The sequence below is a fragment of the Rhipicephalus sanguineus genome, chromosome 6, assembly GCF_013339695.2.
Source record: "Rhipicephalus sanguineus isolate Rsan-2018 chromosome 6, BIME_Rsan_1.4, whole genome shotgun sequence".
NCBI classification, from domain to species: Eukaryota; Metazoa; Arthropoda; class Arachnida; order Ixodida; family Ixodidae; genus Rhipicephalus; species Rhipicephalus sanguineus.
The window spans coordinates 38380501-38452589 of record NC_051181.1 but is presented as its reverse complement, the minus strand read 5'-3'; the positions used below and the strand labels follow the sequence as shown (position 1 = coordinate 38452589).

At 44.5% G+C, this 72089-nt stretch overlaps 2 protein-coding genes across 2 annotated transcripts in view; both read left to right on the top strand.

Annotated features, from left to right (window-relative positions):
• The window catches only part of LOC119397211 (derlin-1-like), a gene marked incomplete at its 5' end in the record, with an annotated part of 32108 nt that extends 10742 nt beyond the window's left edge, over positions 1-21366 (top strand). Inside the window, 7 exon segments of the mRNA XM_037664648.2 lie at positions 2565-2576; positions 2579-2628; positions 3852-3878; positions 4954-5049; positions 6514-6566; positions 9434-9544; positions 20960-21366. Coding sequence (XP_037520576.1) covers positions 2565-2576; positions 2579-2628; positions 3852-3878; positions 4954-5049; positions 6514-6566; positions 9434-9544; positions 20960-21107 — 497 coding nt within the window.
• A 15844-nt stretch (positions 21367-37210) lies between these two features.
• Positions 37211-63564, top strand: LOC119395716 (uncharacterized). Its single transcript, XM_037662727.2, has 5 exons — positions 37211-37493; positions 38966-39085; positions 44272-44380; positions 51666-51789; positions 63348-63564. The coding sequence occupies exons 1-5, from the start codon at positions 37371-37373 to the stop codon at positions 63517-63519; spliced, it is 648 nt and encodes a 215-aa protein (XP_037518655.1). The 5' UTR covers positions 37211-37370; the 3' UTR covers positions 63520-63564.
• The last annotated feature ends 8525 nt before the right edge of the window (positions 63565-72089 follow it).

Below are 72089 nucleotides of genomic sequence, written 5' to 3'. Positions count from 1 at the left end.
ACTTTAGGGCTGCCGTGCCTACAGTATTCTAGGGTTACATATAAAAAGAACTGTAGTGTCGGTGGAATATAACTCAAGAGCTTCAGTTAGACGTCATGTGTGAGCCACTCTGGCAACAGTGGCTGCCATTTAGGTGTGGACTGTATGATGTAAAAAATGAGGGGACTATTCATTGCCATCCACTTTGAAATGGCGTGAGACCACAGCACACATTTTTTTCCCATGGTTTGGCACTGAACAGTGCAGCAAGCGTGTTGGCGTTAAATGTTGCCCTTATTCTATCACTCGCATGAAAAAATGCAGTAGAAAAGTGCCAACGCACACATGCAACGGCAAGTGGCAGCCATAGGTTCCCCCATCTGCTCAGAGGTGGGTTTCAGAGTGGGGGAGACTGCCAGACTACTGGGCTTTGATGCAGTCGGCTTGTCTATATTTTGTGAGTTCTTCTTGTTCTGTTTATTTTTTTTTTCATGCGACACAAACCTATAGTGAATATGATGTACCAACTAGCTTGTGAACAAATTCTTCTGAGCTTGTGAGTGAAGTACAATGTGGAAAATTTGGTGGTTTGTTTGTATAGGCTTCATTCTAGCAGCATACTACATGTCTAGAACAAAATTCAGCCGCTGCTAGTTTGGGTTGCAGAGGTATCTGCCGCAATGAAAAAATAATGCGATGAAATGCAGACAACCAAAGAAAACGATGAAACACAGGTGGTGTATTTCGCCAGCACCCATGTTTCGTAGTCTTCTTCGTCTGTGTCTTGTCACTCTGTATTTTTGTTTGTTATTTTCATTTACCAACTCGCCGGGTCTCAGTTTCAATGCTGCTGAGGTATGCAGCTCTAGGAGTGGAGGGGGCCTGGGCCCCCTCCCCCCTTCCCCTGTCACCTTTGATAGCAGCCTTGATGTATTTCAAGTTCCTGCAGTCATTTCCAGTGTTAGTGATATATGAAAGCATGGGTTTTCAATGTCAGCATCTGTTACCTGAAAGAGTAACTTCCAGAGACATGAATTCATTTCTTTACATTCCTGGGCTGTTACAAGATACACGCAAAATATTTTTTTTAACTGTGAAGAGCGTTGACTTCACTGCACAGTGCCATGGAGAGTTCCCAAACCTCTGTAGTGGTCAGTGTGCAAGATTTCTTTTTGAAGTTAAAAAAATAAAGTACATCGAGAAGCAGGCTGTGAAAACAAACCTTGGAGGCATCGATGGGGGTTTTTTTACATCTGCTGGCGTCCTCCACTGATACGCCATATGTGGTCATCGTCTGAATCGGAAAATTCAGAGAAGATGAGCTGCTCTGTGTCATCGCTGCCACACTCGGAGAAGAGCTGAAATTGTTCTTTACTGTTCGAGTCCAACAAAACATGGACAGACACACTTCTTTTTTCTTTCTTTTTTTTTCCGAGCGCAGCTGTTGCCGGTATACGCGCGCACAGAAGACGATGCCATTTTTCAATCCCAGTTGCCTGCTTTGCATGCTTTTAGCACGTTTTTTTTTTTTTTCATTTTTTACTGCACCGTCTGTCAAAGCAAAAAAGAACTCAACAAAATGGATCAGGGTAGCATGACTGCGGCATGGCATAAGCGCTTCTGTGAGTGTGAGCAAACCCAGCTCGTCTTCATTGGAAGTGGTATAAACCGTGTGGATGCGCTCAGCTTGTCTACAGTAGGAAAAGGGTTGAAGAGCCTCAGGTCGTGAAATTTCCGGAGCCCTCCACTACGGCATGCCTCATGATCACATTGCGGTTTTGCCACTTAAAAGACCCCAGAAATTATTAATTATAACCTAACTTTAAGGCAGTGTACTACGTTATGGCGTTGATTTAACCGTTTTTTACATTTCCAAAGCTGTGCTTATTAGAATGCTTGCAATGTTACGCCACTCTTGATACTCCTTGACATGAAACTTCGTTTAGCCACAGCAAAGGAGGCCGCGATGAATGACACCTGTCTTAGTGATATGAACGAGGTTTTTTCGACAATTACTGCATTACAGGCTAGTTTTTACACCCTAAAAAAGAAAGAACGCGTAAAAATGATTTAGTAAGACATGTTTTTGGGCAAGTTGGTCCATTCTTGATACAGAACACTATGCACCTGTCCTGTGTGCCTGCCCTGTGTTCTCTTCTTCGCATTTCCATGTCTTTAGCACTCCTTTGTTCCGTATCAAGTAAAAAGGGTGTTTTTTTGTCCCACAGTAATAGTAGTCTTCTGGCTTGCTTGCATTTTCTTCTATTACACCACGCTCCCAGCACTTCCAGTTTACGAACAGTGTGTGCGTTATCGGTGTGTCATAGCATTCCTGATAGGAAAGTGGTGAGTGCCGAGCTTTCAAAAAAGGAAAGACAAGCAAGCCAGATGATCATTATTCTTGTGGAACAAAAAGACACGCCTTTTTATGCGCTGTTTTTTTTTCTTTCTTTTAAAGTGTACTGTAGCAGAAACACTGGCTCTATAGGTTTTGTTGCCAGCAGTCTTTTAAATGGTTCCCAGGCATAGCTTTTTTATGCATTGCTACAGCGCATGCTTCCTGTGTGTTCTTATTCTTTTTCCAGGTCTCTTTGATGGTCACCCACCAATTACCTCTTCATGCTGCTCTTCAACTGGATCTGCATAGTTGTATCCTTCACGCTGGCTCTTGGTTGAGTCTAGGCTCACTTACTACAGTACTGCTGTAGTGTCTGTATTGGATCTCGTTGCTGCAGCTTTCTGACAGAGCAACAGTTTTCATCAGAGCAACAGTGTGAAAACAGCCATGGATTGTGTAGTAGCCACAGTGTTGACTATCAGAAAGAACATGAAACAGCAGTGTGTAACACTAGTAAAAAGCATGCAAGAGTCTGTAAATGGCAGTGTTTATAATATCATTAGGCATGCACAACTCATGTAGCTAAATTGCCAGTTGATTTCATTCAAGCATCTTGGTGAGTTTACATGCTGTTCCATTCAGAATAAATACTGTAAGTATGTATGCATTATTTACAGTGTTACTCGCATATGGAGAAGCACTTGTAACTGAAGATGTGTGATACTGGCTGTTCAAGTGAAGAGATCAAATGATATTAAAAAAAAGATAGCCATGTGATATAAAGGGAAGCTGCACTGGAGACATGCTGTCAGTGGTGGTGCAGGGGGTGACTCGGCGTAATTTAGTACCTTACGAATGAAAATCTATTAACTTATAAACTAACATGTTTGCAGGCTTGTCGTATTTTGATAATTAAAAGCAGCTCTTTGTAAAAGCGTATCTCCTTTTGTATCCAAAAAATGAAATGGGATTACCCACGAAACTTTGGCATGGAAAGTTGACTGATCTTGGAGCATGCGAAACCAAAACAATGCCCAAGAGCATACCTAAAGCTGCACCCTTCGAGGCGACATCACTGCTTACGTCACCAAACGGTGAGCAATCTTTGTTCAGCGGCCCAGCCCATCAGCATTGAGTAAGATGGTTGTCTAAAGTGTGCAAAGCCACAGTGCCGGCTGCCTGTTAATTGTTTCTCTTTGCATTCATTCATCTGTGACAATACCGAGTCCCTCCTGAGGAATTTACACAAGGACTGTGAATTTCTTTATCTCATCAGAAGTGCAGCTTAGCACAAGTTCAATGCCGATAAGGGAAGCTATGCAGCTGTTGCCTCACTGTTTTTATCATCAAATTTGGTGTAGCAGACTGCCTTTCAAAGAATACCATGCTATGTAACACCATGTACTCGCTATACTAGGTGTATCTGCTTCCCAGCACAGTTTGTAGATCGCGCACACCTTCGTCTTGCAGGTCACTTAGTATAGTAACGCCCCCTTTGGCAAAACACCTGTGAGACCTTGACTTCCAAATGCAGATTGTCGCCCTCTTGTCAGACCTCATGGTAAGTGCATTTTCTGAGCTTATGTATGTATGTATGTATGTATGTATGTATGTATGTATGTATGTATGTATGCATGCATGCATGTATGTATGTATGTATGTATGTATGTATGTATGTATGTATGTATGTATGTATGTATGTACGTACGTATGTATGTATGTACGTATGTATTATGTATGTATGTCCTGGGGCTTTTTATGCGCAGTGCAATATTAAAAAAATTTATTGTGGATAGTTGCATGAGTTGGAAGGAAGATAGGTGCATGCAAATGAGCATGGCTATGCACTTATATTTAATGAGTGCAAAAGGAAGTTTTGTTCGCATAAGTGCATGCTATTTCGAAGGAGTAAAGGCCAGCCACTCATCTATGTAGCTTGCCTGTTTTACAAAAGCTTTTGTGTGAAAATTGGTGAGAATTAAGGTACTCCATCTTAAAGGAGCACTGACATGGATTTTAAATATTTTTAGATTGTTGCTCTAAATATTAAACACTGGTGTCGAGAACTCTAAAAAGAGTATCTTGGTGCCTGGGAATGCATTGACTGTGTGTTTAACACCACTACCTTAAAAACACTTTCGTTTTTGATATCAAGCAGGCAGTTTCACAGTGACACATAAACACAGCCTGATGTCACGGGGAGGCGGCAACTCTCAACGTACTAGTAGCAACTCTCTCATCTGCTGTCAGTCGCACGTGGTGCACGTAAACGAGTGAATTGTCGTCTGGCGACTCTGATGGTAATTTCTGCAATTTAGGCTGCATGCAGGATGCAGAGTTCGTAAACCCAGTGAACTGTGTTGACCCTCGTATGATGTTTATTGTGGTGGGACTGGATTGCAGATGCCAGGCGCAAAAACTTTAAAACCAAAGTAAATTATTTTATTCGTCTTGTATAGTTCCGGTGTATAGCGAGTGTTAACACTGCATACCAAAGAAATGAAAAGTGCCGCTTTTACAATCCCTCAAAATCATGAAAATTACTCCTTTGAAAGCACTTCACAATGTATCATTGGCCAGCCAGCTACCCTGAAACTTTACACTAAAATGTATTACTCTCCCTTGCCGGTTGACAGCTTCTCATGGACCCCATGGTGCTGAGCGTCCTTTACGTCTGGTGTCAGCTCAACAAGGACGTCATTGTCACTTTCTGGTTTGGCACCCAGTTCAAGGTGAGTGCATGGGACCACATTGTTTGTGGAAGGGCAGAGAGGCAATTTAATGGATTTACCAAAAGGTCCAAAGGACGGGACAGCAATTGTGCCATCTTGTTGATTTTCATCCGTGTGTTGGTTTTGCACCATTTATGTTCAGTGTGGATTACCAAGTAGCTCAGGCAGCCACTTTGCTAAATAACATTTTGCATGGAACATTTAAACGAGGGAGGAAAACAAATTGTAGGAGAACCCGCCACGGTGGTCTAGTGGTTATGGCGCTCGGCTGCTGACCGGAAGGTCGTGGGATCGAATCCCGGCTGCCGCGGCTGCATTTTCGATGGAGGCGAAAATGCTCGAGGCCTGTGTGCTTAGATTTAGATGCACATTAAAGAACCCCGGGTGGTAGAAATTTCCGGAGCCCTCCACTATGGCGTCTCTCATGATCATATCGTGGTTTTGGGATGTTAAAACCCAACAATTATTATTAAATTGTAGGTTCAACTTGTGTGCCTGCTATGGCAAGTCGAATGTAGCAAAACATGGTTCTCTTTTGGTTAAATTTTATCTATCTTAATATTGTTGGATCAATACTGTGCACATAACTGGCATAATCAGAGTGGGGTATGGTGTGTTGAAAACTTTTTTGATGGTGGGCAAACTTTCTTTATTTCAATCCGAAAATTCCTTTTCGCTGTATAATTCAAATTTTTAGTCATCTCGCCTGTGCCCGTCATCGGTGGTGACCACTTCGTCTTAATACAGTTAAAACTTGGTCTAATGAAACCCGATTTTACAAAGTTTCTAACCTAACAAAGAAATTTCCTTTCCCCAGCAGGTACTATATTACTAAAGTTCAATGTTGCCACCAACCCGAGTAAACAAAACTAACTTTCACCCAAAAGTGACCTGCTATGGTTCTTCATAGCAATAAAGTGATGTCGAGGAGTGAGGACAGTGTGCATTAAGGAAATTGCCATTTTGCGGAAGTAAAGACTGCTGGTGTTGTCATTTTCTTAAATTAGCAGAATCAGGGGAATGCTGCTTCTTCTGAAAAGAAATGATAATAATAATAAACGAATGCATGTTCGATTTATATGTTGTTTAGAAGCTCCAATGTCATTTTACATGAGTGTTTAAATTTAGCCCATAAAAAATTGGTGCACGTTCAATTTGACTAAATGTTACTGCCAAATAAATGAGTGATACATTTTAGTGTTTCTGCTGGCTCTTGTTGAATTCGACCTGCTGGATAATTTTGGTGAATTTTGTTGGCTTTGCATTGTCTAATTAAAGGAACCTGCTATCATCTATCTACTGGTATACTATGGTTGCACTATGGGAAAAAAATACGATGAATTTAGTTGTTTTCTGTCACATTCTTTTGCCTGTGTTTGTGCGCCGAGCTGTGCAAAATGTTTTGCTTTAGTTAGTGCTGCACTATCTGATTTATACATGCATTCACGACCAATTGTATTGCAGGCCATCTACCTCCCATGGGTCCTGCTTGCATTCAACATGATTATCAGTGGCGGGTAAGTTAATTAGCCATGTTTTTCATCCATCTGCTCTTGGGCCTTTTGAGTGTGTGAAAGTGGGTATGGAGAGCATGTTCTAGTGGCTTCTCAGGAGGATGTAGAGAAAAGCATCATAGGGCGGCCAAAGCGTAGTCTCCGTTTGTCCTTTGTGTCTGCATCATTGATTCACTGTGACTGGTGAAACATCGCAATGGTACCGCTGTCTCCTTTCGTCAAATAGCTCACGTGCAAGAGAGCACTTGCACTTATCATTATCAGCTTGCATGAACACAATCTCTATTAACCCGATAGGCGTACTGTTTGCCAGCTCTATAAAAAATGCAGCAAAACAGCAAATGAGTCTTAAATATGAGCTGTTCCATAAATGTGTATATAGTATCATCATGAGCACAATTTTTTTAGGTTCTGCTTAATCTTTTTTTCTTGTGTTTCTCGCTGTTGGTTGGTATAGGCCTTCATTTCTCTTAGTCACCAAGGAAAGTTTTCACTGATTGGTTGAAAGAGACAGTTGTACACTTATGTTCAGTGCCGTGAAAGGTTAAATGCGAGTGGATCGTACCGTGCATGGGTGGCCTGAAACACTGGCATTTGTAATGCTCTGCACCGGCATTAGTAACACTCCGCTCTGTCGCCTACTCACTATACTCCTGTTTCATTCACAGGTGGCAGTGCTGCCATGACTGCTCAAAAGTAATGCACTCGCAGAACTCTCGTTTCATGCATTTTGCACTGGAGTTGTTATAGGTGTAAAAAAATTAATTGCTGGGTTTTCACCTACCAAGGTCACGATGTGCTTATGAAGCACACCGTAGTGGGTGACTCGACTAATTTTGACCACCTGCGGTTCCATAGTGTGCACTTAAATCTCATTACTGCTGAGGTGCATTTCACCTCCATCGAATGCAGCCAATCTGCATGATTGCTGGTAAAGTTTTTAGACGTCAGCAATCGTACTGGTACTCATTATTATATAGGGTGTGAACAGGAGTAATTAAGGGACAAAATATGCTGTGTCCTGTGACAGCTGGTAGCCTCTTCCCAATCTTCGTACACTTCTCCGCATGACACCAGAGTACTGTCGCAAAATTGACTCGCAAAGCATTCAGCAAGCAATATACCAAGGCCATACCGTCTTTTTTTTTCGTCTTCTTCTTTCATCAACTGCTATTGTTGGTGCCCGTGGTTTGGCTAGTTTGGCCACTTTGGATGCAGGCATTTGGCTTTATTTTTGTCTGGTAGTGACATAACGGAAATCTTCAACTAGAATTGGCAAAGGCAGCAGATATTTTCGGGCACTGACAAGCGAAAAGTATGAATTAACCAAATTTACGGAAATCTTCAACTACAATTGGCAAAGGCAGCAGATATTTTCTGGCACTGACAACCCAAAAGTATCAATTAACCGAATTTACGCAGTGGAGCAGTTTGAATTAAGTTGCTTTAAAATACATTGAAAACATGGCTGGCCCACCAAAAATTTAAAATTTGTTTGAATTATTACGGATCTACTGTATTTATGAAACTTTTAGCTTCCAATCGTACCGTGGCCTGCTGCATCTCAGTCATGAGTGCAGTTTTGCAGTGCATTACAACCGCTGCTCGTAGAAGTCTGTGACATTGCTCATATGGTGCAAATGAATTCAGATCTGTAACACCTTCCAAGTGAAAGTAGTTACACATTTTGCTGCATGTACGTCTCTTTTTGATACGTGATGCACCATTTTTGTGTTACGAATGTGAGCAGCGCCTGCTATGTGTCACGCATAGAATGTATGGCCGTCGTCATCTGGCTAGCTTGATATTAGACGGTCTTAGTCTCGTTTGCATAAATATTTAAGTACAGTCAAATCTAATTACAATGTAGTCACATCTGATGCGGAAATAGATTTGTTATATATCTATAAATATGTTGTGAACCTGTATTCATTACACTGTATCAATAACAAAACTATTTTTCATTTATTTCATTACGACTGATAGTTTGTTAGAACCATATTTGTTATACCAATGTTTGACTGTACATGCATTCATACTGCAGAGCACAATTTCCGAGATGCTTACAGGATTAGCAACGAGCACTCAGAGCAGTGCACCTGGAATGCATAAATGAGACTTTAGAAAGCCTAAGGCTACAATCGTTTCAAGCCTTCAGGACACCAATGTCTACATGCCAGAGAGAGAGCTCTTCCTGAACACAAGAGGTATTAAAAAAATGGCTGAAGTAATAAAATTTGGTACCTCTTTGACTAATGAAAAGTAGACTATATCCTTATGAGAGTGTGTCACACCCTCATGAAAGTGTGTGATATCCATATGAAAGTGCCTTGTGCCCTTACAAAAGTGTGTCATGCCCTTATGGAAGGGCCTTATGCTCTCATGAAAGTTTGTTATGCCCTAATGGAAATGCCTTGCACTCTTACAAAAGTGCATTATACCCTCATGCACTCTAAAAAAAATCAAGTGTTTGGGGCGTATTTCCGCCGCACAACAATAATCGTCATCTGTCTTGCTCGCGCTTCCTTTCTTGAATACCCGGCTCTCGTTACTTTCCAATCGAGAATGCTATGTCATGCTGATAATGCACGCGCCGTTCGTGACTGGGAAGTGCCGGGACCGCATTGATAATGCGAGGAAAGTACGCGAGGTGGATCACGATTATTGTTGTGTGGCAGAAGTACTCCCGAAATACTCTTATTTTTTCTTAGTGTGTACCCTTATGCCCTTATAAAAGTGTCTTACGCCCTTATAAAATTTGTTATGCCCTAATGAAAGTGCCTTATGTCCTTATGAAAGTGTGCCCTCTTATGAACTCATTTAAATGTGCATTTCGTGCTTTTCTCCTCCCTCCCGACTGTTTCCTCCAGGGGCCTGTATGAGCTGATTGGCATTCTGGTGGGACACCTCTACTTCTTCCTCATGTTCAAGTACCCGCAGGAGTTTGGTGGCCGCAACCTGCTCCAGGTTCCCTCCATCTTGTGAGTGGGCACACTCGTCTCAGTGAGGCAGCTCATTGCTGCTGGTTCTCAGAGCAGCAATCTCACAAAAGAGGGGTCAGCTAAGCCCTTCTACATGCTGGGACTGTGAATATAAAAATTGTTTGAGCTGTGTTGTTAACCCTTTGAGGATCTTTGCCGTACATGTTTGGCGGCAGTTTTCTGTCCCACAATGTCTTTACCAAATGGGTACGGTTTTGACCCTGTTTGAAATTTCACTCCATAATAATGATGCTGCTCACTGAGAGGTGCTGCGGCCTTCTAGGACTTGCAAGAAGTGTTTCAAATAAACTTGAGTGTGCTACCTTGTTGCGGAGATAAACAGAACCGATTTCTAGCTTCAGCATGTCGCTCGGTCTCTGGCAACGTTGATGGGCGATGCCCTTTCGTGGTTTTAGTTTTGCCGCATGTTTGCAACGGAGGCGTGCGAAACTTAATTTTTGTCTTTATTGGCACTCCCTTGCAGGGGTGGCGGAAGCTGATTTCCGTCTTTATTGGTGCTGCTCTTAGCTTGTTTGAACAGGGGACCCTTGTTTCAGGGAATAGTACCACATTCCAAAATACTATTGAACATTTTGTAATTCTGAGTGATGCTGACACCAAAATATTGTTCCTATTATTCTTTTTTCACAATTTCTTCTCAACTTAATACATTTTGTACATCTGCAATAAAGTAATTTGACCATCTAGTTGAGCTTTGTAGAAAAAAAATCGACCTTCAAAGGGTTAAACAAGAAGCATACTGCTCTGGCCATGAAGAAGACTTCATAAGCTATTTCCTAAGCCATAAAAAACATAAAATATTAAAATACATATTACACTGCCTTGATGTTCCTGCAACAACTCACAGTGACGTTGACTTTCACTCTGTCTGAACATACGTAGAAAAAAATTGTTTTATTGCTGAAAATGGACCAAGGTGTACATTGTAGGGGCCAGAAATTGAACTTGGCGAGCTTCAAAATGTTCACCGAGTTGCAGCATCCAAAATACAAACAATATACATTGAAATTCAAAGCATCAGTCTGGTTTAGTGGCAGTGGGTTTCAGCACACAGAATTCGGGGCATCTGTTCGTTTATTTATTTATTTAATTATTTTCTGTCTAGAAAAGCAGGGCTTCGACATCTGATTGTGGCCTCCATTTTATATAGTAGGGTGTATTCTTTATCTCAAAAGCCATCACCATTCATGTTGAAAGACTGGGCGTGGAAACACTGACACAAGAGAGAAGTCAAGACACCACAAACGCTGTCACCATTAATGGGAAACTTGCAAAAACTTGCAATAACCTTTTATTTTTGTAATGCAGTGCACGCCCACCATACACCTACTATTTTGGGGTTGCAGGCCATCTACAGCATCTTCACGCAAAGAGTTGGACCAGCTTAATAGACATGTTTATGATAAATGCCACATGTCAGTTGTGCAGCATAATAGTCTTCTTTCTATTGGTCACAACGCTTAGCCTAAATTAAATGCCCATGTAGCTCTTTCCTTGCATGGAGCCCTGTGTACATATGTCCGCTACAAAATGTCATTAAGTAGGTAGCCGTTATTATTAGTATTCATCGGCATCAAGTGTCGACCACAGAAAATGGAGGCTGCAATTGTGTTGGTTCCCGCCTACATCTTACAAACTGCATTGATGACTGAGGAATCAGAGCTCACGGGTCTGTAGATCACACAATAAAAATGAAAGTTTATGCAGTAAAAGCTCGTTAATTTGAACTCTAAGGGGACTATAAAATTATTCGAATGAAGCGGAGTTCGAATTAGCGGGCAGACGCTGGAATGAACGGACATCACACCGCACTGAGCGGGCAGAACCCAAAGAAGCCACCTCTGGACTTGTTATCGCGAACTAGGCGCTACTACGTATGTGGCTGGTGAATTCTGAAAATAGGTTCACGGAGCTCTAAGAGTTGACAGAATTAATTGATCAGTCAATGATACGCCAGAAACAAGCACCAACATGCATTCATGTGAGCATTGAGCCTTGATGTGAAATATATGACACTATTTATTCTCGAAAAGAAGTTTATTTACATGGCAGAGTTCCAGCGCAGTGTCTGAATTCTCATCTGCTGAGAAATGCTGCTGTTCGTTGTTTTGCATCTCTAGTAAATTTGGTTTGGTTTGTTTTAACACGAAAGTGTTTTATGCCGAGGTTCACCAAGACTTCAGTGACGTATTTCCGTCACGGAAATGACATCGAAAAAATGTACACGATCAGATGGCAAAGAAAAAAAGTTCCGTCAACGGGCATCGAACCCACGGTACCGCTCGGTCCGCAACATCAGATGCCGGGCACACTATCCACTGCGCCACGGTCACAGACTCTAGAGGTTTTACAAATGCGCCTTTTATATCTACCACTCTCCCGGTCGACGGGGTGGTGTTGCCCTCTGGGAGCGGTAAAGTAATTCGTCATTACTGTAGCCTCCGCGATTAACACCTGCAACGCGTTACACGTCCGTCCCATTCGGCGCATTTTCAATAGAAGTTCAATTTTGTCAATGCCTTAACACACCGCGAGGTGGCGATCTTAGCGCAAGCGTCGTAAAAGCGTCGGCCTCGCTCATCGCATCACGCTAATCCAAACCAAAAACAGCTCTGCGACGCGCGCCTGCCTAACCTGACTGGCCCCGAGAAAAATCGCGGCCGGGGGGGCGGCAAGACGCACTTTGCGTTTCCCTCTAGTCCAACCATGGTGTTCAATCACATTTTAACATGCCGCGGGATGGCGACCAAGTTCTGTGTCCAATATGCGACGCTCTTCTGGCTATCACACCTCGTTCTCTGATTACGCTTTCACCGTTAACTACTACAGCTACCACAAGGTTTTGTGTAATCATTTAAGATGGACATTAGTCGTTGGGATGGAGATGTACCACCAATCATCAAAGTGGGTGCATACACGTTAAATGGTGCTATATATAGCTGCCAGATATCAATATGCATTGTGCAAACTCTCTTATATCAATATACAGTAAAGATTCAGTTACTTCTGCAAGGGCACGCTTTACTTTCGTGTTATTCCGATTCCTATGATGGAGGGACCAACCATCTTTTGAAACACATTGTGATCACTTTGGGTTGACTTCTGTGAGGAGCACTGAAAACCAGAGACTCCCAGTTCAAATTAACCATTGGGGATATCGACGCATTCGAATTATCGGGAGTTTTCCCCCATAGAAATACACAGGGCTTTGTCCGGACCAGGGCGTCAGTTCGAATTAACTGTAAGTTCGAATTAACCGAGTTCAAATTAACTAACTTTTACTGTATGTGGTTCTTTGACTTCTCACGGACTACTAATGTGCAAATGTGGCATATGATGCCTTTGTTGAATCCAAAATGCAGTGCAGATTTTTTGTCTAATTCCAATTAATTGTGCTTAACGAGAGGAGAGCAGGACAGTGTAACATTCATTGTGGCTGCTTGCAGAATCCTCAAGTGTGCATAATGAAGTCCCTTGGTTCCACAAAACTCAGTTTGAGAACCTCTGCACTGGTTAGCTAATGGGCATGCCATTTACTTGGTAGGGGTGGCTGGGCAAGCAGGTGTTGTCTGGCATTGTTGTGGCTAGATGTCCTGCCCCATAGTGCACAGATGTCACTAAAAAGGGTGGCATGAAGTGTAGCATGTATCAATGCATGCATATTGGGTCTGTATTGCATAAGGATAACGGAACTGGACGATGGGGCGTGCGATATTGTGCGTATGTAAATTGCATGGTACATTTCAATGAATAATCACAGTATCGCTCGGCGACGTCATGTGCGTCGCACAAAGTGTGCAAATTGACGCACCATTTATGCTGCTACCGGTGTTGCCCAACGAGCTTTGTTGGGAGCATTGCAGGACTTCTAAGAGTAATTGGTGTCTCCTACGCAGCCTTGACGTCAATCAAAAATATAATAAAAATTAAATAAGAGAGGACTTGAAGTGAAGCATATGCCTCTAACAACCATACAATATGGTGATACAGTGAAGAAACCCAACAAAGATAGAGGTACAAAGAATACACACGTAGCACTTTACGTTCAACAAAATGTTTATTTTGCAGGTGGGCAGTGGCCTGTACAAGAAAGCTGTACATGGTGGGGATAACAGTGCAATGCTGCTAGGGGTGTGTGAATAGTGAATTTTAGAACCAAATCGAATACGAATCGAATAGTGATGACACCGAATACGAATACAAGCTGGACACCGTTCGAATAGTTTTCGAATAGTAAGGCAACTATTTTCAACGCAGCCCTAGAATGGTAATGTAACCATTTTCGAAACTGCCCATGAAGTCCACAGTGTTTTATTTGAAACCGCTATTCACAAGCTTTAACAAAGGAACATTACGATCACTTTTAACTGACTAGAAAAATACCACAGCTATGTCAACAGAGGCTAGCTCGTATACAGCAGCAACTAGAGCCTGAGAAATATTTTGCAACTACAAGTTGAAATACAGGAGTGAAGGTGGCCCTTTGTGAACAGCCTTTAAACAAAACTGCTATTTAAATATTAAACAATAGTCACGAGTCAACATCATCACAAGTGTCATGATGAAGATACAGTCGATCCCGGATATATCGAACTCTAAGGGGATCGTGAAATAGTTCGATATATCGATAATTCGAAATATAAAATATGCGTATTTAAGGCTTATATTAATGTATTGCAGGTCTCGAAACAGTTTCCGGAATTCGTAACAAGCGCTAACATGACGATTCGCTCACAACTAGTATGCTCAATAAGAAGGTGGCGACTTCTTCTTTTGCAAGTTACTGCACTTATTTCGCATGAAAATAGTCCGTAAACTTGTCTTGCTTCTTGCGCGCCTTCAACTTCATCAAGTCATCCTAAATATAACTGAAGCTTTCCAAATAAGCAAATTCAGCACCTTCGGCCACAACAGCGGTGGCTGATGCTGAACGGTGATGCAAGCTCTGGAGCGCGGTAAGAGGTTGTTTGGCGGTGGCGTTGACATCTTCATAACCGTACGGGTCCGCTTCCGCAGCACCGGCAACGTCAGCCTTGATAGCAGCATCGATGCAGTCGGAAACAGCGACGTTGTCATCTGCACCGATGAAGTCGCTTGCTGTACTCCCGTCCGAGAGCGCGCCCGGAAATGCTAAGTCGCAAAATTCACTGAGGCACCGTACGCCGTTGTCAGAAGTCATGATGCACCCAAAGTCGTCACCTGGAGCCAAAGCCCGCAAGGAAACAGTTCATGACGGTGCTTTGCTTGACGTCGTTCCAAGCACCAGTCAACATTTTATCGCTACGAGCGGGTCAATGTTTAGTTCGACTCCCGAATGAGGATTTGTCAAGAACGAAGCGAGAAGTACAAGAGTCCTCAAGCCGCAAGAGACAACGCAGCGACGCAGCCCACAAACTAACAACGAAGGAACAAGTTGCGACCGTCGGCACCTTGGCGATGGCGATGCCACTTGTAGCTTTGTAGCAAGCAGCTGCTGCTTTGGCGTGAAAAGCAAAAAAGCGTAGCCTCCGAGATGTGTTTTATAACCGAAAACGCCAAAAATACGTCGTGAGGTTGCGGATCTCAAAGGCCATGCTTTTCAGGCCCGCATGCAATCGTGCGTGAACAGAGAAGGGAATGCGAACATTGCGACGAGGCAGCCGAGTATCTCCGCAGTCATCTCATTTTGGTGCCTTCGGCAATCGGCCCCTTTGAAAAACACTATGCACGTGCATTACAATCTACAGATTGCGCATCGAACAAGTCGGTGCACTCGCAAGCGCTGCGCAAGCAACCAGATCAACGTAATGCAACGACACCACCTTTTCGTCACCTGCGCGCGAAGATTGATCGGAACTGACAGAACGCGGCCGAAAATGACCAACACTTGTTAGGTAAAATGCACTCTCTGGAGTTTGGCGCGGCGCAGCGTTCGATATATCGGATGTTTCGCTGTGCAGGAGTTCGGTGTACGTATGCACTGGCCCTATACTTTTACATGGGAAATTCAAGGGGATTTCTCAACTGTTCGATATAGCCAATAATTCGATATATCCGGGATCGACTGTAGTGGATTGACGACTTTGTCACTTCGGCGACACTGGAATTTAACCCGTTTTGTGACAGCGGGACACATACGTCCCACTTTTTCGCCTGCAGGAAAAATTTTCTCCCACATCACCCGTTGCAATTAGTGCAACGATAAGTCACTCATATCTTACCCAAGTCTTTGTATTCTCGAGGAAAAATCTTTTACCACACTTTCGAAGGGCAGGAGTATGTTACAATGACATTGAATTTCGATTACTTTTTCATGATAGCTTCTGAATTTTCTTCTTCTTCAGATAGAAAGAACCTACCATCAAAATACCAGATAATTCCCTCTTTTTCTGGATTTTTAGAGAGGTGATTTTAGCTTCCAGTCACCTCATGTTTTTGTACATTTGCGGAATAACCTGACCGATAAATGCATCGAAACAATCCCCTGCGATATTGCCACGCTCATTCCTCAGCGTAATTGCGGATATTGGTGCGTTTAAATATTTTTCTTGGTATCATATACCTATGTAATAATATGGAGAGCTGGGCGAGTTGGTTTGAGGACAATATTGGAAACATTTCGGCGCGCACACAATAGACAAAAACGAAAGGCGAGAAGACAAACGGGCGCGAACTCACAACTCAGTTTATTGAAGGAAGTACATGAAATATATATCATATACCTCTTGAAAAGTAGGCGCATATTCAGGGACAACAGCTGTACTCTACAATTTCGAAAGCCAAAGCAAGGACAGGCAAATGGACAAAAAGAATGGTTGGTGCATGTTGTGAAGTAAGCTTTACAGGAACAGACCACAGCACTATGACGGCTCACAAGAGGCCCAGGTGCAGGTGGGGTTCTACTGCTGGAATGAGATCACAACTTTCCTCAGCACACCTTCAGAAGTGATACTCTGTGCCACTTGCTTAGACCGTTTCATCCCAAATACCTGTTGATGCAATCTCGAGATGGTGCCTTCATGAGACAGTGGGGACAGTGTTTTCCCACTTTTAGGGGCGAAGCGCCTCAGGGTGTGGGCCTGTCCCTCCTTTGTAGTATGTAGTAGTAGGTAGCCAAGCATCATCATCATCATCATCAGCCTGTCTACGCCCACTGCAGGGTAAAGGCCTCTCCCATGTTCCGCCAATCAACCCGGTCCTGTGCTTCCTGCTGCCACGTTATACCTAGAAACTTCTTAATCTCATCTACCCACCTAATTTTCTTTTCTGTCTCCCCCTCACGCGTTTGCCATCCCTTGGCAAACTCTTGCCATCTCTTGCTATCTCTTAGCCACGCATAGTGGGATGTATCTACTCCATGTGATAAAGATGATGAAGACGACTGATGACCATGAAGAATAAGCGCGTTCCAGTATAGTGGAATGTACCCACTACACGTGATAACGATGACGCTGATGACCGTGAAGTATAAGCACGTTCCATGACGATGACGACTGATGACCATGAAGAATAAGTGCGTTCCAGTATAGTGGAATGTACCCATTACACGTGATAACGATGACGATGACGCTGATGACCATGAAGTATAAGCGTGTTCCAGACCACACATTCTCTTTCTGCCATGAATGAAAACGATCGTGAACGCGCTCTTGCCCTCGAAAGGCAAAACGATAACGCCTACAACAAACGTTTCCCTGAGCTTAAGGTCATATATGAGGACCCCCGCGTTTGTGTGTCAGGTTTTTGTATGATGATCGAGTGGGCAAAATTTACGGGGATCGACGGTTTACCAGATTACCTCCGGAGCTTCGCCCACTCATCATTATTCACTTCATGGATATGGCGTGATTTTTCGAAAACACTCTCATGAGTCAGTGGGACATATATATCCCACTTTTTTTTCAGTAAACTACTGGCTTAATTTTGATCAAATTTGTTTTATACTATTTCTTTGTAACTTATATGAATATACCACAGCCGGTTTTTATATGATCGTGTCAAAAATATAGGCAAACTCACAAAGGGTTAAGCAATAACTTGGAGGACGCTTGAGCTTCGCCTTCAAAAGTAGAATGCGATAGCGTAATCGGGCCCCGTGTGCATCACCTTCTCGTTTGCTAGCCTGGCTTCGGTTCTTGGTAGGGGTGTGCGAATATCCGAGTTCGAATTCCAAATAATTCGATTAGACTTTCGAATAGCTAGTATTCGAAGTTTCGAATAATTTGACAGGAGGAATATCTAAAACGCGACAAAGGCCAATGGTGTAACTTGGTCAGGGTGGGCTGGCTAAAACTAAAGCTAACGTCATTACAATAGGAATTTCTTTAAAGCTTTCACCGATATCCTGGTTCAAAAGCGAGCGCATGTTTATTTTACAGGAGATTATGTCAGTCCGCATGTACGGAAAAAAAAAAAAATGGCCGCGTATCTGCGTGCTTCGCTGCAAATGTCGTCTAAAGACGATAGAAGAGGCGCTGCGTGAGATATGGGCGCCATCTGGCAATACGTCGGGAAACTCGAGTGCTGTGTTGCGGGCTGGTAGCCCCGGCGCAGCGGCAGACGAAGACCGGCGGTGACAAACGCGACCGGTGGGGACGCCGGCCAGCCCGAACACGCTGTTTGGCGCGATGCGCCTAAGGAGAAGAAACGTTCGCACTCAACGAGTACTCTCCACAAACTCTCTTACTTACACGTCGCTTGGCTAAAACAGGAATGCCAGAGCGGCGCCCCCTGTCATTTGTACAATGCAATACTGTACTGAACCGAAACCGAAACACAACATGAGCTTGTGCAGAGGGCACGGAGGAAGACAAGTTTCAGTGCAGTCGCATTTTCAGCGCACCTTAAAAAACTAGGGTTGTAACATTGTAGGGCGAGTAGGGCCAGAAGGACCGTCACGACGAAAACCTGCCTCCTCAGTCGTATTCGCCTGGAATGTTGGTGTGGCTTCGCGTTCCCTCCTCCGCTCCTGGCCTTTCCACAAAGCTACTGCCTAAGTACGAAGGCCCCTACCGCGTCCTACGTCAAGCATCCCCAGTTAACTATATGATTGAGCCTGTTCAATCATCTACAGACCGCCGTCGTCGCGGCCGCGAGACTGTTCACGTTGATCGACTGAAGCCGCAATATTACCCACCAGTTGTACCTGTTCCTTAGGTCGCCAGGATGGCTCCTTTTCCGCGGGGGAGTGATTTGTAACATGGTAGGGCGCAGACAAGAACGCCTGCGAAAGAAGAAGACGAAGACGGTTGTTGTTGGCGCTCGCGCTTGCTCGGCTTGGACCGCCGATCGCTTCAGCTGTGGCAATCTTTTAATAAACGCGTTACTGTCTCAACGTTAAACACATATACCATCAAGGTCTTTAAAATTGTGTATCTATGTATTTTCTGTTAAAGGAACACACCGCCTAATACTTACCTAGTGATGTTGCGCCTCAGATATGCGTAATGTTTGCTTTTTGATCAACAATGTACACAAGTATGAACCTAGTCAGCCGTTCACGATGGCTGGCCCTTGTGCAAGTGGTTCAACTTTGGCCGAGTGGCTGAATCGAGGAACGTGCCGACAAACAGAAAGACAGACAGACAGAAAGGCAGACCAAAATTTCTGCGTTTAAGTTCCCCAAGAAAGACTATCGTCTTTAAAAAACACGAGAGAAAACTGTCAAGCCCTTCAGAACTTCGATTTCGAAATAAAGGCACGGACTTCTTGCTAGTTTGGTCGCGTATGCCTCAAGCGCCGTAAAGCGCCCCGGCTACTTTGGCCCGCAAAGCCCTCGGTGATTGGCTTCACGTGTGAAAATTTGTTCACGCTGTGCAGTCACCACTGCCGCACCGCACCATTCGTTCAGAAACTCCTATCATTCCGGTGCGCAGTTAAAACACTGCTGTGAACAGGCACATGAAGGTTCTTGGGCCCAGAGCCCTCATGACGATGAAGCACAACATTACCATTGTAGTACAATTTGTAGTTTTTTCGGTTGCAGTCACTCACCGAGTTATGTGCTTGAGGACATGAGCAGATTTCATTTCTTTGTCCTTTCTTTCAGTTTTCAATAAAATCTGTTTTATTCGATATTCGATATTTTTGGCCACTGTTCGGCACTATTCACTTCGAGATGATATTTCACTATTCGCACACCCCTAGTTCTCGGTGCATGCCTCAACAGTCCCGTAAGGAAACGAACGACTGTGCGCTAAGATTGGCCATTTCAAACTATCCTAGAATGCCTTCTGCAAGTACGGTTGTTAAGTGCCCACTACGCCATAATTATTCCTTTTACGAATCAGCAAAGGGCCCACTACGCGTCTGTAAGGCAACACGTGAAGCTATGCAACTGCTCTCCTTGTTGATGCTTTTGCAGCTGATGATGATTAAATATGTCTGAGCACTTTGTAACGGATGGTCCTTTAAAACACCCACTCGTTATGCAATTCACATATTTTGCCACCTGGCGTGATTCTACACTTCTGCCACGCAATATTACCTGTGTTAAGGAGACTCCTCCCACTACATGACATTCATGTAGTGTTTTTTTCCAAATCAGTTTCAAGCAATAGCATGCTCTGTGGTAGAACACTTGCTTGCCATGCAGACGGTCTGAGTTCAATTCTCACTGGCACCCAAGATTATTATTTATTTTATTTGTATCTTAGATGATTTTTGCTCACAGCCAACGACGCTGACACTGGAAGTTCTGCGAAACGAGCTCTTTAACGCTATCGCGTTAATAATGACCTCCTCATCCTGTGATCGAAATAGCATCAATAGTCCCGTACTACCTTGGGCTGCATGCATCTAGGTAATTTGATAATTAAAACAAGAAACGTTACCCCTATCTGTTAAAACATTTCGTTCCTTTGAGGTTTTTTTTATTGGTGCTTATTATTAAAAAAATATTAGATAAATGTTCAATATTTCTACTACGCACTACTTGATTCGAGTACTGAATCGATTAGAACGCTATTCGATTTGCTATTCGAAATTTTCGAATATTCGCACACCACTAAACTCTGTTCTGTCATTCGAATGAGCTAAGTGCTAAGATGGAATGCCTTAATAATGAGCTGAGCAGAACTGGTGTTCCTTGTTATACTGGCCAGTTTGTTATGTTGCACCTGTAAGTGAAGTAGTGCCGAAACGTGTATTTGTTTTCTGACCATGCTTGGATCTTAACTTTTATAGATTGCAGCGGGCACCAACTGTTGAAGCTAGCTAGCAAAATTAACATTTTGCCACGGATGCACGGGCCTCACCAGCTTGATGGTGTAATTGCAACACACGTTGCTACAATTTGCATGAGGTTTCACTGGTCAATAGTGCCAATAAATAATGCGCCAAATTCAGGATTCTGCTTAGGCATTTCAGGTTACTTCGGCAATGAAGAACACCGCTCTTCTTTTCGTCATTGTGCAGGTACCACTACTTCCCCGACCGTGTTGGCGGTGTGAGCGGCTTTGGCCAGGCTCCGGCACCAAGGAGAGCGGCAGACGCCGGCAACAACGATCCCAATGCAGGAGGCGGCTGGCACAACTGGGGCAGGGGCCAAGTGCTCGGGAACTAGGGCGACGACACTTCGCAGTGGGACTCGGCCACTTACCTGAGGAGGGGTGGGCGGGCAAGAACTTTAAGTTGGTCACGCAAGCGCAGTGGCAGTCGCGTGGTGCAAAGCCTAGTGCATGGCCCTGCACACCATTCCTCCCTCGTCGTTGTGTGACCCCTTTTCTTCTCCGACTTATGTGGCCCAACTACGACTTATGTGGCCCCATTTCCTTTTTCGTGCTGGGCACGAGTGAGTGATAAATTTAGCTTTAACCATAAAACACAAGGGAAAGAGGTGAGATGTTTAAAAAACGAAAAGACAGCACAAGCAAGAACTCGGACCAGTATTCTGTGAAGCGTGCCGCACAAGGGATATCCGTAATTGTTGCCAAGCCTCTGATACTATAAATTATTCTTTCTGCAGTGTAATGGTTGGTTTTTTTATGCATTTGAAGTTGGGACCTTGTCTAAAACACTCTTCGAGAGTGGCATCGGATAACTTTTCACATAGTACATACATGGGATCAACAACTCTGATCATGCTCTCAGGCCAGGAGTGGAATGTAATATTAAGGAATGCATCGTTTTATGCATGTTCTTTTTTTTTTTTTACATCAGTCCTATCACACACATGTGTAGGTCTTGCAAGTGCCAAAGGATGTGCTTTCGTCTTGGCGGTTGCTCATCTTAATAGCACTTGAAAACCTGCTCAAAAGCTGGCCATGCTTTCTTTGCTCATCATGAACTGGCTCTGACATGCTTGATTGATGAAATGTGTTCTGGTTGAGCTTGCTGTCGTTCCATTTTTTCCCATTGTGACATCCACTTTTGCGGGTTGCAGCAGCTGTGTCCTGCTTGTTTGCTTTGAGGCTCAGCTTTTACTTGTTTGATCTGAGAGTGTGAGCAGGTCTTTGTTGGGATTTGGATTAAGAATAAAACTGTTTTTATTTCTTGGCAGAGGAGTGTGTATGTGTGGTGAATTATGTGATCCTGTACAGCCCGAGTGGACGAAGCTTGAGGCCATTCCCTTTGAACAAATCTGGCTCTGTGCTCCTCCAGCATGTAATTCATTAAAGCAGTTGCAAATTTGAGTAGTACTGCGCACGTAGAGTTGGTAACACCATTGTGAATGTAACAACACGTTGCGAAAAGTACAAACGCAGTACTGAAACTCATTAATATCTTTCATTGCCCACTTCTTAAAAAAGCATTCATGGTTGAAGCTTCTGAGCACTATGCAAGCTGATCAGTGATGCAAGGGGTTTTGGCACAGAGCCTACTCTAGACACCTTGAGTGTAAAGTGTTTCCTCTAGGGACACGAGACCAACACTGAATCAGTTTCAATGGATAAATTATTCTTTTGTTTCATTTGAAAACTCTATTGCCATTAATATCATTATCATAGGTTCGTTATCGGTGCAGAAAATGAAGCTCAAAGTTTTATATTGAATCTCGTATCCTAACTTCCGCTTCCGAATGTTAGTGTGACGTCATGGATTTCATTCTTTTTTCATTTCGTGGCTACATTGGCTCAATAAGGCTTCCTCAACTTTACTAGATTATTTCGGCTTCCTTAGAAACAATAGAATTTTTACCAGTAAAGAATCATGTAGGCCTTGCCAGAGCCTGCCGAATCTGTGACGTCATAGTGAGCTTGTGCGGGAACCTCAACGTGGTGTCGCCATCTGGGTTTTTTTTTTTCATGTGTTTATTTTCTGCCAAGTGTTGTCTCGCAGCAAGAGCGGAGCTTTTGGCTTTGTGAAACTGCAGTTTACTAGCATGAGAGAAGTTGTTTTAAATTGCAAAATGGTCTAACTCTAAGGAATCCCCTTGCTTGGCATACTTATGCTACAATGCAGTTTGGTAGCAGGGGAAGGGGGGGCGTGTTTGGGGGATAAAAGCCCCCTCTCCCACCCCCATTTGCGATAAAATGTCAAGTGCACCCAAGCGTTTGGACAGTTGGTGTTGGATTTAAATATAGAAATTAATGTTATACGAATCTGGGGTAAGTGTTGGCGTCAAGATGTTCTGGGGAGAGAGGATCAAGGTATGCTGACAAGGTCCCGTCCTCTTCACAAGAAAAACTTTCAAGAGGTGGGCTGTGAAGTGTAAAAAAAAAAGTGGTGGGTTTTCGAATAAAGATAAATATGAATATTAAAGTGAGTAGGTGGTTGTGAGTCACTTTCAGAGTAACTGGGGTTTTGTAGAGTAAAGATGGGGTAGCGGGGGGTCACTTTCAGGAGTACTAGGATCTGTTCTGCAAGGAAGCAAGATCTGGTGAGCAGTTGGAAAAATGTTTACAGGGTTGGTTGAAAAAAATATGTTGATTAACTGCAAGGTTTGGAGATGTAGCCTCATGGTGCCACAAGTACCATGACAATCTTGTGTTGTTGCACAAATGAAGAAAGAAAAATAAAAATAAATGAAGAAGGGAACAAAGGGTCATAGTAATACTATTCTACACTACAACAGATGTGTCGTACCATAGTCCTTCTATACTTTTGTTGTACACGCATTCATTGGCTGGCTTTATGGCTGGCTTGGCTGATTGCAAAAAAGCCACTGTTTACGAGTGTTGTAAGACATTAACAGGATACCCATGTAATTTGACCATGGGATACCTGTGCTGGCAACACTGACATGCACCTGCATGATAATTTTATGAACTGCAAAACCATTGCATATAGCCACGTCAACTTTTCTTTGTGCCGATCGACAACATTGTCGCTTGTGGCAATCCACGTGATCTGAAGGAAAACAGGCTTTCTTAGTTGAGAGATGTAAAGTCTAAAGTCCAGGAAAGAATTGAAATACAAACAGGTTTTGTGTTTTTCTTTTGGCACTGTGAAAGTGACAAAGACTTTAGAAATTTCCCAACGTATGTGCTATCACACATTCTTGTCACCGTTTTGTGGAACAAATGACGATACGAGGGAGCACAGTTTAGAGTATCTTCAGTGAACTGACGTGGCATATTGACCATGAACATTGTTTCAGTAATACTAATGTGCCTCACGCTATTGTTGGTGACCTCCGTGATGATGTACTTAGACCTTTTCATCTGAAGCGCAGCCAGAAATTTTTTTCGGGGAGGGTTCAACCATCCTTTTGTGTTCGTGTGTGCGTTTGTATCTGTGCATGTATATATGCACATGCAAAATCGAAAAATTTCGGGGGGGGGGGGGGTTCAACCCCCTCCTGGCTACGCCCCTGATTTTCATGGGGGAGAGGGAGCATCTCTTTCTGCACTGTTGCATGGTTGTACAGTCGGCATCAGAGGTTTAGAGACTGCTAGCTCTGCATAAACTAAATTCCGGTTGGGGTGGAGCACAGTTGGCAGGCATTCTCAAATCATGAATATTAGTTTGCCACTATCTCTCAAGAGAAAGATATATAACAGCGGCATCTTGCAGGTTCTTACCTACGGAGCAGAAACCTGAAGGCTTACAAAGAAGGTTCAACTTAGATTTAGGATGACGCAGCGAGCAATGGCAGGGGCGTAGCCAGAAATTTTTTTCGGGGGGGGGGGTTCAACCATACTTTGTGTGTTGCGTGTGGTGCGTGTATATGCGCAAGCAAAATTGAAAATTTTCGGGGGGGGGGGGTTTGAACCCCCCAAACCCCCCCCTTGGCTACGCCCCTGAGCAATGGAAAGGAAAATGATAGGTGTAACCTGAAGGGACGAGAAGAGAGCAGAGTGGTTCAGGGAACAAACGGGCGTTATGGACATCTTAGTCGACATCAAGAAGAAGAAATGGACATGGGCGTGTAGTCAAGGTAGCTGCTAGTCAACGCGCTAGGGGGAGACAGGAAGTTAGGTGGGCAGATGAGATTAACCTTGTATCCCACGGGCAATCCAGTGCGGAAGTAAATATTTTTTGCGTATATGCAATTACAACACACATGAAACTGGGAATGAGCCGAAAACCTGGAAAATTAAGCTTTAGTTCTAGAAGAAAGCAACTGTACGCGGAACCTCATTAATGCGTACCTGCCGGGAACGCCGCATAACTACGCACTAAACGGTAGTACGCATTAACCATCAAGTAAAAATCTGCATCTCCTCGCGTACGCCATCGCCGCCAGCAAAGATATAAATACAGCGCCACAGCAAATATTGCCTAAAGCACCCACTGCAAAGCCTTTATTTCTTTTTGCCAAAGTGGAGAAAGATTCTGGTACTCTCGCAGACCGTCCGTTAAGGAGCATTTCGGAATTATATGATATGTATACAGGATCCGTATACGCAGTGACTGACATAGGGACAGAACGGACAGTGTAGGCTTTCCGCGATATATGTGTGTGCGTCTGTACCGCGATCTGCTACTAAACGAAAACTGACACAGTTCCAGTGAAACGGGGTACGGCTGCGTGGAGCATATATCGTCTCTGGCTAGTTGCGTGCAGCGCCTTCTCGGCTCACGCCGTCACTGCCGGGCCGCTTGGTGTACCGCACGCGCGCATTTGTCGTGGGAGTGTTCTGCGTACCCGCTTCGCTCCAGAACGTGCACAGATGCGGCGAGTAGCTTGTTCGGTTAACGCGGCGATGACGAACTTTCTGCAAGCGATGCGCACTCGCGACGCTCTGGCCGTCTGGCAGCGGACGGCGTTTGGGTGGTCGCCCAATAAAAGCGTGCAGTATATGGTTACAACAGCGCTACCCTTGCTGTACCGTACGCGTGCGTTAGCGTGATTTGCGTCAATGCAAAGAGGTTTCTCGTCGCCCGCGACCAGCAACGCTCAACTCCGCAACAGCGAGCTGATCGTTTGTAGCGGCGCGCACTTGAACACGGCCCCGCACAACGAGGCAGCAGCGATCGGCGGCCCAGCGCGTTCAGGTCGCCTAATAAAAGCGTGCAGTAGGCTTAAAGCAATGCTGCGCCGCACGCGTTCCCGAGCGATATCTGAAGATACTTATTGTGAAAAGAATGTTGTCGGCGATAAGTCATGCTGGCACGTTCGTCGGTGGCCGCCGCCTCACTTTCGTTCTTTCCGATGCTTAAGGCGCCGCCGCAATCGCGCGCAAGTCGGAATCAGTGATCGACCGATCTACGCACATCTCGAAAAGACGGAAAATCTTTGGCTGCACATTGTGGCGTCGGGAAGTTCAGCGTCGCAGTAAAATTTTTATGGCACAAAAAGTATCGCGGTACGCAGGGTACGCACTAACCGGTGGTCGTAGGACGAAGCACTACGGCTTAAGCGGCCAGCAAATGGGCTCTATGAGACTTGGTCGGGGATTCGTCGCCACTACGTTTTAACCGTTAGTAGGCTTAAAGCGGGTACGTATTAACGAGTGCTGCACATATGTGGACGCCTGGGAACGCTAAACTCGGTCCATCATCCTTCTTCATCGTACTTGAGAAGTTTCCTTGCCGACGACTCCGTTTCAACGCAATAACCATTATCATCATCACTTACCTAATCAACGCCTTCATTATTAATATCATCATCATCATAAAATTTCACGTGGCCGCTTGCTAATGGCTCTGATTCATCACTTTCATCATCATCGACGCATCAATCTTGTTCAACGCTTTCATCATCATCATCATTATCGCCATTCAAGGCCCATTTGCGTGTCCACAGCTCTACTGCAACGTGTAATTGTCATCATCTTTTATGCTCGTTGATCATATCATTATCAATGCGTTCATGGTTAAGTTCAAACTGAATGCTTTCGTCATCAGCAGTAGTATTGTCCAAGAGGCATTTGCTTGTTGATGGCTCTGCTTCAACGCGTCAATGATCGGTGCTCTCCAAATCGGAACATTCACTTCCGCTAGTGAGCTTGAAAATTGTGGCATGTGTGTCTCCGTCATCTAATGCACGTCCCAAATAAAGCAAATAAATCTTAAATAGCTTCTAAAAGGCTTATTTAGCTATATGACAGATGTTTGTGCAGAGCCACACGGCTACGAAGCGGGCCCTACCAGCCCTACTACCATCGGCGTTCCATCAGCTTCTTACACGAACTCGATATGCTTGGTGTCCACAAATGTGGACGCTGCAGCGACAACTCAACTCACAAAACTTTGGTTGCTCACAGTGCAACAAAGTCACACAAGAACAAGATAAACCTTCCTTTTCTTGAATAAAGCCCTAGAATTTCAAAACTCCTACGATTTAGAGTGAGCTTATAAAAAAAATGTAGCCATACACCTCTACACGCAACTTGAGAAAAACGCCATTGTTCTGTGCGCACTTATCGCTGTTGTTCACAGAAGTTGACATATTTAAAAGTACTTCTTGCTGGGCGAGTTGGTGCATGTCTGTGGTGGGAATCGGTGCGCATTCAATCGGACGAACACAGGAAGGAAAGGACAGAGTAAACGGAAAGGGCGCAAACTATCAACTACATGGTCTGTGTTTCCTCCTCTTTTCTTCCCCCTTTCTTTCGATTTATTTGGGACGTGTGAAGAAAAAAAAGTGCTAATATATGCAGCGACCAAATGAATAAAGCCAGTTGATAGTTTGCGCACTTTCCGTTTACTCTGTCCTACCTTCCTGTGTTTCGTCCGATTGAACGCGCACACGATTCCCACCACAGACAAGTTGACATATATAGATGTTTTTATGAAATGTGGAAGTAATGCCAACACTTCTCATCGATTTTAAGGCAATGCATTGGCCTGATTCCACTTCACTGATATGTTTTGTCCACATATCTGGACGCTGGTATATACAAAGGGTTTAAGAAGTTTGCGGGTATAACATGGCTGCAGCAAGCACAAGACGGGTTGATTGGCGGATCATAGCCTTTGCCCTGCAGCCTTTGTCTTGCAGTGGGCGTGGTCAGGCTGATAATGATGATGGTGATTCGGTCGAACTGCACAGTGCATGTTAGCGCATTTTAGATTAAGCAAGGCTGCTTGCTGAAGCAGTGGGAAAAATGAGCTTTGTTTTCTGTCTCGTGGTCCCGAAGCATTTGACGCTGACCCTACAAAGGTAGACGTCACTGCCTCGGCAGTGCATTTTTGGAGGTCACGCATGTTTGCAACAGCCCTGAAGGGGATATGAGGGCACCCAGGAAGCCCCTGTTGAAAGGTGGACATATTGCAGACCACACGACCCATATCTGTACTGAGTTTCTAGCTGGTTTTTAAATGGCAATACCGATCTGCTTGCTTGGTCTTCCGATAGCTGTTGGCATAACGGCGGTTTTTCGCAAGGCTAGTAGCTGTACCAAATGCTTCTTTATACGAAACGGCCGGTTAGAAGGAGATGTATACACTTGCGCTGTGTGAGAGACAGAGCAGCAGCGGTATGCTCAAAACACTTTTCGCGGCGCCATCGAAAAACGAATCATGCAAAAGAAATGCACATGCGTGGCGATCTGCCACAACTCTCAAAGCGCGCAAGATTTGTACGTAGCCGTACAAATCTTGCGTAGCCGTACACGTAGCCGTACAAATTGTGGCCTCCGAGATTAGCTCCGGCAACGCGCTACGCCATATTGTAAGAAACTCTATGGCGCTACGCATTGCCGGAGCTAATCTCGGAAGCCACAGTTTGGGTCATTTCTAGGCATGACTGGTCATAGCCTCAATGACGTGGTTTAACGTGAAACTGTTGTCAACAGTGCGGCGATTGAAACTATGACCACCCAGTGATATGTTCCGCACTGCGCCGAGGAATGCCCGTATACCCGTGGCGGGACACGAAAATTCCCTATTTCGGCCATTTCCCCCGCACACTAAAAAAATTACAGCATATCCACAGGTGAACGATGAAGAGCCTTGGGCGAAGCTCCTGAAGCAATCATGGTTACACCGTGAAATGTTCAGTGGTTTCGCCCAGCAGTAATCAAAGCGATAGCCGCTTTGATTATTTTTCCTTTTTCTTCTTTTTTTATTTTTAATTTTTTATTATTTTAACTTTTTTATTTTTTATTTATTTTTATTTCTTATTTTGTATTTCATTTTATTTTATTTTCTATCTCTATGGGACAGCGCCATCTATTGAATGATACGGGAGACGCGACGGCGGGGACACGCCGGATGGAGCGACGACCGACCAGGTGATGCTATGAGGAGCTCCGCTCCTAAAAAAAAGTAACGCAACACATTTCCCTGCACAAATATATGTGTGTGGGTGTGTGCGTGACGTCTTTACGGTTGTTCAAGTCGTTTTTGGACACCTGCGTTCGCGTGCAGCATAAAAGTCTGGACAATTCGTAACCCATATACCCATATGTTGTAAGTACATCTGGCATATGTGGGTTTCAATGCTAACATCCGGGGCCAACGAGAAATGGATCAATATAATTTTCAGAAATGAATCTCAAGGGCTATGCTTTTGCATGCTGCATGCGCCAGAAACGATTGCGAAGCCGATATCGCACTGCTGTATGTTTCTGGACGCCATGGAAGAATTTAACCTTTAAATGCCCCGCAATATCTCGAAGATTCCGTTCATTTTTCGTCAAATATGACGGCCACCATGCACCCAGAATAAAGAACCACTTTTCACTGCTATCCCAACTGAAAATGGCCGACGGCAGACGTTGGCAATGAAGTGGGCAGCGCTCGGCAACCGCGGTATTGTTGGCCGACCAATGGCGGCCCAAAGTTGGGTTATGAGTTGGCCGAAGACATTCAGCCAATGGTCAGCATATGATAGAGAAAGAGACGGCACCCAATGCTCGGGCGACCAAACGTGGTCCTCCGTAGGGCCCTGCTTTGCTAACTACTACGTTGGCCAGGTTCTCTATGAGCCAGCGACAAGCCGACATTGCATTATATCTGTGGGCGCAAATTTTTAGGGGTTATGTCCGTCCGTTTGGCGTCCGTGCGCACGGGCACAGCACCGTGTAAAATCGAAACATCAGAATTAACAATGGTCTAATATCACTCCTAATTGGGACGAAACAATATGAACACCTACAAGCACAAACCCTTTATACTAGTCGGCGACTTCAAACGTAGACATCATGGGCCTCAGGACCTAGCTTTGTCGTCGACTCTTTATGCCGCTTTATGTCAACATTATGTCACTTTATTCACTCAATTTTCATTATATGGGGCAATGCTCGGGTAACGTACGGTTACTCACCTATACGATACCGAGAGCTTCGCCCATTCGTCATGATTCACTTCGTAGAGATGCGTGGATTTTTTTTCCCTACAACACGCACATTATTTCTCGGTCAGCGAAAATTTATTGTCTGAGCGTTCAGCGTCAGCTGCCACTAGCAGGGGCGTAGCCAGAAATTTTTTTCGGGGGGGGGGGGGGGGGTCAACCATACTTCATGTATGTTCGGTGCGTGCGTTTGTATGTGTGCGTGTATATAGACGCAAGCAAAACTGAAAAATTTCGGGGGGGTTTGAACCCCCCCAACCCCCCCCCCCCCCTTGGCTACGCCCCTGGCCACTAGGTTGCGCTAGATTATTCGCACACGATTATTTAAGGGGGCCATGACACGGTCGCCCAAAGATTTGTGGTTTTCAGCGAAAACTAGAAGTAGCGGGTCTAGTATGCCTATACGGATTTCAAAAGTGGGCCTTAAAAGACTATTTCAGTGCAAAACAAGACCTATAGAAGTCGCCGGCTGTAAAGCCCCCCCCCCCCCCCCCCCCACCGCCGGCGACCGCCATTTTGCTACGGCGCGTGTGACGTCATGTGCAGCACGGAACAGAGCCGTCGCCCTCTACCAAAGTTTCAGCCGCTGCAAATCGTTTAATTTCAGTGCCAAGCTGAAGAAAGCTAAAATATCTCGATATATCACGTGCATCTGACCATGGAACAATATCGTTCGCCGCAATGCAGACGCTTGCACAGCTAGCTGCTTGTTACGTCACGGCTCACGAGTGCACCAGTGTTGCGTGACTCTCGGGCCGCTCGCGTATTTATAAAAATATTCGATTATAAATTGAGTGCTCGACCAACTCTGTCATTGAGTGCTCGACCAGCTCGGGCCATGGCCGGCGAGGTCGGCCATGCACGTTGGGTCAGCATAGAGCCGAGGTCGTTTTTTCAGTTGGGTGTGAGCCAGGCCCGTAGCCGGGGGGGGGGGGGGGGGGGGGGGGGCTAGGGGCCCGGCCCCCCTCCCCGAAATTTTGTTGAAGTACGTGTTTCTGCCAAAAAATGAAAATAGGTGTTTTTCTCAAATAGTCAAGTTTTAAGCAAGTGCCCCCCCCCCCCCCCCCCATAAAAATTCCTGGCTGCGGGCCTGGTTGTGAGCACTATACACGAGTACGTGCATTAACGCTTACAGCATTCCTATGCTGCATTATATAGAGCTATAGTGGACTATATAGTCCACTATTACAGCCACGGTGGAAGATTGGAGCTCGTACACAGGCAAAAAAAAAAAAAGAAAAAGAAAGGAAAAAGGCACCTTCGTACTAGGGTTGCATAAGCCTGAAGCAAGAGCGGCGCTGGGCGACCTTATTTGTTTCTCTTTATTTTTATCTATATCTTTAATGCTTCCTCTGTTTTCTTCTTTTTTTTTCTCATCTCTCTGTTTTTGTGTTTTGTACGTGTCTCTGTTTATTTCTATTTTTTCTTTCTCGCTCTTAAATTTCTATCTCTCTCTTTCTTGGCCACTTCTCTCTGTCTCTATTTCATGGTTCCTCTTTCTTTATACATCTTTATCTCTCTTACTTCTTTTTTCTGTCTCCCCTTTCTTTCTCTCTATTCCTTGCTTCTTTCTTTGATTCTCTCTCTATCTTTCTTCCTCTCTTTCTTTCTATGCTATGTTTTACTCTGTCCCCTCCAGTGGCGTAAATCCAGAAGAATTACTAAGGGTATGGTGGCTAGAGGGGGAAGTGTGACGGGCGCTGTATCCCCGCCGTGGGAGAGCGATGCGCGGAACGCAATGAAAGTTCTGGCCGCCGCAAGGGGCGCTGGTGTAGTAGTAGGTGCTCGCGCTCGCCGCGCTTGCTTTGGCTCGTCTGGACTCGTTCGTTCTCTCTGTGCTGTGCCGTCACCTTGTTCGGGTGCCTTGCCTTCGCTGTCGTCGTTTGTTTACCCGCCACTGTACCCACGTGTTCTGCGAACCATGCCGTCAAATCGCGCAAGTACATGCTTCGTCCCTGGCTGTAAAGGCGGGTATAGATCGTGCTCGGAGAAGCTTTCGGTCTTTAAATCCCCGAAGGATCTCGCGAGCTCGAAATAATAAGCGGACTGACAAAGAGCTGACAGGGGACAGCGTTGTTTGCGAGCGGCACTTCGACGTGAGTTTCATCGGAAGGACATACCAACACATTATAAATTGTAACAATGATTGTTCGCGGGCCAGTTGGTACATCTTGAACATGAAACAGCGCGCTTAGACAGGACAGAAAGTTACAAGAAGCAGACAGACTGTGTGCTTCTTGTAACTTTCTGTCCTGTCTAAGCGCGCTGTTTCATGTACATTATAAACGGTGAGGTTGTTGAGATACCCCGCGTTTGTCAGAAGACGCTGTGCCTACGGTGTTTCTGGACGCACCAAAGTACATTACCAAAAAAAAAAAAAAAGAAAAGCAGACAGGAGTTTCCAAAAATAAGGGAGCGCCAAAAACTTGAAGTTGAGGAGGGTCAAGTAATTTGACCTCTTAACGTGATAGGGGAGTATGTGATAACAAATGTCTGACATAATTATGGGATGACAAATGTGTGATAAATAAACATGTCCTTGCATGTATTTAGTATGCATCTAAAGCCGTAAGTTAACAGAAATCATTGGTCCTTGCATAGACAGAACTATCGCTAAAATAATAAAATAAAATGCTCAGTATCAAAGAGCCTCCAGCTGCAGCATTCCGATCTCCACTTCAATTTTCTCAAGGAAAAGGAGCCGGAAATTGTAAATGCTTTGAACATTTCGCGCTCAAGAGCACTTCAATTTTCTCAAGGAAAAGTAGCCGGAAAATGTAAATGCTTTGAACATTTCGCGCTCAAGAGAACCAGGGGCGTAGCCAGAAATTTTTTTCGGGGGGGGTTCAACCATACATTATGTATGTTCGTGCGTGCGTTTGTATGTGTGCGTGTATATATACCCAAGCAAAATTGAAAAATTTCGGGTGGGGTTTGAACCCCCCCAACCCCCCCCCCCCTTGGCTACGCCCCTGAAGAGAACCCCCTACAATACAGAGGAAATGGAGGGGGGGAAGTAGGTGCGGACTAAGAGAGAAAAAAAAAAAACGCGCTGCACTGCAGCCAATATACTCGCTATGAACGATTGTAAACAGTTTACACTTGACCAAGAGGAAAGAACACTTTAAAGTCAGCTGAGCTATGCAGCCGAGCAAGTGGTTTAGTTAAACTGAAGCAGACTATAAATATGGTAAAAGCAGCGCAAAAGGAATATGATAATAAGAATGACACAGAACCAGCGCTGAACAGTTCAGCGCCTGTCCTGTGTCGTTCTTCTCGTGTTGTCGTCTTTTTGCGCTGCTTTTACCATGAAAATCAGCCAACTAGCCAAGTTTTTGCACACTGTAGCAGATTAAACATGTCGAAGCAAACCGATATTAAGAAACATTTAAATATGAAAGCCTGGAGGCATGCCAGTTCCGTCTGGTTAAAAGCATTCTTGGTTTTCTTTTTTTTCCCTCTTGCTTAACACCGCTAACAACTTGCAACACATGCTTCTTAGCGAAACAAACACGTAGCGCCTTCAACAGCACGGGCGCGGGGTATAAGCGATTATTAGAAACAAGTGAAACTAACGTTTAGCGGCCATACGCAAAGCAGGCAAATGCCGCCGCAAGCACCTACGGCGCAGGTAGCGCCACCTGGTGTGACCGCCATCTTTCATTGGGAATTCGTACAGCCCTCCGCTCTCGCCCGTCACACTTCCCCCTCTAGCCACCATACTAAGGGGGACACACCTCGTGCGATGGCGGCCATATTGTTTTTACAAAATGTTTAATTTTTATTGTATCAAAATTAAAACATCCTTTCAAGTGAAATTTGAAAAAAAAAAAGAACTTTAGCTTCTAAGCGCAACTGTAGCATATTTCCAGCTCCCTCTCTTTCTCTATATCTTTGAAACTCCCCCTTCCCTTTCCCCCGTGTAGGGTAGCATACCAGTTTTCCAAGACTGAATAACATCCCTGCTTTTACTCCCTCTCCTGTTCCTTCCTTCCTTCCGGCCATTTCTTTCGGTTTGAACCATGAAAGACAAACGCTAGCACTTATTTTGTGATGACGCGTAAAGCTACAGTTTTTAATTCTCCCTTCTCAATTTGCCATCATGTAAATTAACCTGTGAGAAAAGGCCTCCCACGATTTACCAAAGGAAACTTTCTTTGTAAAGCAATTTTTTGTTCACCCGCAATTGTTATTAAAATAACACAATCATAGTCCAGCAATCGCATTTATACTTCATTGTGAATGGCTTCCAACAAATCGTCGACATAAATAACGGTAGATGATCGGGGATCCTTTATTATCCATTTCAAACTTCAGCGTAATAAACATTTGAGGCATGTCTGAAGCTTTGGCTTAAATCTCTCTCTGGGGGGGGGGGGGGACCCCTTGAATGTGTCCCCCTTGAGATTTGTCTTTCAAACATCATATACTTGAATTGCTCGACAGTTAAATATAGCGCATTCAGTTTTTTCAAATGGCTGTTCATATTGTTTTGCGTCACCGTGTGTGAGCGAGCTGGGACCCCAGGCTAGATTTCAAAATTTTATTCCGAAGCATGATTTTATTCTTACATAAATAAAAATAAAATCTACATTTATAGAAACAAAATGGCGCCATGGCAAAATGTGTGTCCTTCCTTGAGATTCTTCCGGATTTACGCCACGGGTCTGATGTAAAACCGTAACATATTCCAGAAATCTCGTGCTCTACAGTACTTTGTGAAACGACAAGTAGCTCACTTTTGTGCTTCGTTTCTGTTTACTGGAAGGGTTTCACATTTCAGAGTTGGTTTTACGGAAAGTGCGCTATCCTTAATTCAAATATGACGTTCAAGAAATTAAAATATGGCGTCTAAAAGATAAATCTCAAGAGGGGGGGGGGACACTTGCAAGGGGTGTCCCCCCAACCTATACACAAGGGGGGTCAGGACCCCCCCCCCATGATTTACGCCACTGCTCCCCTACTCCTTTGCCTCCTCCTCACCTCAAGGCTATGCTAGTTCTCTGCCAGCGTGCCTGGATAGCCGAGTGGTTAGGACGCCCGCCATCGGATTGTGGGTACGCGGGTTCGAATCCCACCTCGCCAAAACTGTCTCTATTTCTTTCTCTCTCTCTGTATACTCGTTCTCTCACCCATTAGAGTTATTCCATCCCGCGGCTGAAAAATCCGCGCATGTGTTTTGGGAGCGAAGCAGACGATGAAGGCGAGGATTGAGAGGAAGTAGAGGACGAAGAGAGCGCGTGCAGATTCATGGTGATGATAGTTTCTGTTCGCACTACCCGGCGCAGCGCTCTTAAAACGTGTGGTGTAGAGGAGGTCGTGGGTGTATCGCAAGAATTTGCCGTTCACCTGTCGAACGTTCCATATGCTGGGCTGGCCAGTTGGTATGCGGTTTGAAAAACCTGATGATTCGTACTGCAAGTTTTTGTAAGACGTAAAAGGAGCTTCCTCACAAAATATGGAATCCATAGCGGCCCTACGTAATTAATTAGGAAAACTTCTTGGTCCCGTATTTCTACGAGTCAAGAAAAAGGCATCGCTATCGCTACTATGGCGCGCGGTGCAGGAGCCGTTCCCACACAGAAGTGGCTCCTGCACCGCACGGAAGTGACGTCACCTCTTTAAAGTTAACTTAAAACAACTCAAATAGACAGATTATTACTTTATAATGTGTTAAACCTACAAAAATATTAAACAAAACGTGTTTGACGATTTATTTAATGTATATTTGTTACTGACATATCGCAACCACCTTAAATCCAGGGGGCGCTGCGAAAGGTTACAGTCATGGTTACAGTAACAGCAGGCAAACATATATCAGCCGCGAGAAAATTGATGTGCGGCAGAGTTTGATGTTCTGCGGATTTTGCGTTGCTGTTGGAAGTACTGCATTTCCTAGTTTGCGATGTCAAAACGTGGTGTTGTCAAGGGTGAAAGTGTCCTTGCAACCGAGTACCCCATTGTGCTTGTCGCGAAGGGTAAGGTTGACGATGAAATAAATGTTGCACAGTTCGTGTGAATGTCCGGACGCACAAAAAATCCCCGTGCGGCTGCGAAGTGTTTTTACTAAGCCTGTGGTCTCCGATGGCCAATGCTCCTGCACTGCAGGTTTTTCGCAAAGTGCGAACACGTAGCGGCCGTTCATTCCGTTGCTAGGTCAATCATGCTGTGCTGTCACCGGCCGTGTTATTCAGCAAGGCAGACAAACTGTGCGGCACTGTTTTGTAGGTAGGTGGGCTAACGCAGTCAGCTGTTGCCATTGGGCATCGTTTATCAAGTGCTGATCGCCTAGAGTACAGTGTAGCCTAAAGCATCATGTCGACACTTCAGTATTTGAAGCGACTTAGTCTGCCGATTACTTCGTGAGGCGCGCGGTGACGGTACCAACGGTACACTGAGAGACATAAGATTTCGTTTTGCATATTCGGCGTTGCTACAAGAAGCGAAGAGAAACAGTGACTGCTAGCTGCTAAAAAATGATGGCAGGAAACCTGTCCGTCATTATTTGTTATGGTTATCATCTACCAGTCATGCCTTGCACTCGGAACACACACGCAATGCGACAGCGCCAGCCGGAGCAATATTCTAGCGCTACTGTGACGCCGGCCGAAAGCACAGATTCGCCCAGCAATATTTGAAAGCATGCTGAAGTTCGACTGCTCCGAAGCCACGCTTTACGCAGTTCGCGTTTCTTTTCATCGCGATATAGTACGTCACCACGAGCCGTTCGCGAAATCTAGGCGCCCAGTGACTCAGTTCTGAGACCACGTCCTGTCATCGGAGCCTTGATAAGCCGTGCAAATCAACATTCCTGACGCGGATGCCGGAGAAACCGATGCAGCCAGCTGCATCTGATCATCAAACATCTAATATCAAAGGGCCTGCAGACAGGACCACCAGCAGCGCAGCAGCAGCAAGTCCGGCTGACGGGAGGCCGATGGGGGGGCATACTCGCTTGCCGACTCGGCGAATTCACGGCATATTCAAACGGCGCGCCTAACCGGAAAACGCATGACGTCACTTCCGTGCGGTGCAGGAGTCGTTTCTGTGTGGGAGCGGCTCGTGCACCGCGCGGCGCAGCAGTCTCTGCCTTTTTTATTTGAGGCGCGTTTCATTTTCCATGGTTTCATCGGTAGCCACTCGTTTCAGGTAGTTTCAGCCTCCGAGTCTAATTTTTGCGCGGATAACAGCTTCACAGCTGACATGGCGAAGGCTCGGACGCCGGAAGAAAAGGAGGCGTTTTTTACTTATGTGAGATACTTGCAGTCTGTTGCTGAAGTGAAAGAGATGAAGGCAAAAGTACAGAACGCCAAGGAAAGAAAAGCGGTAAGTTCGCGCTTCGGGGGCACACCTTGTTACTTACCGTGACTTTCTTGTGGCCTGTTAAAGCTAGCTGTCGCGGTCTCTCAGCGTACTTGCTTCCCAGCGTATTCGCTTCCCTGCTGTGTCAAGTGCAGTGAATTTGGCCGCCGTCTCTTGCAAAGTTATGTAGAGGCCAACCAAGTCAAAGAAACAAAATCAATTGATCAAATCGGCTGTACAATTTGTTAGCAACGGGACACAAATTGAATGTTGCGGTTCGAAATGGTCGCGCCAATCGGTGCAAAATTTTTCATTTTGCCCCCCAATGGAACGCTTGCAGTCCAGTTGGTTGTACTGCTAATAACTGGAAGCCCGTTGGAAATTGAATGTGGTTATAAGTCCAGTTGTTATATTGAGCATTTGAATCTGACGTTGTTATGGGACCACTTTGAGGTAGGACCATTCTAATAGCTCCTCATTGCGTGCCCAACTGGTATTGCCAGTTCGAGCTTCATCCTCATTGCGTATCAGATTCTGAGATGCATGTGCGGTCATTTTGACCATATGATTAATCGAGAGTTTCGTGTTGATATATATAAGCGGGGGCTAGTTAAGGAGCAAAAATAGTGGCTGGTTCTAATCAGTATTAGTCAGTTTCAATTCGAAGTCAAAGAAATTAGCAAGGCTGTAAAACTGAGAAGTAGTTAAAAGAATTTTTTGTCATAGCGTGTGTCCTCAGATAGGGATATCTTTGTGCTTTGGCATAGTCAGTGGAAAGCAGCATTAATTTCAATGCGTTATAATCTGTAATAAAAATTACCTATTTGTTGTGAAAACTTGGCATTGCTTATTAGGCCAGAATGAACAGCCATGGTGAGTGCGATTATATTTAACAAAACAAGGATGATCTTATGGAAGTCGTTTTTTAAAAAATTTGCATGCGTAGGTGTGTAATATTCTTTAATGTCAAGTCATGCAGTCGGATTACATGGTTTCAGACATTGGGTTCATGACGAAAACAGTGCGCCACGTTAATTCACTAAGTGAAGCAACCTTTCCATCAGTGCGGCTCTTTCATTCCAAGTTCTGAATGGTTCTGTCGCTAGCAGGCTGTTTTGACAAAGCCTTCTGCTGCCAACGTTACTTCGGTTTTGTGCTTGCATCTTACTTGTTTTGCCTTGCCACCATTAGCTCACTTTTTCGCAAACATGTGTGCTTTTGTCGGTGACCATGCTTTGCCTGAAATGTAGAGTTTCAACAGAACAAAATTTTGTTATGTACAAAGTGTATGGAAGACAAAAAGCATTTTTTTTGTATTTCACCGCACATAGAAAGAGATGGAGGAAGTAGTACAAAAAACCGCAGCGGCACTGTTATTTGTCTCACCGCTTTGTCTTTTGTATCTGAGTGCTGTTTCCCTTGCAAGTACTGTGTGCACACTAGCCCAAGTCTTTGCTGTATCTCCTTGAGCAGCGTCTGTACCATCTGAATTACAGGCCTTGACACAGGAATGTATTGGCACGATATACGAAACTCTGACCAAGGCAAAGCAGCTGAAATGCCAAGCAGTTTTTCTCAAAGAGATGAAGGCCCGGAAAGGTGATCTGGAGAACATGGTACGTAGCCTCCTCTTCCTGAATTACTTGGCACTGGTTACCCTTAGTTCTTTTGTGCCTGATGTAAGGTGAAAGGTTTGGGCCAGTTGGCATTTGCCATTGAGCAATCAGTTGGCACTGCAATACAGACAAATAGAGATGGGAGCACGAGTACTGCTTTGAACACTTCTCAAAGTGCGAGGAACTGGAGTAATTTGTCTTAAAAGCATAATTGCAATGCCACAACACAATTTAAAACAGTGTATTTAACTGACCTTGATTTTACCAAAGCTAATAACCTAAAGCAGTTCCCTTACACAAGGCGATTTGCAGCATTTATTTATTTACTTAAAGGGACACTAAAGTAAAACAATGAATTGGCCTAAATTGATAATTTTTACTCGGAAAGCTCTAATGTCGTTAATTTAACCACCATAGTTTTAACAATAGAGCAGAAAATCAAAGTCAAAGTGTTGTTTTTAAATTTCGCGCTGTAATCTCCACCTGTGACGTCACGGATTTCAAAGTGCATTTTTGATATTTTGGCGATGTTGGCCCAACCAAATTAACTAAAACATTGCATGTTAAGTCTCTGGCCCCCTCAGAGGACAATATACTTCATTTTTACCGATTAGAAGTGATGTACATTCTAGTAGGCGCTGTCAAAATCTATGACGTCATGGCCATTGGTGCGGGAACTTGCATTTTCTTTTTGCGCTTTTTCTCACGTACTATAAGCGCCTCCTCACAGTACGCGTGTCGATTTTGCTATTGTGAAAGAGTAATTTACTAATACAAGAAAAATCTGTTTTCTCTTTAGTGTCCCTTATTAAAAATACTTTGAGAGCCTGAAGGTGCTGCAGAAAGGAGTGGGAGAATAATTAGTTATACATGCAGTTGGAAAAAAACTCCCAAAAAATCAAGGCATTTTGTAAGACGATCTTAAACTCATAGTGAACCGTTGTGCTAGCATAAGTGACGGGAACATGTTTCTAGGTGACGCTTTTTCTAGGAACAAAAGAGTTGTTGCACAGTTTTGACCGAGCATTAATGAAAACCAGCAGATATGAAGCCAAAGAAAGTATAGGGGACGTTAACTGTACTGTTTTAAATGTACTGTAGATGTGAGGAAAGTAGACGAAAAGACAACTTGCTGCCGGCAGGGACTGACCCTGCAACTTTCGGATTACGCGCCTGATACTCTTGTCAATTGAGCTACAGTGGCGGTCGTCCCCTCGTCCACGTTGCGGGGTATTTATGTGCAAGCAAAGCCTGGGAGTGTTAGTCAGCGCTGCTCGCAGCCATGATGGCGAGTGTGGAACAATATGGTAGGCCTATCTAGTTGCAATAATTCGTCTTTTATGATGTGTAACAAAGAGAATGAAATAGGACTTCCTTCAAATGGTTGTTGTAATGATATATCTTGCGAGAAAACTAAAAGGGCCCTGCAACACTTTTTCAGTATGGTTAAGAAACGCTGCTGATCGGTAGTCAAGGCTCAAGAACATGTGAGCCTAACATTACAGCGCAGCACACAGCCTGGAATTCACAATTAATCCTCAAAGTCAGCTAGAAATCGCTTATGCTTAACTTGAGAAATAATGCCATAAACCCATAATTTGATAAGATGAAACATGCGTCTCAATCCCGAATGGCTTCGAGAGTTTAAAAGGGATTGGCATGAGCAGGATCTCCTATGGTGCATGCGTACTCTAATTCAGAATGTACCGAGGTTTTGCAGAGTGCTAACTTCAGAGATGGTGGGGCAGTGAAAAAATTTGGAAGCTGATAACGAAACAAACAGTTAGCATTATTCGTTGCATATTCGACAACATATTCCACGAAAGCATAAGAAAAACAGGAACACAAATGTAGTTATACTAGTTGAAATTGTAATGGAATATTGAGGGAGTAACTATGTGGAGAGTGGGTAGTGGTGTGGCGAGGAACTCGCATGCTCTTACATTTAGTTTTATTAAGTGTCATGAGCCATTCATTGGACCATTGAAATAACTTATATAGATTGCGTCTCAAGTTGAGATAATCTGTATGGTTGGCAACTTACTTACCGAAGACCACATGTGACTGGAACCACCTTCCTGCTAGTCTTGTTTCCATCATAGTCCATAGTTCAAGCGCTCGTTGTTTGCATTTTTTTGTCATTGTATGCACCGTGTAGCGAGTCACTTTGTATCGTGTAGTTTTTGTGTTGCCAATATTTTTTGTTATATTCTGCTTTAGAATTTGTATAACTTGCCGCTCCTCTGCAGCCAACTCCTTTTACAATGCGCTTGTGTCTGAGGGTATTGGAGACTGAAGTAACTAGAAAAATAAGTGTTCTGTGGGGTTGGCCGGTACACCATAAGAACACTGTAAAACAGTGTGACAATGGACAAGTCCTGTGCTGCGTTCCCTTACTCATCCTGTGTCACACTGTGTTATAGTCTTCTTAGAAGAATAAGAATGGGGTATTTCAGACTGAAGTAACTAGAGAATGGGATGGAGTGAATTTGGCTCCATAATATATGAAGTGCATGAACAGTAGATGAAGACACAAAGAACACAGCACTCTGTATGTCTTTGTCTGCAGTTAGTGCTCCTCATATATTACGGATCCATACCAACTTGTCCAGTTTTTGGCTTTCTTTTGCATTTGGCAGATATTATCAGGTCGTGAAGGGTGGTTTACCGGTATCCCTGAAGAGAAAAGTACACAACAGCTGCACCTTACAGACAGTTGCCTGTGAAGGAGAGATTTAAGGCTTACGCAAAGGGCTTGACTCAAACTGAAGATGGAGCGAGCCATGGAAAGTGATAAGTTCGATGTTAAGGTACAAGAAGAGAGCAGAGTTGGTCAGGGAACAAACGTGTTTTAAAGACACCTTAGTCGAAATAGAGAAGAAATGGGTATGTCCGGGACTTGTAGTGAGAAGCCAAGGTAACCGCTGGCCACTAAGAGTAACAGAGTGGATTTCAAGAGAAGGTGGCAGATGGACACAGACAGTTAGCAGGGATAACATGGCTGCAGCAAGCAGAGGACTGGGTTAATGGGAGAAGCATAGGAGATGCCTTTGCCTTTCACTGGGTATAGTGAGGCTGATGATGTGCTTCGAATGAGAAAAGAAACTGAACTATGAAATGAACAGGTAATAAAAGGCAATTATGATAAAATTTGCCCTAAAGGAGCACTGACACCAAAATTTTGCATCTTGTTTTTTCTGTTGCGATAAGTAGTTAATGACCCACTTATCACAGCTGGAAAGCTCGTTTGCTCGAGCGCACCACCGTTAATTATTTGGAGACGGTTTTATAGCACCCAGTCACAGTTTCGGTTTCAGAGAGCACCGAGGGAGGCGGGACCCAGAGTGGCTGCTATGTAAACATAGCTGGCTGCATGAGCACACAAAACCGCGTGCACATGAGCACCGCGCCGGCAACTCTTTTCAACGAATGTTTCCTGGGTGCTGCTAGAATGCCCTCTGAGACGTAAATATGCGTGACCCCCCAAGATGCACTGCCAAGGCACCTTTGTACTCCCGTGCAAGTCTCCCCTTCTTTCCGTTGGAAAGGTCTGTTAGGAGAGAGTGGGAGAGAGCGCCTGCGACAATCGTGGCAGCCAACGCAAACTCGTGACGCAGGTGGTGGTTGGTTGTTTACAAGAACACCAAAGGCGCGTTTCGCGTGTAGTAGCGCGACGCGCACTTTAAACGTGATTTTAAATATGTTCTAGGCTATATTATCTGTTAATATTTCGTAGATTATGCGTGTGTCCACACAAATTGATCCTACAGGTTATCTTGCCTTCGAAATTTTGTGTCAGTGCTCCTTTAACAGGAATGAACTAGTTTAGTCGCCTTGGAATTATCATCACACCTTGTTGTCTTCAACTTTGCTATGCTCCACAATGGGTGCTAGATGTAACTGTGTAACGGCCAAATTACTGTGCTGTCAATTTCCTCACCATTCAGTGTCATGGCCTTGGGGCATCTACAAATTTTAAAGTTCGCAGGTTAGAAGATATTACTATCTAAAAATTTGTGTTTTCAACCCGTTGATGGGAATGAGTTTGATCTCTGAAAAGAATGAGTGCCAGACTTCTCCTGCTTGAATGCCATTGTCATAACGACATGTCTGAATCTACCTAGCAGTAGCTGTTATACTATGTTCATAATTTTCATACCAGAAACGTTATTGAAACTCACTATGTTAAGCTGTTCTTTTCTTCAGAATATGGAGTGGTCCTTTACCAATGAATGGTTTGTAGGCGAAGGCATTTTAATTAGAAGGGTAGGATACATCATAGAGAGTTTCATCATGGGCAAGGCCTTCAAGCAGGAATATGTGTTCTTTGTGCTCATTCCGGAGAAGTCATTGCCTTACAGTATGACATCGACGTCATGCTGCATCTCATTTGACCTTTTCTTTGTAATGCGAAACTTGGCATGGTGGATATAGCACTATTTCCAGCAGATGACACAGCCATGCTTTGACTTCCTTGTTCGGCTAATAAGCTGGCTTGCCGTGGCTGCACTCCATAGGGGCATTGAGACTGAGTGTGATGCTTTATTCAAGATGTCCACGACTTTATCTTTGTCATCATGTCATAGTAATTGCAACAAGTCGATGCTACGTCCAGCATTTCGGGTGCAACTGAAGTACTGTATTAAATTTTAGCATGGTTCCCAGTCTTTATGCTTATTAAATGACTCTTTTTTGATGTTGATTAATGTTAAGTGGAATTGTGGCTTAGGAAACAATTTTTTTTAAGCGAGTTAGTTTGTAACTTATGAGGACACAACAGGAGGGCAGAAAAAAACGATTAAACAAGTAACGCAGAACTGGTGGAAGCACCAGTCCTGTCTCATTGCCTTCACAATTCTTCTGCACTTCTTTTTCATCCTCGAAGTGTAGTACGGTTGCTTTGAAAGTTTGCACGGATGCCCTTTAAACATTCTTTTTTCATATATATTTAGATAGAAGCTGCATGTTAAAGAAGATATTTAGAAATCATGGTGCAGTTCATGCCTGTGGGATTTGTTTTGCACGTGTGTTTGTAGAGTGTGCAGCCGTTAGTAAGCATTTTAGTTGTATCTTCAGAATCTGCAAATGAAACGAAAAAAAAGAAAGCTAGTATCTCGGCAAACAAAGCGAGTTCATTGCCTTTGGCATCACTGCTCACACGCTTTGTCGTTTTATTGACGTTACAGAATCTGCACGGCAACATTGGCCAGGTGATTACAAGTGTAGCCGAACAGAACAAGAAGCACACAGAAGCTGGCTATGTGGCGATCAGAACTGTCGAGCCTCTTGATAAAGGCAAGTCTTCCTCTTGCCTACTGTGTTTCGGCATCACATGCTCAGTACCATACGCATGCGTGCATATATGTATGTGTATGCAGGGTGTTTTCTTCAAATCAAATAGTGCAAAAATAAGAATACAATATATATATATGATAGTATTTCAATATTGAACAGCTGCCCTGCCACGGTGGTCTAGTGGTTATGGCACTCAACTGCTGACCCGAAGGTCGCGGGATCGAATCCCGGCCGCGGCGGCTGCATTTTCGATGGAGGCGAAAATGTTTGAGGCCTATGTACTTAGATTTAGGTGCATGTTAAAGAACTCCAGGTGGTCGAAATTTCCGGAGCCCTCCACTACGGCGTCTCTCATAATCATATCGTGGTTTTGAGACGTTAAACCCCAGATATTATTATTATTATTAATATTGAACAGCTGCTTTTACAATGCTCACAATTTGATCGCAATTTCAGCATTATTCGCGAATGGGACAAATATGACCACCATTCACTGTAATAGTCTAGCTGTTAGAGTGAAGTAAATTCTGTGCTGTACAAGCTGATATATTTTGTGCTCGTACTAACTATGCCCACGAGGATGAAAATTATTGTGCATGAAATTAGCATTTGCTTTTGTGCTGTTAACATATAGAAATATGAAGTATTAGAAAAATACCATTTGTATTTATGAACAGCAGCTATTTGACTTGAAGACAGAATCATAAGGTAGCCAGTTAATTCAGGATTCAATATTTTGTGGATCTCGCACCATAATAAGTATTTAAGAGGAAAGCAATCAAGATAATGAAAATAAATTGCGATCGAAGTAAGCGGAGGTCCTCATTGTTTGACATGCTCGGCTTGCCGTTCACCTTGTTGCGTCATGCTGCGTCGCTCTTCAGTTACCAATGGGCAACCTTCATAATGATACACAAGCCAAAGTGATGCCGTAACATGCTCTACTGTAGTGCACCGCTTCTGCTGTGACTACAGCTTCCCAGACATTACGCAGAACCTGTGAGCTTGATCGTGACAATCTCTGCGGTTAGGCAGCAACCGTGCAGTGCCAAAAAATCATGGGGAGATTTTCGTGCTAGGGATTGCTTTGCATCCACTGAGCATGAGGGTTGTACGTGACCTTATGCTGTGCTACCACGTCTGCGCTACTTTTGCGAAATCCTTGACCCTTTCACTGCCAATTGCGAGATAACTCGGCCGACCACACACGCCCTGCCAATCCAGAGTATACTCGTTTTGCCTCCCTGCCACTCGTGAGACAACTCATGTAAAAGAAAACGATGCTCATGTGTCCCGCCGTCTATGGAGGGAACATATAAAGATATATGACTCGTAGCAGAATTTTCGACAACAGATGGTGTGCATGCTTTCACATTAGCGTTGGTTCGCGTCTCATTGCCAGCGCTTCAGCAATACAGCCATGGCGAGTCAGTGTGCCATGTGCACGCGCTATTTGACAGACAAAGAAATTCAGGAGGTGTTGATTAATTTGGACTCCAAATAAAATGGATAAGTGGTGGCTCAGCCACTCTGAATTAATGACTAATTATAATTTACTAATTAGTTCATTGCTTGTAATTTTCTTGTATTGATTGATTTGCTTGTAATCAGCGGTACTTTTCATTTGTCAAGATAATCCCCAATAAAAATGTTTACATGTCCTGAAGAGCACTTTACTGCATTGCTAACACAAAAGTTCCACATAACATGCAAAAAAAAACGGAAAGGAGCGCAGAGCGGTGCCTAAAGAAACCCGGCAGTGAAAGGGCTAAAAGGCTTACAAATTCCACTTCAGTCTACAGTTTTGCAAGTGTTGCCATACGTTTTTCAAGCACATCCTGTTTGAAAGAAACGGTATAAAACTCTTGAAAGATGGTGCAGAGTGAGGTCACGGACGTAATGTAATGTAATGGATGGATAGATAGATAGATAGATAGACGGACGGACGGACGGACGGACGGACGGACGGACGGACGGACGGACGGACGGACGGACGACGGACGGACGGACGGACGGACGGACGGACGGACGGACGGACGGACGGACGGACGGACGGACGGACGGACGGACGGACGGACGGACGGACGGACGGACGGACGGACGGACGGACGGACGGACGGACGGACGGACGGACGGACGGACGGACGGACGGACGGACGGACGGACGGACGGACGGACGGACGGACGGACGGACGGACGGACGGACGGACGGACGGACGGACGGACGGACGGACGGACGGACGGACGGACGGACGGACACGCTCAAAGTCGCAGAAGTTTGCTAAGAAATGCTTCGCATTAAAAAAAATTGTGATGGCACCCATTCCTCCCTATTGTGGCTGTGCAATAAACGATGCAAACCATAGTGTATCTGCTTTGAATAAGTTTGTTTAGAAAACTTGCCAAGGGGGCAGTAGCAAAGCCACTGTTAAGGTCACTGCAATGTAAGAATGTTTTGTCATATGTCACTGTTTCCTGTTTGAAGTTTGCTGCTGCTTGAGTGCTACAAAAAGATTCGTGTGATCCTCCCTTTCGCTGTTGTTGCACTTGCTGGATTTGCATTAATGTTCATGTTCAGAGGTTAGCACATGTAATGCTCTCTAAAGGCTGTTAAGAAATTTTATTTATTTATTTACAATACTGCTAATTCTGAACCGAGAGCATAGAAGGTGCATGGGCAATACAAAGTGTTACGATGTCTTACAGAATGTTGCTTGGTCACCGAGCTTCCAAAGACAGGAGTCAAAGACCTTCGAAGCGAAGAATAATTAGATTGAAGCAGCTACCGGTGCTCCAGTTTTCCAAAATTGTTGATGTAATGCATACTATAGTACTAGTGAGACTATAAATGCAGAACTCTGTTGTAGTAGGCCTTTAAGGGTTGATGATCACTGTGGTGAAAGGTGACCGTGCACCCATGCGTTCTGTGAAAACTGTAGCAACTGTACTGCCCTTTGCTGCTTTAGCTTTCTCGCTTTGTGCAGGTAGGCACACATGCGCGTCACAAGTAATGATACTTACTGTTATATACTATTATTTTTCTACATGTATTTGATGCAAATATATGTGTTTTCAGCAGGTTACAGACAGATTGCATTATGTTGTACACTTGTTGCAGTGTCTCCTGTAGAAAGAAATTTTAAACGTCTGGGCATGGCGTGGTAAATCAGGGTTGCCAGGTTGAAAACAAAAAATAGCCAGAAAATAGCCACAATGTAGCCAACTTAAGTGAAAGGCCAAAAATGTTGCCAAAAGTAGCCACGTGAGTGTGAAAATAACTGCGTCATTTTTATTTGTATGACAAAAGCCTTTCGTTGGAAATGTAAATAAGTACACAATGAATACTTTAAAATCACAATTCTTCATATTCAAGCTTAAGTTGACTACCTTAGCGATCATTTTGTGTAGGATGACGGAAGTTTCTTGAGCTGTTGCAAAAATGACACTCTGTTCACGCGTACTGCGCGAGATTTTCTTAAGAGCACCAGAAGTAACAGTCTTGCAGTGATAATAAAAAGGAGTGTGACATTAGTGTGCCCAAATCTGTTGATGTGATTAAGGTATAAATTGTAGTCACTTTTGCTATCATTTCTGGAATGATGACCAAGTCCGAGCACGAAATTTCCGGAGCCCTCCACTATGGCGTCCCTCATAAGCATATTGTGGTTCTTGCACCTAAAAACCCCAGACATCATTATTACAGTTGAACCCATTTATAAGACACACTGTTGTGAGAGAGAACACGTTATAAGAGACACCACTGTGCCCAACATCGAAATAGGGGTTCATCAGATAATGTAAATGCGGTACCCTGCTTATAAGAGACACCTCATGTAAGGGACAAGAACTGCTCCCAGGTGCATGGCTCTTACAAAGGGGTTCAGTTGTATTATAGAAGTCCAAGTAGTCAATATTCTTGAACACTAACCTGTACCTAATCTTAGGGAATAACGCAAGCAGGTAGACGGATACCGAATTTTTAAATGTTGACAAGCGCAGAGCACTTTTGATTGTCCTCTTCACTTCCAATTACAGTTTGAAGTTGTGTACAGCAGCATTGATGGGAGGCCTGTAGCCAGGGTGGGCCCCACCCCCCCTTGGAATTTTGATGGAGGGGCCTGCTTTAGTGAAAATAAATAAAGAAAATAGGTGTTTTTCTCAAATAGTCAAGGTTTTCAGCAAGTGCCCCCCCCCCCTTCTGAAAAAAATTCCTTGCTGCGGGCCTGATAGGTGGTCTGTGAAATGATGCCCCATGCATCAGTTGTTCCCGAGTCCCGGCCACATGCACAAAAGCCTTCGCTTTTGTGTAATACAAGTGCATTATTCTATTTTAGGAGCTGGTAACATGCCTTTGCCACTGTGTTTTGACAGTGCATACTCGAATGCCATTTGCTGTGACGTTACCACATATTCATAATTTGGGTAAAATCGAGGGAACAAGAAAGGTAGCCAGAATGTAGCTAATTAGCCAAGACGTCTTTTCTTGTGCCACCAGCCTAAGAAAGTAGCCAATTGGTGCAAACTAGCCAAACCTGGCAATCCTGTGGTAAATGAGCAACGTTTTGAAATAGGAAGGGTACATTTTACACTATACAGGCATTGCAGAGGAGACTTCGTAACACAAATTTTAGTTTCAATTCGCTGCTAATGCTGACAGGAATATTAAATGTATATGCTGACTTAGTAAGAAATCTGCATATTCTTTCGTTCACCCCACTGTCACATAAGACGAATTGCTATAAAAAAATAAGTATAAAATAACAAGATTTTCCCAGCAGTGGTAGGTTTTAAACTTACGACCACATGCTCATAAGACTAGTGTCTTACTCACTGCAGAAGGTGAACATATCTCAACCGCATGAATGCGTTGTACCGGCAATATAAAATGTATGTAGAAGGATGCCTTCTGTAAAGGTGCTGTTGAAATATTTCCTGATGGTGGCATAAAGACCCTCCCTAGGGCGATACGAAATGCTGACATCAAGGATCAAACACATTAGAAAAATTCCGACATTGTGAAGATTTAATGTCAGACACTTGACTTCCCATTCCGGACGCTGACAAACACTAGAAAGAAGGTGAAAGACTCTATGCTGATGCCACCCGGCAGCAACATTCCAGGGAAGACCACAGTCATAGTTTCTTAAAAGAAAAGTCTATGGACATAACTCAGAGCAAGTGTAGAAAATGCAAGGCATACGACACGGGATGTCATCTGGAACAAAGAGTGCACTACTCACCTCAACACAGCATCATACGATGTCGAAACAGCCGGGGATTAGCAGCAAGCACTTATGCATCACTTAGACAGCTCCCAAGAGAGACTCTGCATCAAGTTTCTTTAATAGACACATTGTTTCAGATGATCAAAGATCTTAAAATCGATTACATAAATATCTACATACCACAGCAAGACAGAAGTCATTGAATAAATTGTGGCTTTGTTTTCCTGTTTCATAATGCCCACAGCAACACATTTAGATTCTGACTTTTTTTCTGTATGCAATTCGAAAGAGGAACAACTTGCCGAGGTCTGCTGTCGTATTTGATGTCCGTGCTTCTGAGCATGGTGCAGACATGCATTGCCATAAATGTCATGTGTCCTCTTGATGTATTGTTTTTATTTTTAGCTCTGCCTTTATGAGTTCTTATTTTTATTTTGTTGCCCTCTCTGAAATGATTCTCAACATTTTGTTGACAGCACAGTTTCTCACAGTGATACATAGAGGGAAATGGGTCACCACCCTCTACGCGGTTTTTCTCCTGGCGCACTGTGCCGTTATGGTAATGACTGTATATCCCCTTCAGGCACGAATTATGATGCACTGTCTGCAGATTTGTCAAATTTGTATGTCTTGATTACAAGGCACTCAGTATTACATTCCAAGAAAGAAATAAAGGAATTTGTTGTTTTGTGTGTGTTTCAGTAATTAATCTTAATTAGTGTGTAATTAAATATTTAATTCTTCAATCAGTCAGCTTCAGTCATTGCATAAAAAGAATCAAATATTAGGCCTGAAATGCATGCACAGATTGTTTTTTGGTTGTATTTGTTTTGAGCAAAAAAGAAAAAGCTCTTGACGTTGGTCTTGGAAAGTGGTGCACCGAACGATTGTCGTTCAAGGTAGTGTCTAATAAGGCGGCAATAGGAGCTAGTTAGTATGTCTTCATGCTTGTGATGCGCTGCCGGAGGACACGGACCAGAGAAAACGAGGAAAACATCACCCTGTGTTGTTTTCCTCGTTTTCTCTGATCCGTGTCCTCGGGCAGCGCATCACAAGCATGTAGTGTCTACAGCATAGTGATACTCTGCAGCAATGCGCAGCACAATGAAGTTAAATGACCACTAGTTGTCGACTCGAGAAGCCTGCACGAATGTGCACACTGCATTTCAAGCCATTTGAAGAAACACACGGTGTGTGACGAGCTTCCAAAGTTAATGTTTACAATTGTACACACCGCCGCTGAAGGGGATATGTAGTATGTGTCTGTGAGGCTTGTTTTGGCTGGCATTAATTGAGGCTTGGCTTAAAATGGGGATGCAGCCTCACAAATAAAGGTTCATGAAAACAAAACCTTTATAAACTGATCTCGTTCACCCGTATAATATTTAAAATAAGTGTACAGACATGCACTGCATAAGCAAACTGCAAAAGGAAGAAACAGAGTGAATGCTGACTTTGTCATCTGTGTTTTAATTTTAGCAGACAGTCGCTACTATTTACATTTCATAAAATTGCACATGAAAGTAGAACCTGTCAAAAGAAAACTTGTTTCAATGTAAGGCCAGGAAAAAAAGCTGATTAAGTGCTGATTCAGCACAATAAGGATTCATACTACAGTTTAACAGTGCACCACAACAAAACAACTGGACTGTCTGTCATTCTTCACCTTTCAGTCCAGTTGTTTTGTTGTGGTGCGCTGTTACACCTAATATGAACCGACACCAACTCACCCAAGTTGCCGTCTTATTGCAATAATGATTGTGATGCAAGCCATACCTCTAGGAAGATTTATCTTTTAGGCGTTTGGGCACTTCCTGAACGATGCTAATCAAAATCTGACACGTTCCATCAATCCCATGCATACAGCGACATCGCAGTGCTAGTTTTCCCTCTAGGTAACTGCATGAAATCCTACGGATGACAGTATCCAACGAACACAAACCAGTCAGACATATGGATAGACTAACAGATGCACTTTGTCCAGGGGTGTCATTTTAGAGGCATTGTCGTCAGTGATTTGCTTAGCACTTTCAAGTGACTCGTGTGTTTCGTCATTGCAGAGACCTTGCACTCAAAAATGAGTGCATCGAATGCACAGTCTGAGCGGCACCGCGAGCTGTCCCTTGATAAGGCACAGATGAAGATCATTCCTGCAGTTCACAGAGGCCTACAGGATTTGAAAAGGTGCGAAAACGTTGCACTTCTTTTGCAACCTGTGTTTTGGAGTATACTATGCTCTGTCCAGACTGGCACTTAAGGCGCCTAAAGGAGGAAAGGCATTTTTCGAAATGCTCCTCAAAATGCAGACATTGTAGACTATGTTATTCTGTCCACTGCATGGTTATAGTATATCAGAAAACGAGCTGTTTAACAGGCGAGGCTCTGGAACTGATACGGTGAAGCTGATGAGTCCAGTTGTTTTTTCTTTGCCTTTCCCTTCCCGAGTCTTTTGCTGCCATATCTGTACCCTCAGGTGTAGAATTTCATGGCTTTGTGCATTCGTTTTTCAGCTGTGCATACCATGTTTTGTAAGCAAAATCTTTCCACTGTGCTCCACAGTTGTTATCGATGTCACTGCATGGCCATTACCTTTACTAGCGGGGAGGCAGCTCTTTCTGAATTGCGCACAACTAGGGGTGAGTGAATATTCGAAAATTGCAAACAATGAATTGAATATGAATAGCCTTCTAGTCAATTCGGTGTTGAAATCGAATAGGGCGTATTTGAAGTACTGAGTATTTTAAAAAAATTTTTCACTAATTTTCACACTGGAGGGAAAAGCTTAAAGGAATGAAATGTCGGAACAGGGAGAAGTCTATTTTTTGTCTTCTAACTATTCACAGTTTATTCACAAAACACCCACAGGCTCCAGCAGGAGTAATGTGTGAGGGGGGGGATTATACAGTGTATAAGATCACATAAGTGGAAGCATTAAAACGAATACATGTTATGCTCCATAAAACTATAAAATAACGTTATATAAGTGTTAGCGAGAGCAAACGTGACATACAACTAATAAGCAGAATGCAGAGATACTCAATTGTAAGAGTAAATCACTTAAGTACAACAAATTATACAGTAGTTAGCGAGGAGCATGTATATGATTTAATGGAAAGTAGAAGCCACTGTTGCAGCGATGGCGTAGTGGGTAGAACATCAGCTTCGCATGCAAGAGGTCCGTGGTTCGAATCCCGGTGCCGGACAATTCCCAACCGGATTAAAAAAAAAAAAAAATCCGCGTGATGATGGAATTGTGTAAAAAGGCCTGGGGTGCAGCCTCACTGGCGACCACAGCCAGCAATGCACTCCCTCACCAGAGCAGGATTGGCCACCCTGGTGTAGTACTTGGCCACTACCTCCCACACGAATACACCAATTAACCCTCGGCCCTCAGTCCCCAGCGGCTGCGAAGCAACTGACCAAGGCGGCGGTCAGACCTGCGACGCAGCAGAGGGTGCTAAGAATCTCTGGGTCCGGACAGGCCGTCATTGGAATCTGAACTTGGCTACATATAACGCTAGAACTTTATCTAGTGAGGCGAGTCTAGCTGTACTATTCGAGGAATTAGAGGGTGTTAAATGGGATGTAATAGGGCTCAGTGAGGTTAGAAGGCCACAGGAGGCTTATACAGTGCTGAAGAACGGACACGTCCTATGCTATCGTGGCTTAGCTGACAGAAGAGAACTAGGAGTGGGGTTCCTTATTCATAAAATATAGCTGGCAATATAGAGGAATACTATAGCATTAATGAGAGGGTGTTATGTATCTTGATTAAGTTTAATAAGAGGTACAGGATGAAGGTGATACAGGCCTATGCGCCTACATCCAGCCATGATGATCAACTGGTTGAACGCTTCTACGAAGACGTAGAATCAGCAATGAGTAAGGTAAAGACACAGTATACTGTACTGATGGGCGACTTTAATGCAAAAGTAGGCAAGAAGCAGGCTGGAGATCATGCAGTTGGGGAATATGGCATCGGCTCTAGAAATGCCAGAGGGGAGTTACTAGTAGAGTTCGCAGAACGCAATAATTTACGGATCTTGAACACCTTCTACAGAAAACGGACTACTCGTAAGTGGACGTGAAGGAGTCCTAATGGCGAAACTAAAAATGAAATAGACTTCATAATGTGCGACCACCCGGGCATTATACAGGATGTGGAAGTAGTTAACAAGATCCGATGCAGTGACCATAGAATGGTAAGATCTAGAATTCAACTAGACGTGAGGAAGGAACGGCAGAAACTGATACGCAGGAAGCCGATTAATGAACTAGCTCTGAGAGGGAAAGTTGAGGAATTCAGAGTTTCACTTCAGAATAGGTAGGCGGCTTTAACCGAGGAAACCGACCTTAGCGTTGACGCAATGAATGATAATCTGACTAGTATCATCAAGGAGTGTGCAGTGGAAGTCGGGGGTACAGTCGTTAGACAGGACACTGGTAAGCTATCCCAAGAGACGAAAAACCTCATTAAGAAACGTCAAGCTATGAAAGCCTCAAATGCAACAGACAAAATAGAGCTGGCGGAGCTTTCGAAGTTGATCAATAGGCGTAAAGTAGCCGACATAAGAAAGTATAATATGGAGAGAATTGAGCATGCTCTAAAGAACGGAAGAAGCCTCAAAGCTACGAAGACAAAACTGTGCATAGGCAAAAATCAAATGTATGCGTTAAGGGACACGGATGGGAAGGTAACAACCAATATGGATAGAATAGTTGAGATAGCGGAAGAGTTCTACAGAGATCTGTACAGCAGCCGAGACAGTCAGGATGATAACGTAAGAAGCAGTAATATCCCAGAGGAATCTGACATCCCACCAGTATTAACAGGAGAAGTAAAGAAAGCCCTAAAGGGAATGCAAAGAGGCAAAGCCGCTGGTGAGGATCAGGTAACATCAGACCTGTTGAAAGACGGTGGAGAGATTATGTTAGAGAAACTGGCCACCCTGTATACGAAGTGTCTCTCGACAGGGAGGATACCAGAATCTTGGAAGAATGCCAACATCATCTTGATCCATAAGAAAGGGGACGTCAAGGACCTGAAAATTACAGGCCCATCAGCTTACTGTCCGTTGTCTACAAGCTATTCACAAAAGTAATTACTAACAGAATTAATACGACATTAGAGTTTAATCAACCAAGGGACCAGGCAGGATTTCGTACAGGCTTCTCAACAATAGACCATATTCATACTATCAATCAGGTGATAGAGAAATGCGCGGAATACAACCAACCCCTATACATAGCCTTCATAGATTACGAGAAGGCATTTGATTCGGTGGAGACATCAGCAGTCATGCAAGCACTGCGGAATCAGGGCATCGACGAAGCCTATATAAACATAATGGAAGAAATCTACAGCGCATCCACAGCCACTATAGTCCTCCATAAAGAAAGCGACAGAATCCCAATAAAGAAGGGCGTACGACAGGGAGACACGATCTCTCCAATGCTATTCACCGCGTGTTTACAGGAGGTTTTCAAGCCCTAGATTGGGAAGAATTAGGGATAAGAGTTAATGGAGAGTATCTCAGTAACCTGCGCTTCGCTGATGACATTGCATTGATGAGTAACGCGGGAGACGAATTACAGCTCATGATTACTGAACTGGATACGGAAAGTAGAAGAGTAGGTCTGAAAATTAATATGCATAAAACTAAAGTAATGTGGAACAATCTTGGCAGAGAACAGCGCTTCGCGATAGGTGGCGAGACGCTGGAAGTTGTAAAGGAGTACGTCTACTTAGGACAGGTAGTAACCGCGGAGCCGAACCATGAGAGTGAAATAACTAGAAGAATAAGGATGGGATGGGGCTCATTCGGCAAGCATTATCAAATCATGAATGGTAGTCTACCACTATCTCTCAAGAGGAAGGTATATAACAGCTGCATCTTACCGGTACTTACCTACGGAGCAGAAACCTGGAGACTTACAAAGAGGGTTCAACTTAAATTGAGGATGACGCAGCGAGCGATGGAAAGGAAAATGATAGGTGTAACCTTAAGAGACAGGAAGAGAGCAGAGTGGGTCAGGGAACAAACGGGGGTTAAGGATGTCATAGTTGAAATTAAGAAGAAGAAATGGATATGGGCCGGCCACGTAGCACGTCGGCAGGATAACGGGTGGTCATTAAGGGTAACTGACTGGATTCCAAGAGAGGGCAAACGCGTGAGGGGAAGACAGAAAATTAGGTGGGTAGATGAGATTAAGAAGTTTGCAGGTATAACGTGGCAACAGAAAGCACAGGACCGGGTTGATTGGCGGAACATGGGAGAGGCCTTTGCCCTGCAGTGGGCGTAGACAGGCTGATGATGATGATGATGAGAAGCCACTAGTCATGAAAAAAGGTAGTCACTTTGTGACGAAACAATATAGGGTCATTATAGGGTCAATACAGGGTCATTATCGAATTACAGAGATGTATGTAGCACAGGTTGGCACAGGACTGTCGACGCTGTATAGACCACTGGATGAGGGCATTTTTTTAGAACTTAAAGGTTTCTAAAGGAAAAATGTCATAAATCATATGTCATATTTTTGAGGGCTTGGCACAAGAATTTTAGTACGAAGAATTTGTTGGTTGGGTTTTCGGCAATACATCAGAACCACCTTTCAAAAGCTCTTGCATATACATTTACATGAACAAATGCAAGTGTCCCGTTTCGATAAAGTTTTGTTGCAGAATCAATATATTCAACACCGGTGTTAAGGCTCTTTTGTGCAAAGGCCCACGGTATGATAGTTGGTTTATCAGTTGTCTGTATCATTACATTTTTAGCTGTATGTGTGGTATTCGATTCGACATTGTCGCCAGCTTTTGAATGAAAGAAACATCAAAATTAAGTAAAGTACCACCTAGAATACTTTAAGAGCAAAAGTATGGGATCAAGGGCTCATTTCTGTTAGACACAACTTAATAAAGGCAGCAGACAGTGAAGGCATAGGAGGCGAGGAAGGCATAGCAGGCATTATTTGTAGTGTTTAATGGTAGTGTAGTACTTCTGACATAAATGGAAAGAAATTAAAGTGGACAAAAAAACAAGTTACTGCTGGTATAAACCAAATCTACATCCTTTGGATCCCACCTACTTCAATGGTCTACCAATTGAGCTACATCAGCATTTGTTCCTCCATCCACTTTCTTGGGTATTTCTGCGTGTGTATTTCTTGGAAGTGTTAGCCAGCGCCACTCATAGTCATGGTGGCAAGTATAGGACACTCTTTGCCAACTGGAGTCATGTAGCACATGGTCTGTTTACGAGGTGGCGACTGACCAATAAACCCATGCATGCTACCTAAAGGCTCTAGGTCTTCCTGGATGAGACCCTCGCCATGGCAAAACGAAAGTAGGGGAGTGGATAAAGGGCTGCTGTGTTCCAACCTACAGTCACAAAATATTTCAAAGGCTCCAGTCACTGCTGTACGAGCTCACCTTAGTTTACATAACCATGGCAATCTTTGTCATTTAAAAGTAATCGTAATGTTCTCTTGTTAATGTCTGAAACCATTCACTTCAAATAAAATTTTATGGAAATCAAGGGCTGTTTTAAAAATGGTTGCCTTGCTATTCAAGTAGTATTCGTATTCGACTCGTCATCACTGTTCAATTCGTATTATATTTTGGTTCTAAAATTCACTATTCGCACACCTGTAGTCACAACACACCAAATTAATGGAAAGAAACAAAAATAAATGTTACAGTGTATGGCCTTGCGTATTCTTTCTCCCCAGTTAAGAGTGGTGGCACCAAATCTTGACGCTATAAAAAGCCTGCTGAAGGCTTCCTCTGTATGCAAGGACACTCAGCAGAAAGTGTTGGGCACAGCAAACGTTTAGAATATATTTTAATTCGCTTCCAAAGTGTGCCTAAATGCTCATTCTCGTGATTGAGACCCTTCGCTAGCGTGACTGACACCGACGCCACTGTGTTGGAAGCGTGACGAAAGTTTGAATGACGTCAGACCACATTAGAGTGACATGCAATGAGCGGTGACCCACAGCTCCATTGCACCAGGCAAGCCGAGAGATGGAAACAACTGTGATCGTATAGTGGTTAGTACCTTGCGTTGTGGCCAGCCGAGAGAGGCTGCGAACTAGACTAATTTTTTTTTTGAGCTTGTTGCCAAAGTAGCCAAACTTGCTTGCATTTTGCAAAGTGCTTTGCATCGTCACATGAACCTGCGAGGGTGACATTAGAAAAGTTTACTTCGTTTGCATACTTCTTTGCTTTAGCATACCGGGTTGCTGTAGCTGTAAATGTGAGAGGCTGGATAGGTGGGGCCACCTGGTGGCGCTGAGATGAACCAGGCAAGCACAGAACGGCTGTTGCAGAAACCTAATGCATTCTACTTTTCTTCTGGTGTACATTCTCTCCAGTGGAGTAGTTCCGAATGCGTTGTCTATTTAAACATTTTTTCGCTACGATCACTCAGTGAAAACAAAGGAACGCACCTATAGTTGCCGTTGCACAAAGCGTCACAAGATGTCGATGCCATTGTCCGGTAACCCAGTAGTACTCTGGAAACATCTCTGCGTGTACCGGAATACTGTACATGCTAGTTCCCTATTAGAGAATTTTAGCGGGTGCTAAAGGCATCCGGACAGTTGCTTGCGTGTGTGTGCGAGAGCAGACGATGCAGCACTGCGTGCATCGCAGCAGTTTATGCGCGCTGCCTGCGTGACGTATTCAAGCGTACATAAGGCGAACTGCTTGACACATGTTTTTCATTTCACTTGTGAACAAGGCTCCTCTGTGGGAGCCGAAACGTCCTTTTCTGTGTGTTTTAATTTTCACTTTGGTTGGCGCAGTGCCTTGAGGTTTTTTACCTTCACCATTGAGGGCCCGCATATTCAAGCTTCCTACTGTGACATCACTGTCCAACTCGGTTTCCAGAAACCAAAACCGAAAGGCGTTCACATAAATGAGGCGGTATTAAATTATTTGGCGAGAATACATGAATGTTGGAGCGTGTATCATACTTCCTGGAACAATGAGAAACGTTTGCAACAAAAAATGTGCAAGCGACGAGCTTGATTACACCACCACTTTGAACACCAAAAATTAGCTGATCTTTCAGTCTGGTCAGCTCCATAATTTTCTTTGTTTGTATGACTTGCCAGTTCACCTCAGACGTAAGACATTCACCGTGAAGACCTGAAGGGACACAAACACAAGTACAGTTATTTGCATGCCTGCCAACTGTTGCGATTTGCCCAGGAGACTCCTGGTTTCTGGCCACTCCTTCCAATTATATAAGAGTGGGCATAAATCTACCTATACATAGATGGCCTCAACCCAGTAAAAAAAAAACATGACTAAGAAGCAAATTCAAGTAATGCAGCACAGCTGCATTATAATAGATATCGTGAGCTAGACAGCCAGCCAAAATCCGATTTCAATTGATGCCATTTGAGTGCAGGATATGTATGCAAATGATGATGGACTGTCTGCAAATATGTCAGATCTCTATGACATTATTCCAAGGCACTCAGTATTGTATATATATATATTTAAAAAGGGGTTATATGTTTTGTGAAAGTCTCAGTAATTTATATTAATTAGCATTTAAATAGGAATCGGCTTATTCTGCAGAAAGTCACACTCTATGTTTTTGTTATTAGGATCAGATGAAGGCCTCAAAATGCATGTGAATTTTGTTTTTCGGTTGTATTGATTCCGAGCAAAGAAAAATTATACTTTTGATACTGCTCCTGGAACGCAACATATCGGACTACCCATTGAACATTGTAGCGCCTTCAGTAATGTGATTGACCGCAATCATGTGTAGCACATTGAGGTTAAGCGAAGACACATTGACTATGCAGGAGGTTCAATTCAACATATGCACAATATCTTGCTCTTTCTGGGCCATTAATCAAAATCTGGCAAAGACGAGTTGCATCCGCATGTGGGGACACTGCGCCTGAGAGGGACAGGCCCTAACACGTGTTTCACATAACTGAGGAGGAGAAAGCATTATGGCACGCTGCCTGCCTTGGTAATGTGATGCTCTGTGAAGCCTCATTGGCGTGTTAGCTAAACACATTTGGGCATCTTCATGTACTGGCGTTGCTTTATAGCTTTGCCTGCACTGAATGCGCTGTTTGATAGGAGTATCAGATGTTGGGCCGACATTGGTATTTTGCCTTCACTCGTGTTGCCCGACACTCCCGCTTAGTCTTAACTTCCTTGATGTTTCACATGCAAGCGATGGCACTGTACCGGTTGTGGAAGCTGAGCAACACTGTGACTTGCAGAAGCGGTTGTGTTTTACATGCACTGCTTCTGTAAGCTACTGCAGCTTTCGAGCGATGCCGCTGCTGCAGTGTGCAGTGCTGCTCGCAGAAAGTGCCCATTGCCTGTGGACTTCAGTGTTCTCCAAAAGCTGTGCCTGATTTCATGAATCATGATGCTTTGGAAATATTGAAATCAGCCACTGGCTGTGCCTGTCCCTTGAATTATATGGTTTGCTGAGAGGAGAGCAAGCGATTTTTGGTTGCCTGTGAAACGAAATTGCCGATCACCTGGTGCGTGGTGTGCTGCTATAGCTGCCACGCATTTTCACAGGAGCCTTGACTACTCTTCGGAAGCATTTTCTGAGTATGTTCAAAAAGTGTTGCAGGGACGCTTTAATGTAACCATTTGATATCAAGACTAATCTCATAGGCTAGACTGATTACAGGTGCAAGCCGGGAAAAAAAATTCTCTCAGCCCCACCCCCCACAGTGAACCTAAGAGAGGGATCTTTATGTTAACTTGCCTTTTCATTTCTTTGCCAACAAGCAAACCCCCACCCCTTCCCCCTCTCTAAATACACAATTTCAGTAGGGATGGGCGAATAGTAAATTTGAGGTTCGAAGCGAATAGTAATTTGGTCGAATAATTTCGAATCGAATAGTTCGAATAGTACTCACCACATATTATTAAGAAAAATTAGCATTTTCGTCATGACCCTTGCACAATATTTTTAAGAAGTGGAACTAGGTATGAGAGAATGTAACTTTTTTGGTTTGAAATGAAGTGGATGAAACCTTGAATACTATAAAAATTTGAATAGCAGTAGGGTACAAGTTATAAGTGGTACAATATGTTAAAATTTAAAAATTACTAGACTTAGCGTATGTAAGCTTACAGTAAAACCTCGGCGATATGATCACGGCTCGTACGAATTTCGGGGTGATACCAATTTTTCTGTGGTCCCGGACAAGGCCCATTAGCCTGGCAATGTATTGGAGTACAGTTGTGCGAACCGATTTGCACCCCGCGACGTTTGATACGAACGCACGCTAGCGCACAGGTACGAACAGGTGCTGCCGGCACTGTCGCGGAAGACCCGGCAATCACGCGCGGGCGCGGGCATGCGCGCCCGCGCTACCATCAGGCCTTAGGCCCTTCGCGTTTAGAATTACAGATTGACGTTGACGGTCGACGCATTTTTTTCTTTTTTCCGACGCGTTGTACGCGGTGCTCTGTGCTCGATGCAGCAGCGTTCTTTGTACTGTGTTACACGGGTCTAGCGCACTGCACGGGCCGGATTTTACGGCCCGGGCCGGCCCGGGCCCGCTTTATGAAGCCCGAGCCCAGCCCGGCCCGTGGTTCCAAGCGCGGGCCCGGCTCGGCCGGGCGTACATGACCGACCCAGCCCGAGCCCGGCCCGGCCCGGGCGTACTTGACCGTACCCAGCTCGAGCCCGGCCCGGGCCCGATCGTTCCAAGCCCGGGCCCGGGCGTTCGTTACTAAACTAATCCAGGCGCGCTTTTTCATGACCAGGCCCGACCCGGGCCCGCTAGAGGATATTAGTTGATGATTATTAATGATGCGTGCGCTTTGTAGCGGGCGATGGACGGAACCTCCGGTGTACATGCATTGACATGTTGCTTTGCCCAGGTGGTAGTCAGCGGTTAAGGTGTTTCGCTCTAAGTCCTAGGAGCGGGTTCAATTCCCAACGGCCACGGCGCCGCAATTTGGTGGGGGCGAAATGCAAGAACACCCGTGTATATACGTATCTTTAGGTGCACGTTAGAGAACTCAAGGTGGTCGAAATTGATCCGGTGCCACTACGGCGTGCCGCGTAATCATATCGTGATTTTGGCACGTAATACCAAGGAATAAATGAAATTATCGTATGTGTCAACCTCGAATAAAAGACCGAAATCTTTATGCCTCCCATGGGAAACAACCGTGATCTGGCCCATTGTTAGTGCTACGTGTCACTTCAGCTTGGCACAGTAATACCTTAGACCATGGAATGCATAACATTCGCGTGTGCTCGAAGGCCCGACTTACCCCTTTTAATGAGCGGGTCCGAGTCCGGCCCGGCCCGCAGCCTCAAGCCCGGCCCAGGCCCGCGGCTTCAAGCCCGGGCCCGGCCCGGGCCCGCACTTTCAAGCCCGAGCCCAGCCGGGCCCGCCGGAAAACGCTTCGGACGGCCCGGCCCGCGGGCCGGGCTGGGCCCGGGCTTTCGGGCCGGCCCGGGCCCGTGCAGTGCTCCACACGTGCCTGCCACGTCGATGCAAGCCATGTACCCGCAATCAGACGTTCTATGAAACAAGACTGAAACTTGGGCTGCGGGTCCGTCATGAAGTCCCATTAAAGACGGACGTAGACCCCAAGAGACGAAGCGGACAGTCTTGGCGAAGGAGCTTGGCCTCTATCGTGTGCAAAGCGCTTCTTAAGTCACTTTCGCCGCAGTATCCTGGTGTCATGCAGAAAAGCGTAGTAAGATTAGGAAGGGGCTACTAGCGGTCACGGGGCACAACACATCTCGTTCATTAATTACACACGCGCGCATGCACCGTATATTTACGAGTACAGGTATGATACGCTGACGTCTAAAAACTTTACTGGCAATCATTCAGAGCTGTTCATGACGTCGCTGGGGCCCTGAGAAGCACTAAATCAAAACGTATGCCAACTTTCTTTTGTCGCTTACTAATTTTTCGTTTTCTGGTGATACGAATTTCGGATGATACGAATATTTTTGGTAACCCCGCGCGATTCGTATCACCGAGGTTTGCTGTATAGGCTATTAAACTTAAACAAATATATATATATATATTATATATAATATATATATTATAATATATATATATATCTATATATATATATATATATATATATTATACATTTAACGTTGAAGTGTGGCTTCGCGGCAGTGCAGATTTTCCCTGGATGGGTGGTTTCACGGCACAGCAACCAGACGCTGCGTGAAACCATCTTTACAGGGAGTTATGTGCGGTGAAATATATACCATATTCGTTCATTTCGAATACTTCGAAATTTCGAATAATCTAAATTCGTATCGCCCATTCCTAAATTTCAGTCAAAGTAAAAGAAAAGAAAAACCGCTCCTGACATGTCAGCCAAACTCGTACGTGCGTACGCAATAATATTCAACAGTTCTGCAAAGTTGTGCATGATGGTGTTCGAGAAGCACAGGTAACCGAGACAGTAAACCTGGTGAAAGTGTGTGTGGTTTATTGCTTCGAATGAAAACAATGAAGAAATGTGCAGACTACATAGACAGCAAGTCTACTACATGGTAGCGACACAATTGAATGAAGGAAGAAAACACACAATGGCAGACCGGGCAGATGTGGGGTCTTGTGACATGCTGTGTGTGCTTTCGCTCGTGCGTGTGCGCCCAAAGTAGAATGTATGTAGGCCAGTGGTTGCAGATGTAAACGTTGCTTTCAGAAGCCACGTGCAAATTTTCTTTATCTGTATCTCTTATCTTTAGGATTCAAGAACTGAAGAGAGAAATCGCAGAGGCCTGTGATAAACTGGAGTTCCTAAAATCGGTACAGCACCTGCTGGGAGATGACGCTTCAGACTCTCAGTACAGCAGTGCCGAGGAGCTTGAAGGTTATGACGTGTCATCAAGCGAGGACACAAGTGAAGTCAGTCATTAAGAACCTTTGTAAATTAAATGCATAATAAAGATGGTTTATATCTGGAGTAGCGCTGTGTGTCTAAGTGTATTAATGTGCCTGTAGGGTTAAAGGGACCCTGAAACGGTTTTGACAATTCTGTACGAATGCATTGAACCGGTAAATCAAGTTCTAAGGGTCACTTTAGATCGCCAGCCGTCGCTGGCGACGGTTGCGCGTTGTCGGACGAGTTAAATGGTCACTCATAATTGCCCGTAACTGACCTCACTGGTTTACTTAATTTGTAGTGCGAATGATTTGATGATGCTATAGTCTAAACGCTGACAAAAATTCAAAGATTGTTTCAGGGTCCCTTTAACATATGATTACTTATTTAGGGCACCACTTTGGGTGCAGTGATATTGGCGGGTGGCGCGGGGCAACCGCAGCGTCTGCACTGGACTCTAATAAATTTGTACTCTCTCTCTCTTCTCACGTGGTTGTGGAGCGGCTGCGGCTGCACGTCGTTTTCGCGCCCATTCGCGCTTCCGTTCTCGTTCCTCGGAGCGAACGACATAAGTTCGTCCCATAGCGTGTCCAAAGGGCAACTGCCGATAACGGCACTATACCGATTTCTACGTTGCGAGACGAAGGCGCATAACGATTGGTGGGAAGTATCGCGGTAGTTGTGAAAGAGGCATCGGAGAGGGCGAAAGCCGCTGAATATCGTTGTTCTGCTCATCGTTTTGTCCGTGGACACTATCCGCCGGAACGTAGCCATATACGGTTTCGCTCTAAAGCAGTTCTGCATGTCTTTTAGGCGACGCACACGTGGACAATCTCGGAACAAGTGGAACCAGCAGCAGACATCTTTGCTTGATGCCAGGGTGCCGGAACGAAATGTTTTTCGTTTCGGTTTTAGTTTCGTTCCACCGCAAAAACTTCCGTTGCGGATACGAAAAAAAAAAAAAATGTTCCGTGACGGTTCATAACGGTTTTAAGTTAAAAGTTAAAAAGTTTGAAGTTAAAAGAACGATAAAACACACACTGGATTCGTGGTATAGTTACTTCCGCTCCTCATAAGAAAGTGGGACAGGGGTAAAACACGTTATTCCCACGTTCTTCAGAGCGGAAGTAACTATACCACGAATTCCTATAAACTAGTACAAACCAGTACCCTTCAAAGTCATAGTAACTATTTTCTCAAAAGTCAATTACGACTATTTTGAGCAGGCACAATGCTTTGTGTCAAGGGAGTGAGCTCGATTTCAGCAGCAACACGTCATCGAGTGTACTCTGATGTGCGAGACCGCTGTTCTGATGAAACAAAGTTCAACACCAAGAATGTCATCTCCACGATGGCCTGCGTGACAGGCACGCGAAAGTCCACTTGCGTTAATATAAACGTCTCCGGTTGCCACTGTTTTCGTTTTTCGCACTATTTCAACAAATCTTTACTTCGGAATTCTTGCCTGAGGTACGCGCTAATACTATCGCCCTGAGACAGGGGCGTAGCCCGGGGGGGGGGTGTTGGGGGGGTTCAACCCCCCCCCGAAATTTTTCAATTTTGCTTGCGCATATATATACGTACGCACACATACAAACACACGCACGAACATACATAATGTATGGTTGAACCCCCCCCCCCCCCCCGAAAAAAATTTCTGGCTACGCCCCTGCCCTGAGATATGCATTATTGCTCACGTTGCATGACCTCGGTTGTTCCGGATGGCCAAGCTTTCCCGTGAACCGAAAAACGATAAAATAAATTTCGGTTTCACTCCGGAACAAAATAGATAAAGTTTCGGTTACGTTTTCGTTCCGGTCAGAAATAGCGTTTTTTTTTCGTTTTTGGTTTTCGTTCCGTTCCGACACACTGAGTTGATGCAGCGCACACGGGAGAAGGACGAAGAATAAGAGGCACAGGACGCGCCGACTCTCAACTAAATTTTATTAGGGAAAACACACACACACACACACACACACACACACACACACACACACACACACACACACCACACACACACACACACACACACACACACACACGCGCGCGCGCGCGCGCACGCACGCACGCACATTATATATATATATATATATATATCAGGGCTGGGCAAGATACTTTGAAATTGTATCGCGATACGATAGAAGATACTCCGGCAAGAAGTATTGGAGATACAGTTACAAGATACTACCGCAATAATTGTATCCGATACGATACTTGCCAATTGTATCTTAAGATACTTCGATACATTCGCAAATTTGTTATTATAAACCCCCATAATATAGTAGCGGACGCGTATGCACACAAAAAAAAGGTTTGCTTGAAAGTTTCTTTTATGATAAATATCTGTTAGTATCTCAAAAGTTTTGTCCTTCTTGCTCAAAGTGCATTAGTTCACTTCCGACAGAACTTATTTGGGCTTGTTTCGGCTGCTTAACAGGACAGCGGTTCACTGACCGCGGCTCTTGCTTGTAATTTTTGTAAGTGATGAGAGTCGCTGCTCAGCTTGCCCACCAGCTAGCCGGTCGCCATCTAATCACAAGAACTTCAACAAGAAGCATTCGCTCGATGGCGCAAATACCGGTGTGGAGCTTTACCTTGTCTGTAAGAGCCCGTTTACGCAGTACTGAACCACCGGTGTACAGCAGCGACAACACTGCTAGCGACATTTTTCGTGACGCACTGTGTATACGTGTAGAGCTCATAAAACTGCAATGACTCTTCATGTTTTACTTATCTGCTGGCGTAAAACGTTCGTTATCATATACTAACTCACGTGCAATCTTTTAAAAATTTTTCCTCAACGAGAGAACATGTGCTCCCTAGAAATGCCTATTGTATTATCACGTAGTGGTGATGATGAAGAAGGCGGCAGTCACTCTGGTAGAAACGAAACTGCTCATTGGGCAAACTTGTGCCCAGAAAACTAATTGACTCAATGTACAAGCAAAATAGTGCTGTACACTGATAGCGGCAATAAATGTCGTTGGCCTTCCGTATTCTGATCTTCGGCGGAACGCGTGGTCACACCAGCGATCGAACCTTCCTGCGTTACCGCTCGTGCTCGCGTAAACACCCGAATGAACTACAGTGTTCGTGTCCTGCGCATAATTTAATAATAATTGTTGCGGTTTTGCATCACAAAACCACGATATGGTTATGATAGACGCCGTAGTGGAGGGCCACCTGGGGTTGTTAACGACCACCTGGGCGTTTTCGACCACTTGGGGTTCTTTACGTGCACCTAAATCTAAGTACACGGGCTCGAGCATTTCGCCTCCATCGAAATGCGGCCGCCGCGGCTGGGATTTGCGCGTAATCTTAACAGGGCAATCTGAAACAACCGCGAAGATTCCGAAACATCGCGGTGTGGCTTGAGCAGAGCATCCTAATAATTTTTTTGCGTTTTAAACCCGACCACACCAAAATAAAGAAATAAGAGCGCGTGGCAGATATTTGCACAAATCGTTGCAGCACACCGCTGTTATTCACGCAATTGCCACCTACAGCTCTGATTACCTGGTGATTAGTAATAGTAAAAAAAAAAAAAAAAAAAATTAGGGAGGCCTAAACAAAAAGGAAGACAAATATATGTAAATAAAACAGAAAATCCGTTCTGTATCAAACATTCATCGTGAAGAAGTAGTGAAACACGATACAGGCGGCACCCCTAATAGTTATGTCAAGTAAGCATGAAGTATCGCCAACTTACTTGCTAATGTAAGACAATAAAAATATTTAGTGCCTATGAAAAATTGACTGAAACGGCTTGTTGGGACGCTCATGAGAAAAACAGGCCATTTGGTATCGCAATGTTTCTCGAATCCCTTTCCTAACAACTTTAATTTGGCACCTAATTATTTCCGTAATTATAATGCAAGCTCAATTTCGCTGTTTTGCTAAGCAATAAGCAGGATATTCGGTACTGTATACTCAGTGCGCGCCCACATAATTACATATTTGCTTTCAAAATAGCCTTGGCAGAACAGTAAACTCAAGTGAAATATAAATGCATAAACAGTAGCAGAAATAAAGCAGAGAGTTCAAAGTAAGATTAAAGCAGAGAGCATATTTTGGCAGCACGTTACAAGAGGCGTATTGCTGTGTGACCAGACCGAAAAAAAAAAATCAAAAAACAGTTCAGAGCCCTCGGTAATGTACGGGACGCAAAAGAAGGACAACTAAGAAAGAACTTGTGCTAACAATCAAATTATGATTTCAAAAACTCTTTGAATAAAGATAGCAGGAACATAATAATAATACTCGTTAGGGTTTAACGTCCCGAAGCCACTGTACGATTATGAGGGACGCCACAGTGGAGGGCTCCGGAAATTTCGACCATCTGGAGTTCTTTAACGTGCACATAAGTCGAAATACACGGGCCTCAAGTATTTACGGTTCCATCGAAAGCGTGACCACCGCGGTCGGGATTGGATCGACAGCAGGAACAAAAGATAGGGTACACCAAGTTATCTTCTGTTAGGTAAACGTTTCACTTATTAGATCTAGCATCGGCACGAGTGGTGCTATAGTTAGGATCTTATTTGCGCATAAGTCAATCGCAGTGTAAGTCGAACATACATTCACAATATCCTTCAAATCGGTGAAGTGTGAAAGCCACGAGACGCAAAGCAACCCTAGGCTTCAGATTTCGTAACGAGGCACTACGCAGGGGTGTGGCATCAGAATTTGCGCGATAATGACTCCACGCATTGTGGTACGCGGCGCTAGACAGGGGGTAAGGGTAAGTATCATGGCACTGGCATACGAAAAAAGAAAAAAAAAAGTCGAGAAAAGAAAGGCACGTGAGCTAAGCATAGACGTTCGCGCGCTTGTTCTGTCGAGAATAAGCAAGCGCTGTTATGTTGCTCTGCTCCACCAAAAGGGACGCGCACACATCATCGCCTGCCTTCACTGGTGGACTCTGGCGGAAAAATAAAATGATGTCACTGCGCTTAGCTTTATTCAGGCGGTTTATAGGCACCAATACCAGCTTGAGAAGCGGAATTGAGCCAGCGATTATTGTTTAGTACGGTGGTGTTTCTATAGGAGTATCTTGTATCTTGAAGGGACACTAAAGGCAAATATTAAGTCGACGTTGATTGTTGAAATAGCGGTCCAGAAACCTCGTAGTGCTACTTTTGTACCAAGGAAGTGCTTATTTTGAAATAAAATCACGTTTTTAGTGGTCCGCATCGCGTTAGCGCGCTTCAAATCTCCCGCCTCAAAATACGACTTTCATACGTCACTGATGCCGTGCCCAACGTTGCCCGCTTTTACTGCGCGGCCGCCGACACGAGTAGCAGCCGAGCGGAAGTAGTGGGACCCACAGTAGCAACAACGGCACTGCGGCAAAGACTTGCTCGGATGGGCACATTCAAAGCGTTCACCAAGTTGCGGTTGGTCTCGTAATCCTCAGTACGAAAGTGCAGCGAGCACACACGCAGAGGTTTTGACTGTTTAGCACACTGGCGCAATGGCATGACACTAAGCCACTTCGAGCGTAAGGGTTCATTCCGCGGCACCCAGTGAAAAGACACACCGGTTTCCTTGCTGCAGCACTGGCGTTGTGCACCATTCGGGCATCCGGCAATATCACACGCATGCGGCATTTTGTCGAACTTTCTGTCAGAGCGACTTTCACGAGCGCGCAAAACACGCACGGCAGTACGCGATCCCGAAACTACCACTGAGACGGGCAAGGCGCAGTTCGACGAAAACGGAACCTTTGAACCACGCGCGCCGTTCCCCATGGCAACGCCACGGAGGTTTTGTTTTCCATGAATCAAGCGGAAACGAACAAACAGCATTTTATTACGTCTTTTGATGCTCGGAATGTTCTTTTTTTACTGCTGCTAGTTTGATTACTAGTGATTTATTGTAGGCCGACTTCCATACGTCATCGGGATCACTTCGAAAATGTCCCACTCGTGGCGCTCATCATGTGATTCATTTAGCTTAATTTCTCGGTAAGTAGGGCACTGCTGTTGATTAATATTGCCGTTTTAGAAGTTGTCATACATTGGGCTTTCACTCTGACATAAATTGTTATTGCCTTTAGTGTCCTTTAAGATACACGATACTTTATTGAATGTATCGGAAATACAGATACAGATACTCGTTTTGCGAGACGTATCGCCATACAGATACAAGATACCCAAAGAGTATCTAAGATAGTATCGAAGATACATGTATCTTCGATACTGCCCGCACTGATATATATATATAATATAATATTAATATATATATATATATATATATATATATATATATATATATATAATATATATATATGCGATGTACGTACATCCATCAAAGGTGAACGTATGCCAAAAAGAATATACTGTAGGGCGTCCTACGTTTCTTCGCGATATTTTCATTCATGATAACGCATACCAACTAGCTCAAGTTTCCGTTCTTATGCAGCAGCAGACGTAGGGTGTTGCCGCACCGAGCTGAGTTGAGCGCTCGCGCGCACTACGCAGATGTGAACGGCACTGTATATTGATAGCGGCAAGCACAGTTGTTAATAACCTGATTGCGGCGAGACGCGTCGGCTTTTATACAAGCATACCTGCCGACTCTCCCTGTTTGCCCACTGATGACGTAGTCGTTGAAGGTGGTGACCATCTCCCATTCCGACCATGATGCAGCGGTAGCGTGGAATTGGGCAACGTCGAGCCAGTCCTCCCCGGTTCCATAATCTGCCGATCCTGTGTACTTTGGGATTGCAAGGTCGCCGATTACGCTGGTGGCATTATGCAGCAGGGATCTGCTTCTGTAATGCACATACGGTCAATGCGTCTTGCTCAGCGCTTTGTTGACGAAGGGACTGCAGGTCTTTATCCTGTCGACTTTTGTGGCGCTAGAAACACGAGACTTGCCGCGGCTCATACGCGATATATTTCAATGCGCGCGTCCACTTCATTGTCGACATACACATCCGTCCGTCCGTCCGTCCGTCTGTCTATCCAGGGGCGTAGCCAGAAATTTTTTTCGGGGGGGGGGGGTTCAACCATACTTTATGTATGTTCGTGCGTGCGTTTGTATGTGGCATGCCTATATACGCAAGCAAAACTGAAAATTTCGGGGGGGGGGGTTGAACCCCCCCACCCCCCCCCCCCTTGGCTACGCCCCTCTATCTATCTATCTATCTATCTATCTATCTATCTATCTATCTATCTATCTATCTATCTATCTATCTATCTATCTATCTATCTATCTATCTATCTATCTATCTATCTATCTATCTGCCTGCCTGCCTGCCTGCCTGCCTGCCTGCCTCGCCTCGCCTCGCCTCGCCTCGCCTCGCCTCGCCTTGCCTGCCTGTCTGTCTGTCTGTTGTTACGGGGAGACGACTAGAAGAAGGCAGTATTTACAGTACTGACACAATCACAGTGATTGGGGTAACAACCAAGATGGCGAAAACAGCAACGAACCAGTCCTCTTCTTCGTCCTCTAGGTAAGCGGCACATAACATTACTCGCCGGCGGTGAAAGCACCGACTCGGTGCCCCCGGGCGAAGACGGTCGCGAGAATGGTCACTATACACACGCGTCGGTGAGTGCCGGTATGTGACAGGGCTTCAGACGGACAACATGAACAATGTCGGTGCGGGGCTGAGTCGACGAGGACGAAGACAATGCCTCGATTTCATACGTCACGTCGGTCACTTGGCGGCATACACGGTATGGTCCGGTGTACGGGAAGAGTAGCTTTTCAGAATGCCCAACACGGCGTGCTGAATGTCGCGGGCGCAGTGACTAGGAGATGGCGCTATGTGTACGCGTCGGTGGGTTCCGGTATGTGATAGGTCTTCAGAGGGACAACGTGAACAATGTCGGTGCCGCGACCTTGGCCGTGTGGTATTTATATCAAAGAAAGGAGGCCAATCTGACCTCATTGAAGACTACCGCCCACTAACGGTTACAAGTGTCCTGTATAGGCTCTTTGCAGGCATTTTGAAACAGTGGATAAGTGGTTGGGCAGAGGCTAAAAATTTGCTTACAGAGATGCAGAATGGCTTCCGTTCCAGGCCGAAGACTGGAGGACAATTTGTTCGCTCTCACTGAGTGTGTGTCGATTGCAAAGGCAGAGCAGCGGCCCCTCCTGTGCTGTTTTCTGGACGTGGAGAAGGCGTACGACAATGTTCCACACGCAGCACTCTTTGAGAGCCTGTCTACAATGAATTTTCCAGCTCCTCTGCTAACAACGGTGCAGCGCCTGTATGAAGACAACACTGCCATTGCTCACTTCGGGAAGGTCACAAGAGGTCTACGCCAGGGATGTCCGCTATCCCCACTGCTGTACATTCTATATGTGGCAAACATGGAGCGAAAGCTCCTCAGTAGTGGTCTTGTTTTCCAGCTGAAATACAGTACAGTGGGAGTAGACGAGATGTGCAGACTACCGGGGCTCACCTTTGCTGACGACCTTGTGTTGATGGCAGAGTCTGCTCAGGACCTTCAGGACCTCATTCACATCTCCCAGGCGGAAATCACGCGCCTTGGGCTCCGCTTCAATTGTAAAAAATCTGCAGTAGTCCCCCTCGCTGGCACATGTACGGATGAGGTCACTCTCAGGCTCGGAGATGATGCCCTAATGGTGT

Bases quoted from the DNA above. Each gene is read 5' to 3' on its own strand.
- LOC119395716 (XM_037662727.2), top strand. From the start codon at position 37,371: ATGGCGAAGGCTCGGACGCCGGAAGAAAAGGAGGCGTTTTTTACTTAT. The intron at 37,494-38,965 runs GTAAGTTCGCGC...TCTGAATTACAG, and splicing joins ACGCCAAGGAAAGAAAAGCG to GCCTTGACACAGGAATGTAT. The intron at 39,086-44,271 runs GTACGTAGCCTC...TTGACGTTACAG, and splicing joins AAGGTGATCTGGAGAACATG to AATCTGCACGGCAACATTGG.